Source organism: Solanum dulcamara, chromosome 2 (genome assembly GCF_947179165.1).
Source record: "Solanum dulcamara chromosome 2, daSolDulc1.2, whole genome shotgun sequence".
Lineage (NCBI taxonomy): Eukaryota > Viridiplantae > Streptophyta > Magnoliopsida > Solanales > Solanaceae > Solanum > Solanum dulcamara.
In genome coordinates, this window is record NC_077238.1 from 18374151 (window position 1) to 18446239 (window position 72089).

At 36.3% G+C, this 72089-nt stretch overlaps 3 protein-coding genes across 6 annotated transcripts; 2 read left to right on the top strand and 1 right to left on the bottom strand.

Moving 5' to 3' along the window:
- Nucleotides 1-21615: 21615 nt before the first annotated feature.
- On the top strand, nucleotides 21616-24353 carry LOC129870589 (uncharacterized). Its single transcript, XM_055945409.1, has 6 exons — nucleotides 21616-21891; nucleotides 22347-22694; nucleotides 22872-23120; nucleotides 23216-23326; nucleotides 23649-23759; nucleotides 23835-24353. Exons 1-6 carry the CDS (start codon nucleotides 21616-21618, stop codon nucleotides 24351-24353), a joined length of 1614 nt encoding a protein of 537 aa, XP_055801384.1.
- A 7310-nt stretch (nucleotides 24354-31663) lies between these two features.
- Nucleotides 31664-53158, top strand: LOC129880402 (coilin). 2 transcript variants are annotated; one of them, XM_055954420.1, is made up of 16 exons: nucleotides 31664-31994; nucleotides 33392-33456; nucleotides 33531-33863; nucleotides 33999-34172; nucleotides 34847-34919; nucleotides 48872-48973; nucleotides 49049-49150; nucleotides 49235-49300; nucleotides 49380-49554; nucleotides 50071-50102; nucleotides 50996-51547; nucleotides 51743-51814; nucleotides 51896-52036; nucleotides 52204-52354; nucleotides 52458-52505; nucleotides 52618-53158. In XM_055954420.1, the coding sequence occupies exons 1-16, from the start codon at nucleotides 31803-31805 to the stop codon at nucleotides 52800-52802; spliced, it is 2463 nt and encodes an 820-aa protein (XP_055810395.1). In that variant the 5' UTR covers nucleotides 31664-31802; the 3' UTR covers nucleotides 52803-53158. The 2 variants fall into 2 exon arrangements, with proteins under 2 accessions (XP_055810395.1, XP_055810396.1); XM_055954421.1 differs by having other exon boundaries at nucleotides 49235-49276.
- Nucleotides 53159-54388: 1230 nt separating this feature from the next.
- Nucleotides 54389-58677, bottom strand: LOC129880403 (protein-tyrosine-phosphatase MKP1-like). Of its 3 annotated transcripts, XM_055954423.1 has the most exons (4): nucleotides 58609-58677; nucleotides 58440-58522; nucleotides 55098-57779; nucleotides 54389-54941 (listed from the first exon to the last, which is right to left on the bottom strand). In XM_055954423.1, exons 3-4 carry the CDS (start codon nucleotides 57630-57632, stop codon nucleotides 54852-54854), a joined length of 2625 nt encoding a protein of 874 aa, XP_055810398.1. In that variant the 5' UTR covers nucleotides 57633-57779; nucleotides 58440-58522; nucleotides 58609-58677; the 3' UTR covers nucleotides 54389-54851. The 3 variants fall into 3 exon arrangements, with proteins under 3 accessions (XP_055810398.1, XP_055810397.1, XP_055810399.1); XM_055954422.1 differs by lacking the exon at nucleotides 58609-58677 and having other exon boundaries at nucleotides 58440-58582; XM_055954424.1 differs by lacking the exons at nucleotides 58440-58522; nucleotides 58609-58677 and adding an exon at nucleotides 57896-58371.
- Nucleotides 58678-72089: the final 13412 nt, after the last annotated feature.

Sequence of the window (72089 nt, forward strand, 5' to 3'; positions counted from 1 at the left end):
AGAGTTGCTTGAGAAAGCTTGATGAATAAAATAAGTAAATAAGGCGGGGATTTATAGGTGTGTAAGAGGGACCTAACAATAAATGAAATTAATTATAAAGGATGATCTTGAAAATTCAATGGAGGATTGTAATCTCATGGATAATGTCAAATGGAGGACTATTGATGTCATGGGTGATATAAAATGGATCCTAGATCTTTCCATGGTTGGTGAGATGAACCTTCTTTTAATGGAATATCTTTTTTTGGAGCTGCGTTTGAATAAGATAACTTCCTAATTAGGATTTGGTATTTCATATGAATTGTAGATCGAGAAGTATACTTTTATGACGTTCAAGAATCAACCGATTTGGAGCATCTTACTGTGAGATATGATCTTTCTTCTATAAATACTTCATTTCATCACAATACCATGTCTTGAAAAAAAAAATTATTTGACCTATGTATCCCCGAATCTTAAGATATTGTCTTCATGAAAGTTGTAGGTAATACCGTTGGGTTATTCAGAAATTTGAATCACCTAATTTTGACTATTTTATGAAAAGTTATGCCCAAAATACAGAAGTAGTATCATTTTTATCGAAAATTGAAACACCACATACAATGTTTTAAGGGGTGTTACACTTAATCACCCCAATAATTATGTATACTATGGGCACATAACTTCCATTTATCATCAAGTTTTTATGTAATATATCGCAATAATTTGTGTAGGCCCATCAACAGAGTTATCAATCCAGCTTTAAAAAAATTCTCAATAACCATGTAGAACTATAAGTCCTTCCTGTGGTACATCCAAAAGTCACCTACCATAATTTGAACAATCCAACCCAACTTAAAAAAGCAAAAGCACTCATACATCACCATTTATCACCCAAACTAGTACCAAATCTTCAGAATAAGTAGCTAATAACCCTTCATAAACCTGTGTCAAATCAGCCCACCTTGCATTGTCATATCTAAACTTACATGCAAAAATTAATACAATCCAAAACTTTGAACTAAAAATCTACACGTGATATGTTATTCTTCACATTTCTTAACTTGTATCCATTGCGCAGTATTGCTAGGACATTCAAATTCTTAACTCATATTCATGACCCAATCATAAATGCTTGAACTATTTGATGCACCAGACTCTAGTTCCTTTTCTTAACTTATTTATCATTATTAGTGCTTGGGCAAGAATCAACAGCGTATTACCTTTTACCTTAAATCAAACTCCTCAAATGAAGACTTCATTGAGCTCTTTCATAATCAAAAGTAATAAATTCTACAACTTAGACTACGCACCAGTCCTTCCAAATGCTCAACAATCAACACAATCAATCATTTCTTACCTTGCCAGTCCATATCTTGACAAAACCAACTACAATGAATGTAGACTTACAATGCAAAACTGAATTTCAATTCAAACCATGTAAACCAATCCCCTTATCAATCGACATTAGTTTATACCTTGAAAATTTTATGAAATCACATTATCATCAAACATCTATCCATTAATCTAATCATGTTCCTCATTAGGAAACCAAACTGTGTTAGTCATCAAACTCGAAACCACTATAAAACTTACCACAATACTAGAGTTGAATGTCCGTGGACCCTACTCTTGAATCATACTCAACCCTATTAATAAATATCGGATACTATTATTGTAACCAGAGCGAGATAGATGAAGTCACGTGTTTCCATACCCAACACTCTATCATTCTTGAAGTTAAATCCTTGAACTTTGCAATCAGATAAGTATTCTTGCTCTCGCCTCATTCCGAAGGCCAAACTACATCCCACTAAATCTCCTATTATAAGTTGAAATTCTTTTCAATTCTACTCCAGTAGTTTCCAAGACATCATACAACTTTCCATTTAATTACGCTACTCATCAAGTAATAGCAACCACAATCTTAGATACCCGCAAGTTATCATTACCATACTGGATTTCTTTAACCGAAAATAATTACCACATAGTTGCATCCTAATCATAATACATCCCGAGCTCTAATTACCACGCTCAACAACCCTTGTCATCACTACGAAGTTAACCTCATCATCGACGTGCTATCTCAAACTCGTTATACAGTCTAACACCGAGAATTAACCAATTTCCATACATACTTTCTCACTGATACACTCACTTGCCTTCATACATATATACTTGTTGGAACTTTCTTTACCCATAAGCTTATCATTTCAATATTAGTCCACTTCTTTTGGCTTATAACGAAGTCGTCAGACCCCAATTAGATCCTTGTAATACACTTCACACTTAAACACACTAATACTATACCAAGATTCACCATTATAATGTTCCTTATCAACAATACTCTACTTATATGTATGTAGTAATAACCAGTTGGTTTATCAGATGTGAACGCACATCAACCTCATTAGCCGAGCAGGTAAAATAGCTAATAGTTTCCTTAAGTAATTGCGCATCATGCTTAATAACCGATGTCTCTATTTTCATGTATCACTAGTACTACATTGTAAAAGCCTGGTAGATCCACCACTAGAACACATCATACATACTGAGATAGTCTACACCTTTCTACCTATTACATAACTGCTATACATTTTCAGTCTCCAACCGAAAGTGATATGCACCATTTTTTAGGCCAGGTTGATCGCAAAAGCAACACAACCCATAACCCTAACTAAGTAAATACAGGTACCACGGTAGTAGACATAATAACCCTTTCTGCTTTAAATCTTTTTTATAAAACCACCGTAGAAATTCTGATCTCGATTAGTGCAACATCATCCTTATCATATGCTATGCAACTCATTCTTTTATGATGAACTTCACAGACTATAATATCTAAAGTCATAGTCCTCATAACATAATCGTTCCCCTAATTATACCATTTCCAATTATCGAATCACTTCAAATACCGTGTAGGCCACACAAGAACCATTCTCGATGTTGAGCCACTAACGAAAAAGATAAAACGTTTATATGATCCTCCATACCATTGTTCCTCTTTTCATACCATATCCTCAAAGTACATTATTAAACCACAACCTTACTCACTCTTTTCGAATCGCAGCGCCTTACAAGTCTGACCACACAAGCTTTTCATAATTCTATCACTTCCGTCTTAAAATCATATTTAACACCAAAATCATGCGATGACATCACAATTGCACATCCGCATAATAAACCACGAGTCATCACTATAAGTGAGAGAACAAAGTGAAACGGTAGGAATTAGATCAGAATAAGAATGCATGATAGAGAATCAAGAAGTGAAGATCTTTTCTAAAAGTCACCATAACCTCTTGAAGATAAGTAAAAGACATCTAGACATCTCCACACTGATCCTTGAGATTCTATTAAACTTGGCTTATACACACGTAATACCTATGAACCTAGAGTTCTAATACCATTTTTTCATGATTCAAAATTAGATGTGATAGCACTCGTTCTACCCCACCAGGACAAGTCAGCCTAAATCCAATAATTATAGAAAACAATGCAGAAATACTATATATATAAAATAAATAAAAATAGAAGTCTTAAATAAATTAGAATAACTCCCAACATCGGTTGTCACATGCACAACCCACTAATAAGTATGAAATAAACGATAAATACAAGTCTCAAATATCTTTGTATCTCAAAGAGAATAAATCATAAATAAAAAAGAACAAGGGAGATCGCTGAGTGTTAATCAACTACTCTCAAAGTCACCTCAAATTCTCGGAGGATAAGGGATAACTCAAACTCATTATTCAGCCTCAAAACCTACACAAGTATAAAAGCAAGAAGTGAGTACCAAACAACAATGTACTCAGCAAGTCAACTAACAAAACTAGGTAAATCTAATAAAATTCGAGAACTCCTTTCATTCCAACCAAACCTCCATAACTACAACCTGCATAGAAAATCAGCCTAACCTAGAGTTCACAATGCACAGTCCAAACTGACCACAAAACAAATGTCACAAATATCACACAGATCATACACATAAGTCAAAACACATACATACGCCACCGACTTGGACGTCTTATATAACTAAGCTACTTGAGTGCACGTCGATCTTAAGTAGCAAGGGATAAATAGGCTCTTAAAGTGAGATAAGATTACGAACCCATGGAAAAGAAATAAAGAGACGTAGTACCTACTTGAAACAAGTAGGTAATGCACCTACTTGTACTAAGTAGGTGATGCACCTACTTGGACCAAGTAGGTAACACACCTACTTGAGGTGGGTCCCACGCTGCCACATGACAGTTTTGGATTGGATGCATGGATGAGGTGGCACCATAGGGGGCTGCCACATATCACCCCTAGGGATTGCCACATGTCACCTCCTAAGGACATATATATACATGTGTCTTAAGGATGAATTTCTCACAAAACAGCCTTGAACTTAAAGGAAAAGAAAAGGAAACCCTAGGAGGCTAAGAGAAAGGGGCGACGGCTTGGCCAAAGTGAAAGGTAAGCCCCGATTTCTTTCTGTGAATTAATTATCTAGGGTATACAAAGATTATATGAAGGTGTTAATAATATAAATTTATGGTTTGGAGCAGCATAAAATGGATAGCAAACAACCATAACATTTTAACCGCAATTAAGGAACTTTCGAGGCGAGTTTTGGTAAGCTTTGGCCAATTTCAGGTAAGGTAAGGGTTTTTCTTTCAATTTGGAGTTTATGGTATTGTTATGGAGTGTATTAAACATCTAACATATGTATGGAAGTATAAAAATTGCACAAGAATGCTTGACGTTAGAAACAAATTAAGTTAAGGTCATTATAGTTAAATCAAAGTCGAGTAGTGTGTTGTGGTTGTTGTGCTGCACTTGCAGGTGGTTTGATTGTGTGTTGCAGGAATGGAAAGTATTCAAAAAGGGTTGTGGGAGTTGTTGTTTGCAGTCACACGACCCCCCGTTATGTATCGTTAAAGGTTTTACGAAATAGAGATTAAAAACCCTCTTTTCTTTTGGTATAGTAGTTTTGAGCGGGCTATTTGGGACTTGCTTTGGGTAATGTTGCAGTGGTATGGTAGTTTATTGGCTTCTGGTTAGTGTGGGTAATATGGATGCTAAGGTTATAATTTCGATTGGGCAAGTTATAGGGGAGATGCTACCCGAATTCTGTTAACTTTTAACTAACTAATAGACTAGTCGAGACTAGTTGAGAAAGGTGAATAAGAAATTGGTTCTTAGGGGTAATTGGTGGTAGAATTACAAGCTGGAAAGTCGAAGGTCACTAACCTTAGAATTACTTTCATGTTAAATAGGTTCAAGAGACGACGAGGCGAACGTGTTAAGAGTAATCTGTAAGAGGTATGTAAAGCTAACGTTTCCTTCTTTTGGTATGTTTTTGGCATAAGTATGTAAATCTTATTCCTTCTCTTGGCATGTTTTGACATAAGTATGAAAAGCTAATCTTTCTTTTGGCATGGTATTTATGAAACAAATATATGAATTTTATATGATTCCAAGGAAATTCCTATTCTTAGAGCCACTAGGATGGACAATTTCTTGATTTCCAAAAGATATTTTATTACGCTTGGATACGAGTATATGATTCCAGAAGTCCTATTTTGATATAATCCATAGCGACTTTCAAAAGGTACTTGATATGACTTTTGTCTTGATTTTGAATGATAGCTCATTTTGATTATTCCATCGAGTCTCAAATATGATTTAAATTGCGTATAGTTCTCACTACTCCACTCATGGATGCCTCATTGCTTCTTTCACTAAGCTCGGGCTAGGTTTATCATCGTGCATACCTCTCTACATTGTTCGTCGTGCCTCGACGTGAGGGGGCAGGTACGACCTATACATGGGATTTGTGGAGTTATGATATGTCATGTACACATATGATATGATATGATATGATATGATCACCTAATATGATATGCTTTGTTACGGAGATATTTCCTACTCTGGATATATGTTGTGCTATGGCGCCAGTGATGGGGTGGCTACCACGTTTTATTCACCGAGTCCCGTAATGGGGCCGGATATGGCATATGTTTTTCTACATGCACTATCTGTGTTTATGATAAAAATTATGATATTCTAGATATTTCACTCATTTTTGCACATTCTGTTCTGGTAATGACTTTACTTATTACAGTCCGTGCTTTACATATTCAGTATATTTTCCGTACTGACCCCCTTTCTTTGGAGGGCTGCGTTACATGCCCGCAAGTACAGATGCTCAGTTTGCTGATCCGCTCGCTTAGGACATTCACCCTGTTGGTTGGCAGTGCTCCTTTCTCCAGAGCCCTATTTTGGTACTAATTTTTCTGTTGTATATTTGTACATATTGGTTAAGGGTACGATGGGGCCCTGTCCCATCATATGATTATGCTATCATTCTATAGAGGTTTGTAGACTTGTGTTGTGGGTTCTGTATAAGTGTTTTGGGCTTGTGTTCAGTGACGTCCTTAACGGCCTTCGTGTGTCACATCTATTTTTATGCGCTCTCTAGTGATCTGTTTTAATTTCCTCATTTGTTTATTCTGCTAACATACTCAGTGGGGCTAAGGGTACGTATGGGTGCCCAAATTGGGCACCATTCACGACCTACCGATTTGGGTCGTGACACTTATAAACAAACAATATCGAGCTTCAATCACAACTGCCTGCAATAACCTCGGCATCAACGCTTTCGTCGAAAATGACCTTGAAATCATGCTCTTGCGAGAAATGACATCAGCATCACACTCTCACTGGAAATGACCTCGGCATCATACTCTAGCAAAAAATGACCTCGGCATCATAATCTCATCGAAAATGACATAGGCATCACAATCTCACCGAAAAAGACCTTGGCAACACAATATGTCCTTCTCGTCATAGTGTTCAAGAACAAAATGCATTCAGTATGTTCACACAATAATGAGGAATGACAAGTTCAAGAAGTTCACAATCATTATGAAATTACCAAAACATCGCATCAAATATACATTTTTATATCAAAATCAAGGTATTTCACACTTTCACATCACAAGATTAGCACACATTGCCTTTTTGTTAACCTCGTCTTTTAACTTAGGTTAATTCTTGTAAGAAAATAGCCCACAACCTTTTTCCTATTACCCTTAACACACACAACAAAGGAAATTCAGATTTTTTTCAAGATTTAACGGGGTTTTAAAAGTTCCACTTGCCTCAATTAATTGAATAATCACTTTGAAACTTGAGCCTTTCGTAATGCTTTCGAGCAATCAAAATTTGTTCAAATACATAATGTTCATAAGAATACGAATCCAATGACACTCATATTGCTATATTTATTTTTGGCTCAAAAATTATGTCAAAAAGTCAACCCGAGCCCCAAATTTTTAATTATATTCACCCATAATAAAATAAACTCACAAGTCAAGTTCAACTAAAACGGATTATTATTCGACCCCCAAATCAAGATTTTCTTCTAAGAATTCTAGGGCTATATCTTCTAATTTCAACATTATTTCTCCACGAATCTACCATAAAAATTTACTCATAACCACATAAAAATCTCATAGAAAAGACAAGAACCATTACTTTAATACTTTGGAATAAAAATTTCTATTTTTCTCTTCTCCTTGCCTTTTCTTTTCCCTTTTTTTGCTTTCTTCCCCATATTATTTTTGTTCTACAACTGCGTTCAACAGTTTTTTTCGATAATGCAGTCAAGACGACTCTTATTTTATTTTTTTATTTTTTTGAATTGGGTATTTTCCCTACTTTCTTTTTTGTTTGTTTTTTGTTTTCCTTTTTTCCCTTTTCTATTTTCTTTTTTAAAAAAAAAACTTAATTTCTCTCCTCTCTTTTTTTCTTCCCATTATTATTGGCAATAAAATAATTTTTTATTTAATTTGAAAAATCATGTCACTGATTTTTACAAGTCATAAATTATCTATAAAAGCTACTTAAATATTTAAAATAGGAAAATCAATAAAATTCACAAAATAATTATAAGAGTCGTTGGACCTTACTCTGAACTGATATACACATCAAACATGCAACAATTAGAGCACAACATTCAACTCGGTTATCTCATGGAACCCACACCTATAAATTGTTAGTGTACCAGCGTGGTACCCGTTTCATTATTAATGTACCGACATGGTATGTGTTCCTAATGTACTGGCATGGTATCCGATTCAAATGTTAGTGTACCGGCGTGGTACTCATTTCAAGAATAGTATGTACTGGTATAACACCTGATTTCAATCATCAAACATACAATGCAATCACAATCACAATGAATAGCAATCACATTTGCACATTTAAGTAAACACATTCATTGCATGGGATTAACAATATCTTTCATTTCAAGCCATGTCCTTCCCATTTTTCCTAATCATATACCATACATACATTACTAACAAAGTGGTTAACAAGCACATATAACAAAAATGGGACGACAAACAACCATCACCTACCTCGATTCAAGCTTTGAAAACTCTAAAAAACTTGAGTTTTTCCCTTGTTATGAATTTCGACTTGTTCTTGATCGAAAATAATCAACAAAACAACACAATCAATGATCAACTACCTAATTAACTCAGATTATAATCAAATTCTAAACCCCAAAGCATTCTCATGATCATTCTAACCAACCAGGGCTTTTTCCACCATAATTTCGTATTAAAACCCTCCCCTAAGGTTGACCACCATAAAGTCTTGGGCTTAAGAATCAAATTACAAATTAGGGGTGTAATTAACTTACCTTTATAAAAAAAGAATGATGTAAAATAAATGAAAAATGCCCTAGATCATGTCTGCAGTTTTCTAAAATGGATAGCCACAATGACCGATTTTAGATTTTTCTTGCATTAAATCCCAACTAACATCACTATAGCGAAAATTAATTTCTTCACTATATCAGCATGACACTCTGTCATGACCCAGCCCCGTAGGCCGCGACTGGCATCCTATCTGAACACCCAGACGAACTTACATACTGATTTGTCATATTATAGAAGAATTTCGATTGAGTCTTCTTTATTTAATCAGAATAGTAAACAAGTATTATCTTAAGCGGTCGCGCGTACAAAAAATATTATATCCAACAAAAGGGCGATGAAACGCGCATCGCCCGATAGGTGCATATATACATACAAGCATGTGGGCCGACTTGGCCATTATAACGTAAGGGACGGCATTAAGACACCAGTCATAAACAGACAAACACACACGATCTATGACCCACACGTATGTCTACAGGTCTCTATAGAGCACATCAGAAACATATAACGGGACAGGGCCCCATCGTACCCGAATAGTCAAAAATATATAGATGCATATACATAGGAAAGTCATATACCAAAATGCGGGCTTCGAGTCAAGGAGCATTCTGTAATAGCAGAAGGTGTGTAACCTACACAGATGGATCACGAACGTCGGTACCTGCGGGCATGAAACGCAGCCCCCCTCGAAGAAAGGGGTCAGTACGAAATGTGTACTGAATAAGTAAAGTATGAAATACAGAAAATCTTAACCACAACTGAAAGGAAAGGTACAAGGAGAAAATACAAACCAGGGCATCAAAATCTATACGAAAACATATGTACATAATGCAAATAAAAATCATGCCTACGGCTCAGGAACGTGGTCATCACCCCGATGCTGGTACCACAATACATCATACTCTAGAAGATTTCAAATCTCCGTACAAACCCCGAACATATCATATCTTCACAACACGTCGTATCATCAGAACATATCATATGCAATATCACATCATAACGCCATAAATGGTACCCGGCCTCATGGCAGGGTCTCGGTATCCATAACACATCATACTATCGAATATATTATAGGGCGCACGATTACAAAGCCGGCCCGGGTTCTGGCGAATGATGTCACAGTAGTATGCACGAATGGAGTAGTGAGAAACTAATGCAGCACATATACATATATCAAGCATTTCCGAAGTTATACTTACAATTCCAAAGTGGGTAGTAGAACATAAGGGGACGGTTAAGACATTATTATTTTTATAGGAAAAAAAATCACAGGCAAAAGTTATTCCTCTATGTTGTACAATAATAACTAAGGAGAATAAATTAGGCGAGTTTCGGATTTAGTGGGTCCAGCTCCGGACGAGTCGAGGTGGCGTACATGAATTTCAAATGTTTAGCTCTACGGAGGCATCTATCAAGATTGCAGGATGATCCGATCTCACAAGTAAAAGTTACGGATGTTTGCACGTTTCTTTTCAATATACATAGGCTTAAGTTCAATTTCACTGAAAGGATTTGTAGAAAATTTAAACTCAGATTTCCATGGACAGGATTTCCCTCGAGGCTCAAATTAAGACTTATTACACCTAAGGAATGCCAAAAGAAGAAAAGGAAGAGATTTACATACCTTATCCGCTTCTTACGCTCACTCAAACTCAACTCCCATTTTTTTCCAAACTCTACAAATGGTCACAATTGCCAATTGTAAGTTATAAGCCTTTAAGAGTTCAATTTCTAGTCCTTACTATCTACAAAAATTTGGGCAGCATCTCCTCTATAAATTCAACATCACCGAGAATCTAACTCGACCGAAATATCAACAACAACAACCACAATAACACCGACAACATCAACAATCACGAAAAAAATACATTGTAACATTAATAGTCTTTCTTCTTCTTCTTCTTTCTTCTTTCTCTTCTTTCTTTTTGTTACATAAAGCAATAATTTATACTCCAACTTCACACCTTGCCACTAATATCAATATTTCATATTCACTCACTAACTAATTTGAAATCATTTAGGCATAACTCAAAAAAATTAACATTATTCCATACAATATACCAAAAATTCCATCAAAACCATAATCCATCCAAAACTTCTACGAACACAAGGAAACTACCAAATCGCAATACCTTCTTCTAAATTCGTTAAGAATGACAATAATTTCCATAATAGAATTCTACTTCCATAATTACATATAAACTATACTAAAATCACATAATTCCCTATAACAACTTATAACCAATTTTGAGGTTATCTCGAATCATGAAACTATTAATTACACCATAACCGCCATAACGACACCACTAACAAGCTAAATAAAGTTTATTCCTCTTCTCCCAACCATCACACCACATGGCCACACACACCCACTTGCACACCCACATGGTCACACACACATACATCACAATTACATGATTTTTACTTAATTCTACTAGCTACAATACACTCACTTCTTCCATAACATGAGAAGATAGAATTCTTACCTTATTCTTCAATTTTTGACTTGCCACAAATATAGTTTTCTCGCTTAATTAATTATGCCACATTGAAGAGGGCCTCGAACTTGACAAGAATTCAAGAAGACAAGATTTTTGGATCAAAGTTGAAGAACTTAGAATTTTTCCTCTTCTTTTTTTCTAGTTTCGGTCTCTTCTTCTCTTGGAAGATGACTTAGCTCCCTTTTTGGAGTCTTGAAAGTTCTAGAGACATATATACTAAATAGATGATGGGCCACTTAATTAATGAACTAAATTTTCAAGACTTGGGCCATTTCTTGTATTGAGCCTCAATTCTTCTATTACTATTGTTATTATGAGAGCCCAAACTACTTTATTGCAATTATTATTATTTAAGCCCAAAAGCTACAAGTCTTGTCTCTTTTTGCAATTCACAAACTAATCGCTAAAATTCCCAATTTTACCCTCGGCCTTCCTTCGTATTTCCACATCAATTGTTTTTCCATGAAAATCACACCAATCTTAAATAAAATAAATCACAACCTCATTCCTTGCAAATCATTTTTTTAATGCGCCAAAGTGCGGGATGTAACATTATTCTCCCCTTTAGAACATTCGTCCCCGAATATTAAATCAGCCTCATAAGTCTTAAGAGTATCCGGGGGAGGATATTCTATAAGGATGGCATACATAATTAATTACTAATTAATGTAATCAATTAAGGAATTTAAGTTACCTGATGGTATAGGAAACAGGTGAGGATATTTCTTCTTCATCTCGCCTTCTGCCTCCTAGATTATTTCTTCCCGGTTATTGTTCTGCCACAAAACCTTGACAGAAGGTACATCTTTGGTGTGCAATCTTCTCACCTATTGATCTAAAATGGCTACGGGCTGTTCTTTGTAAGATAGCTCCTCCGTTATCTGCACATCTTCTATAGGGAATATTCTGGAGGGATCCCCAACATATTTATGAAGCATAGACACATGAAATACTGGGTGCACTGCCTCCATATCGGACGGTAAGTCTAGCTCATAGGCGACTTTGCCTATCCTCCAGGTAATTTGATAAGGTCCGATATACCGCGGACTAAGCTTACCCTTTTTGCCGAACCTCATCACACCCTTGATGGGCGACACCTTTAGAAATACCCAATCGTATATCTAAAACTCTAGTGGTCGATGTCGTTTATCTGCATATGATTTTTGTTGACTCTGGCTAGCCAATAACCGCTCCCAAATAAGTTTTACCTTATCAACTGCTTGTTGTACCACATCTGACCCAATTAATTTAGTCTCGCCCATATCAAACCAACCAATTGAGGATCTGCACTTTCTACCATACAAGGCTTCATACGATGCCATATGAATGCTGGAATGGTAGCTATTATTATAAGCAAATTCAATAAGTGGAAAATGGTCATCCCAACTACCTCTGAAATCAATTACACAGGTCCGCAATATATCTTCCAGCATTTGAATAGTGCGCTCGGCCTATCCATCATATTAAGAATGAAATGCGGTGCTAAGACTCACTTGAGTCCCGAATCCTTCCTGGAATGACCTCCAGAAGTTAGTAGTAAACTGGGCACCTCTATCGGTTATAATGGATAAAGGAACTCCATAGAGCCTTACTATCTCCTGAATATACAATCTAGCATAATCCTCAGCCGAATACGTAGTTCTGACAGGAAGAAAATGGGCTGATTTCGTTAGTCTATCAAAAATAACCTAAATAGAATCATACCTGTATGGAGTGCGCGGTAATCCTGTAACGAAATCCATATTAATTCTTTCCTATTTCCAAGCAGGAATTTCCATTTTTTGTAATAATCCAGCGGATTTTTGATGCTCGATCTTAACTTGTTGATAATTTGGACACTGACCAACAAACTCTGCAATGTCTCTTTTTATCTCGTCCCATCAATATAAACATTTGAGGTCATGATACATTTTAGTGGATCCAGGATAAACAGAATACCGAGCATTATGTGCTTCGCCCATAATTTGTTGTCGCAGCCCTGTAACGTCAGGCACACATATCCTGCCTTCACATAATAATACCCTATCCGATGAAATTTTGAACTGAGTCCTTTTCTTGTTAAGAGCCACATCCCTGTACTACAGTAGATTGGGATCCTCAAACTGACGTTGTTTTACCTCTTCCATAAGTGAAGATTCAGCAATATCTCAGATAGAAATCCCGGTATCTCTAGAGTCGGCCAAACGAACTATAAGATAGGCTAACTGATGAATTTCACGAATCAATTCTTTCTTATTTGGTGGCACCTCAATCAAACTACCCATGGACTTGCGATTAAGTGCATCAACTACCACATTGGCTTTCTCCGGATGAAACAAAATATCAACATCATAATCTTTCAATAATTCCAGCCATCTTCTTTCCCGCAAATTTAGCTCCTTTTGCTTAAAAATATACTAGAGATTCTTGTGGTTCGTATAAATATCAACATGGACCCCATATAAGTAATGCCGCCATATCTTCAAGGCATGAATCACCGTGGCTAATTCTAGATCATGAGTGAGATAATTTCTCTCGTGCGGTCTGAGCTGCCAGGAAGCATAAGCTATGACTCGACCGTGCTGTATTAACACACAACCTATCCCAATACCAGAAGCATCACAATAAACGACATACCCATCTGACCCCTTTGAAAGGGCTAATACTGGAGTTGTAATTAATTTTTCCTTCAGCAACTGAAAGTTGCGTTCACAAGCATCAGTCCAATGAAATTTGATTGCCTTTTGAGTTAGGTTTGTTAAGGGTGCTGCAATAGAAGCAAAATTCTCTACAAATCTTCTGTAATACCCGGCTAACCCCAGAAAGCTACGTACCTTCTATCGATGTGGTAGGCCTAGGCCAATTTGTACAACCTCAATCTTCTATGTATCAACTTGAATGCCATCTGCTCTGATAATATGCCCCAGAAATGCCACAGAGGTTAACCAGAATTCACATTTAGAGAATTTAGCATATAATTTTTATTGTTGAAGTATGCCGAGTACTGTCCTCAGATGATCGGAATGTTCTTCTACTGATCGTGAGTAAATCAAAATATCATCAATAAATACAATCACGAACATATCAAGGTACGGACGAAATACCCGATTTATCAAATCCATAAACACAGTTGGGGCATTAGTCAGCCAAAAGACATCACCCTGAATTCATAATCCCCATATCGGGTCCTGAAAGCAGTTTTCGAAATATCTATCTCCCGTACCCATACCTGATGGTAGCCTGAGCGTAAATTGATCTTCGAAAAATATTTGGAACCCTACAACTGATCAAATAAATCGTCAATCTGGGGGAGGAGGTATTTATTCTTTATAGTCACCTTATTTAATTATCTATAGTCAATACACATTCGTAGTGACCCATCTTTCTTCCTTTCAAATAATATCGGTGCTCCCCAGGGCGATGTGTTGGGACTAATAAAGCCTTAGTCTAATAAGTCTTTCAACTACTTCTTCAATTCTTTTAATTCCACCGGTGCCATTCTATACGGAGGGATGGATATAGGTTGAGTATTCGGCAGCAAATCTATCAGGAACTCTACCTCTCGTTCAGGGGGAAGACCTGGAAGCTCATCTGAAAATACATCTGGGAATTCATTGACTACCGAAACTGACAGGAGAACAGGTGTCTCAGCCTTAGTATCGTATACCCGAACCAGATGATAAATATAGCCTTTTTGAATCATCTTTTTAGCCTTGAGGTATGAAATAAACTTACCCCTCAGCGATGCTGTACTCTCTGCCCATTTTACCACTGGTTCCCCTGGAAATTGAAATCGAACTACCTTTTTCCGGCAGTCGACATTAGCATAACAGGAAGGTAACCAGTCCATCCCCATAATAACATCAAATTCGATCATATCTAATTCCACCAAATCAGCTTTAGTACAACGATCACATATAATCACAGAACAATCCTTATATACCTGCCTAGCTATAATAAAAACCCCAACTGGTGTAGCTACCTCAAATGGCTTTATAGGTTCGGGAGTTATTCCAATTTTACTAGCAACGAGCGGAGAGATATATGATAAAGTAGATCCTAGATCAATCAATGCATATACAGATGGAGAGAAAATCAATAATGTACCTGTGACAATATTTGGCGATGCCTCCTGATCCTGGCGACTAGCCAATGCATATATGCAGTTTGAAGGACCGCTAGAATCAGAAACTCCACCACGGCCTCGACCACGGCCTACCAGTGCTAGCATACCTTGTACCGCAAGACGTGCAGCTGGAGGGGTAGACGACGAACCAGTAATTGATCATGTCGACTGAACTGCGCCACCTGCACCACTCGCCAACGGACAATCTCGCATGATATGGTCTTGACGGCAGCAAGAAAAGTAGGCTCCCGTAGCTCGGTAGCACTCTCTAGGATTTGATCTCCCATAATAAGAACACCGAGGCATAAGGGGCCTGGACTGATCAAAACCTCTGCTCGTCTGTGGAACTAATGCTCTAGAACTCTGGTCGGCCCAGACGGCCTTGCACCATCACGTCGTCTGACGGTGGATTACGTACTCTAGCTTAACGGAGAAAGATATCTACTGAACTGCTACTGAGGCTGCCCACCTCGGAAATCTCTAAAATACCCCGCTAATCTAGACCTCTTGGGCGGCCTCCTATCACGATCTCTACCAAAATAATCTCCCCTGTGCCGGTCCTTTATTCCCTGCGCATAGGCCTGTAGTCGGCCACTATCCATGTCGACTTGAGATGTCATCGCCATACAGTTGTCAACCAAATAACGATCTAACCCTATCACGTACTGATGCATCCTGTCCTTCATATCAGCTACAATAATAGGTGCATATCGGGCCAGAGAATCAAACTCCAAGCTATACTCTCAAACACTCCTGCCTCACTACCTCAGTTGTAAAAATCTATCAACTCTCGCCCACCGCAGCTCCGGGGGTAAGAAGTGGCTGAGGAAGGCAGCTACAAACTCATCCCATACAGTTGGGGGAGCACCCTCGCCCCTGTACATCTCCCAGGACTCGTACCAATTAATCATAACATGCTGTAACCTGTGTGAAGCTAACTCAATAGACTCGGTCTCAGAAGCCCTGACCAGTCTCAATGAGCGTTGCATCTGCCGAATAAAATCCTGAGGGTCCTCCTCGGGCTTAGACCCGAAAAACTTTGGAGGATTACATATTAGGAAATTACGGACCCTCAAACTATCATGTCTGTCATCATCATCACCTCTTTGCCCACGTCCGCAAGCCTGACTTGCTACTATCATCGTCAGCAACTGCACAGCCTCCTTCAGCACCCTATCCTCCGCCCCAGGCTGAGGAGCTGGAGGCTCTGGCGCTAGAGCCTCTGGAGCTAATAGGGGAGCTGCTCCAGACTCCTCCAGTGGAGGTGTAGCAGACCCCTCTGTCTGGGGCATAACATTCAGCCTAGTCTGAGCACGAGCCCGGGTAGCTTTCGGCCTTCGACTCATCCATCCTACCACTGCTTTGCCCTTTTGGGCCGCTATCGCCCTCTTCGAAGGCATCACTAAAAAAACACAATAGTCGATCAGAAAAAAAAATTAGCCTAATAGCACATCTTTATCGCACGATCTAAGATTCAAAGAAAGGTAACACCCTAAATGTCCTATAACCTTCTGTTTATAGATGTGGTGCACAACACACCGATAAGCAAGACTCTACGAGACATGACATGTAGACACTCTGAGGACACATTGCTCTAATACTACTTTTATCACGATCCAGCCCCGTAAACCGCAACTGACGTCCTATCTGAACACCTAGACAAACTTACATACTGATTTGTCATATTATAGAAGAATTTTAATTGAGTCTTCTTTATTTAATTAGAACAGTAAATAAGTATTATCTTAAGCGGTTGCGCGTACAGAAAATATCATATCCAACAAAAGGGCGATGAAATGCGCATCGTCGGATAGGTGCATATATACATACAAGCATGTGGGCTGACTTGGCCATTATAACATAAGGGACCACATTAAGACACCAGTCATAAACAGACGAACACACACGACCCATGACCCACACGTATATCTACAGGTCTCTATAGAGCATAGCGGAAACATATGATGGGACAGGGCCCCACCGTACCCGAATGGTCAAATATATATAGATGCATATACATAGGAAAGCCATATACCAAAATGCTGGCTCCGAGTCAAGGAGCACTCTATAATAGTAGAAGGTTTGTAACCTACACGGACGGATCACGAACGTCGGTACCTGCGGGCATGAAACGCAGCCCCCCTCGAAGAAAGGGGTCAGTACGAAATGTGTACTGAATAAGTAAAGTATGAAATACAGAAAATCTGAACCACAACTGAAAGGAAAGGTACAAGGAGAAAATACAAACCAGGGCATCAAAATCTATACGAAAACATATGTACATAATGCAAATAAAAAACATGCCTACGGCTCAGGAACGTGGTCATCACCCCGATGCTGGTACCACAATACATCATACTCTAGAAGATTTCAAATCTCCGTACAAACCCCGAACATATCATATCTTCACAACACGTCGTATCATCAGAACATATCATATGCAATATCACATCATAACGCCATAAATGGTACCCGGCCTCATGGCAGGGTCTCGGTATCCATAACACATCATACTATCGAATATATTATAGGGCGCACGATTACAAAGCCGGCCCGGGTTCTGGCGAATGATGTCATAGTAGTATGCACGAATGGAGTAGTGAGAAACTAATGCAGCACATATACATATATCAAGCATTTCCGAAGTTATACTTATAATTCCAAAGTGGGTAGTAGAACATAAGGGGACGGTTAAGACATTATTATTTTTATAGGAAAAAAAATCACAGGCAAAAGTTATTCCTCTATGTTGTACAATAATAACTAAGGAGAATAAATTAGGCGAGTTTCGGATTTAGTGGGTCCACCTCCAGACGAGTCGAGGTGGCGTACATGAATTTCAAATGTTTAGCTCTACGGAGGCATCTATCAAGATTGCAGGATGATCCGATCTCACAAGTAAAAGTTACGGATGTTTGCACGTTTCTTTTCAATATACATAGGCTTAAGTTCAATTTCACTGAAAGGATTTGTAGAAAATTTAAACTCAGATTTCCAAGGACAGGATTTCCCTCGAGGCTCAAATTAAGACTTATTACACCTAAGGCATGCCAAAAGAAGAAAAGGAAGAGATTTACATACCTTATCCGCTTCTTACGCTCAATCAAACTCAACTCCCATTTTTTTCCAAACTCTACAAATGGTCACAATTGCCAATTGTAAGTTATAAGCCTTTAAGAGTTCAATTTCTAGTCCTTACTATCTACAAAAATTTGGGCAGCATCTCCTCTATAAATTCAACATCACCGAGAATCTAACTCGACCGAAATATCAACAACAACAACCACAATAACACCGACAACATCAACAATCACTAAAAAAATACATTGTAACATTAATAGTCTTTCTTCTTCTTCTTCTTTCTTCTTTCTCTTCTTTCTTTTTGTTACATAAAGCAATAATTTATACTCCAACTTCACACCTTGCCACTAATATCAATATTTCATATTCACTCACTAACTAATTTGAAATCATTTAGGCATAACTCAAAAAAATTAACATTATTCCATACAATATACCAAAAATTCCATCAAAACCATAATCCATCCAAAACTTCTACGAACACAAGGAAACTACCAAATCGCAGTACTTTCTTCCAAATTCGTTAAGAATGACAATAATTTCCATAATAGAATTCTACTTCCATAATTACATATAAACTATACTAAAATCATATAATTCCCTATAACAACTTATAACCAATTTTGAGGTTATCTCGAATCATGAAACTATTAATTATACCGTAACCGCCATAACGACACCACTAACAAGCTAAATAAAGTTCAATTCCTCTTCTCCCAACCATCACACCACACGGCCACACACACCCACTTGCACACCCAAATGGTCACACACATATACATCACAATTACATGATTTTTACTTAATTCTACTAGCTACAACACACCCACTTCTTCCATAACATGAGAAGATAGAATTCTTACCTTATTCTTCAATTTTTGACTTGCCACAAATGTAGTTTGCTCGCTTAATTAATTATGTCATGTTGAAGAGGGCCTCGAACTTGACAAGAATTCAAGAAGACAAGATTTTTGGATCAAAGTTGAAGAACTTGGAATTTTTCCTCTTTTTTTTTCTAGTTTCGGTCTCTTCTTCTCTTGGAAGATGACTTAGCTCCCTTTTTGGAGTCTTGAAAGTTCTAGAGACATATATACTAAATAGATGATGGGCCACTTAATTAATGAACTAAATTTCCAAGACTTAGGCCATTTCTTGTGTTGGGCCTCAATTCTTCTATTACTATTGTTATTATGAGAGCCCAAACTACTTTATTGCAATTATTATTAGGGTAAATTACCCTTTTAAACATATTCCCCTACTATATTTACTTTTATTCCCATCTACACCAAAAAATTTCCAAATTCCCTCCTTTTCCTTTCTCTCTCTATACCTCACTGATACATCCGCCTCTTCCTTCATCCTTGCCCTAATTTGCTCTAATTAATTTGATACTCTTCAACCGTTAATCAATTTCAAGGTTCTAAATAAGGTATATTTTAATCTTTCCTTATATGGAATTTCACTTCATCCTCATTCAGTCTGATTTCTCCTAAAATTTGTATATTTTGATTTCTTCTGAAAATCTTTGAAAAATCTTCTAAATTTTTATCATTTGCTTTCTTCTTTAAATTTTTCTATTTTTGTTTCTCATACCTTCAATGATACATATGGAATCCGTTCATGGTCTCAAACAGTCCAATAAAAATCAAGGAATTCTTGTTTCTCCTGGTTCTGATTCGTCTTGGGAAGGTTACGACGAAGTTAAATCCAAACATCGTAATGATCCAGCAGTGATGAATAAGCTACATGAGAAATTGAAGTCGAAAGCTATAGTTAAACATGCACCCAAAGAAATAGACAACAAGATTGAAGGGGTTACAACACGCCCTAATCTCCCAAAGGTATGTGTTCAATTAAATTTTTTGTTTTAGAATGAAAATTTTGTGAAGTTTTTAATGATTCTGATACATATCATTTATGTATCAGATACATAACGTCTTTTTAAAAGGAATTTTTTTTGGAGATTTTCTATTTCTGATACATCATGTTTAAGTGTCAGTTTCTGTTATTTTAATTTTTAATGAATCTGATACATATACATTTATGTATCGAATACATAATGTCTTTTTCAAATGCATTTTTTTGGAGATTTACTATTTCTGATACATCATGTTTAAGTGTCAGTTTCTGTTGTTTTAATTTTTAATGAATTTGATACATATACATTTATGTATCAGATACATAATGTCTTTTTCAAATGCAATTTTTTGGAGATTTACTATTTCGGATACATCATGTTTAAGTCTCAGTATTTGTTGTTTCAAGTTTTAATGATTCTGATACATCTACATTTATGTATCAGATACATAATGTCTTTTTCAAATGCAATTTTTTGAGATTTACTATTTCTGATACATCATGTGTAAGTGTCATTTTTTGATGTTTCAAGTTTTAATGATTCTGATACTTCTACATTTATGTATCAGATACATAATGTTTTTTTCAAATGCAATTTTTTGGAAATTTACTATTTCTGATACATCATGTGTAAGTGTCATTTTTTGATGTTTCAAGTTTTAATGATTCTGATACTTCTACATTTATGTATCAGAATATAATATATAACTGTTTCTGATACATCTTCTGTATGTATCATAATCTCATCTCATGCATCAGATATTTTAATGCATATGATACATCGTATTTATGTATAAAGTTTAAGTTGTATTTAACCATTTTTATGTCAATGCAGGGAATGAAATACGTCATCAAGAAGATCCCGTCCCACCCATTGAGATTCGAAATGGCATATAGGGCTAATTTTCTTGATGATTTTGAATCATCAATAGGTGAAGAAGGTATAAAGTTATTTAGGCAATCCATATTTGGTCGCTACTTAGATTTGCCAAACTGCAATTTTCAAGGGCAAATCATCAAATGCCTCTTACTTCTTGAGGTAGACCAAAAAAACAAAGAAGAATTGCACATTCGTCATGTGCAGGGTAATATACTACGATTTATAATAAATGATTTTGCTATCATTACTGGTTTGCGATGTACCGATAATATCAATGACTTTCGGTATTCTGATGACCAAACAAGTAGATTATTGTCTTTATATTTTCCTGGTGCCAAAAATGGGGTCAACAAAGCTCGTTTCGTTGAGCGTTTTCTAGTTGGAGGATGGAAAACAAACGAAGACGCTATTCAGATGGTCATTCTCTATTTCATCCACACTTTTGTTTTTTCTCAACTAGGTGATGCACATATATCAGTTGATGATTTTAAGATGGTAGAAGATGGTAGGTATGAGCAATATCCATGGGGGAAAATAGCATTTTCAAAATTGATAAAAGGAATGCGTCAGGAGTTTTCAAATGCCAAACAAATGTATCGTCTAGGCGGCATACCATACGCTCTGAATGTTTGGATATATGAATGTGCATCTCAAGTTCCCCCTGAAATTGCTGTAAGAGTGGGTAATAAAATTCCCAGAATTCTTAACTGGCGTGTTGTCGCCGTGAAGCCAAAATTTGAGATCTTCATGTCTACCATCTTCAGTGAGGTACATGCTTTGAATATTATTCGTTTATGCACTGATTCATTATACATAAAATCTAAGATACATTATATATTCATGACCTTGATACAGTATAATTTGATTCATAAAGTAGATGTATCAGCTCATATATTTATGTATCAGGATATAAATGTATCAAGATATAATGTATCAGATACATATACTTTATATAACCTTTCTGATACATATAATTGTATGTATCAGAAACTCATTTATCAGTATTTACAGCTCATGAAAACTCTATCTTATGTATCAAATTATAATGTATCAAGAATTACATTTCATGATACATCTGCATTTATGTATCAAATAATATTGTTTTTCTATCAGTTTATCATGTATGAAGGATTAATGGTTCTGATACATCATGTTTATGTATCAGCATTAACATGTATCAATTATTCAATTGTTTTCTGACAATCAATCAATATTTTTTGCAGTATTCATGCTCCAACATTGTCCAATCTCAACATGAAATAGAATCTATTGCCATTCATGGCAGCCAACAGAAACCTGAAGCTTCAACATCGGCTGCCAAGGTCAATTTCAGAAAACCTCATGAAGTCCCCAGATTTGAGGACTTTTCAACAACACCACCCACAGAATTATTAAAGAGATCCAGTCATGTCGCTGATACATTTTCTCCACCTTCTTCCAAAAGAATGAAGACTTCCCCTGCTAAAAAGCCAATTCAAATAGAAACAGCCAATATGCACAAGGATTTCATACCACCAAATAAATCAGAAAAGCCTATTTCTCCTGACAATGTACCAGGGGCGAAGTCAGCTGTAGGAGGTGAATCTTCCAGTCAGTCAGATCAAATTATTCATATGCAATTCAAAGCATTGAAGAAGTCCATAAAGAAGTCTCTAAAGAGATACGTAAGTTTTTACTTTAAGATGTATCACATACAATATACTTTTAATTAGGTGATACATTCTGATTTTTCATATACATGTATCAAGATTGACCGAAAGTTCAAGCGTTTGGAGAATAAAATTAATTCAAATCACATTGATCTTTTGAAAGCCATCGACAGTATGGCGAACCGAATGACTGGCACATCATCTCAAGTTAAAACAGATGATTTTGATCAAACATTCCATGTGGTTGAACAACAAGAAGCACCTAATGGATTGAAGGTGCACAATTTTGCAAATAAATCTGACCCACCCCAAAAAAATGACAAATCTAATTTCCAGGAAGATATTAAGGTACATACATCATGTAATATTTGATATTTATGCTTTTAAACTTCTGGATACTTTTCATTGTCATGTATTAAATGTAAATGTTATTATGTTTTCAGGGACCTGAACCATCCACCATGATAAAACAGGTGGACAATATATCAGAACAAAACATTTCAGCAGATGTTCCAAAATTATTTGATCAACAGATTTATTCTGATACATTAAAGGTAATGTATCAGAAACAAATTGATGAACAATTTGATGCTATATATATATTTTGTATAAGCTCAACTTCTTTAAATATATATATATATATATATATATATATATCTAGACATTTAGTACATATATATCATAAGTAAATGTTATTATGTTTCTAGGAAGATGAACCATCCGTCAAGATACAAAAGGTGGATGATGTATCACAACATAATATTATAGTAGATGATGTATGATATCTGCAGATTTTTTATTAAGTAATTAGTTTTTTAAGATAATGTATGATATCCATAATTTTTTATTAAGTAATTGTTTTTTTAACATTTGTAGGAACCGAAAACATCAATTTTTACACCACAATTGAAGGATGTATCAGCACACCAAATGGAACCACAAAAAGCAGATACTGATCAGCTTATTGTTGATTCTGATACATTACAGGTAATGTATCAGATACATTACTGAGATAAATTCAACATTATTAAGTTTTTTAATGACGCTATACATTACGTGTAGAACACTGAAAAGAAAGATGGAAGAGTAGCCGATGATAAAACTGACAAAGTAGAAGAGCAAGTTGAGGAGATTGAAAAAGAAAAAATCAAACCAAGCACATCAGAATCCAATACTTCAGCACCATTTTCAACCGAAACTCTGGATGTGATAGATGCTCTAATATACGGACTTCCATTACCAGCCATGCCATTGACAGCTGTTAGTCATGAGCAAGTTCAGGATGAATGTCTATTACGCGATAGCCAGCTACCAACCACTCTTCCATCAAAAGCCAATGTATTATCTGACGATGCAAAGACACTATTTCGAAGAAGCAGGATTCCTTCGAAGATCTTACAGTCGTCGTATCTTTCAAACTTTGGGTCGAGTGAAAAGGGAAGGGAAAATTTGTCAGCTGTTATGCATCAGACACACCCTTTTGAAGGTTTTGGTATATGCTATCATCCCCCATCCGAGCTTTTCACAGACTACTCTCAATGGATAGATAAAGGACTACTAAAATCACATGTCAACAAGTAAGTATGATATATTCAACTTATACCCATACAAGTTGTGTATTATATTTGTTATGTTATTAAACTACAAGCTTCCATTTAGGAATTCGAAGGATGATCATTACATATCTAAGTGCTCTTCATTCGGCTTTAAAAAAATGGACTTTGTACTGGCATTTCCTAAAGATAAGAACTGGTTCTACCTAATGTCACAGCCGAACAGATGCTGGAACGATGAGGTAAAAATTTTATCATAAATAATATGATACAACTCATACTTACTACCTGATACATACATATTAATGTATCTAATACATACATAGATAAATGTATCACTAGCGAACTTTTTTGTCCCTTTCTTTGGTCTTCCTGGCATCTTTTTGTATATTGGCGGCAAGACAAATTCTTCCAAAATTTCCTTCGAAGCAGTCCAGTCTTTCTTATCTGGCATTGGAACCATTGGTAATTCATAAGTATTTGCCAACGCCTCTGGTTTGTAGTAATCAGAACAGTATAGGTGCAGGTCAGTAATATTCTTGCTCTTCAACACTGCAATTGCATGTGGACATGGTATCTCGTCTAGTTGAAATCTACCACAAGTGCATGTTTTTCTCTCTAGACACACAATGTATCTTATACCTAATTCGTAAACAGAATAAAGATAGTCTGATGAAGTAACAACCTGTAGGAATTATATTTCAAATATATGTATCAGTACTACTTCCTCACATACACAACTATGTATCAGAACTAATGTAAAAGGGTAATAATTATCACAGGATAGACATAACAGATGAATCAACAGCCAGCAAGAAATAAATTTCACATATATGTATCAGAAAGTATGTATCAATTACAGAAATGATGTATCAGAACTGATGTATCAGTATGTATTTTAAATATGTTATGTTTATATGTGTCAGTACTTATGTATCAACTACACATTTGATGTATCTGAATTGATATCAGTGTATAATGAGCACAGGCTATACCTGAATGACGAAGCAACAAACTGATATAAATAAACTTCACATATATCTATTAGTACTTATGTATCATCTACACAACTAATGTATCTACACTGATGTATCAGTATATATTTAGAACATGTTATGCATAACTGATTAATCATCAGCCTAAAGGAAAATAATCTTTACATATATGTATCAGAACTTATATATCAAATGTAGAACTTATGTATCATAATTGATGTTTCATTATTTAATTAGCACATTTTATACATAACTGATGAATCATCAGCCACCAAGAAATAAATTTCACATATATATATCAGAAAGTATGTATCAATTACAGAAATGATGTATCAGAACTGATGTATCAATATATATGTATCAGAAACTATGTGTCAGAAAGTATGTATCATGTACCAGAACTGATGTATCAGTATACATGTATTAGAAAGTATGTATCGTGTACCTTCATTCTCGAACACTTGATCCTGTTTGAAACTAGGATATCTTCGAATTTTCTACCCAAAGTATATTTTGTATAAGATGCTATTTCCCTATTTTTGCAGTTTCAAGAACCAAATAACATTCTCGTTTGCTCCAAAAAGTCAATTATAGGCAGCTCTCTTGCTTCAACAAGACATCCATTGATACATTTTGCGATGTTAGAAGTCATCATTCTACCCCTGTTGACAGTGGCATGAACCCTTGACCACTTTTCATATCCTGCATTTTTTAAATATTGTGCCACCCGTTGATTGATTCTTTCAACTTTGGCCATTAATTTATCGACTTCATCTTTTCGGTATGCCTTGGCCATTGAATAGAAGATGTCACTTAGTATAGCTTTGCTCCTTCTGTATTTAGTACACACATTTTTCCATATATGCCATATGCATGCAAAATAAGGAACATTGGGAAATACCATGCTTACACTCTTGATTATGCTTTCGTTCCTATCTGATACAACACACATATTGTCCCTATCACCAAATGCATTCCTGAAATTCTGAAAAAACCATGTCCATGATGCATCATTTTCCGTATCAACGATACCATACGCCAACGGCAATATGCAACCTAATAAATCAATAATAACGTTACAATAGTTATTAGAATTCATCAGAATCACAACAAACGTGAAAAATGAGATGACACACTGTTATTCAATAAGAAACAATATAAGAAAGGAATACCTGCCCCATCAAGTGTGCTAGCTGATACAAACGTCCCTTTATAAGGTCCACTAAGATGCGCACCGTCAACAACAACTACTGGTCGACAAAACTGAAACCCCCTCATCAAGGGCCTTAACGCTATGAACAAATACATGAACTCATCAGTTGATGACTTGTGCATACTTATGTACGAATTTGGATATACGGTTTTTAGAATATGTATGTATACAGGCAGCTGTCTATATCCATCAGCAGGTTTTTCCCTTAACATCTCCAAAGCATGCTCTTTTGAACGCCATGCCTGTTGATAGGTAATATCAATTCCATACGCTGATTTAATATCCTCTCGTATATCATTAGGGGTGACAATTCTCTTATGATTAACCAATTTAGGTGCTGTGAATGCACTAACAAAAGCCTTTGTAGCATGAACTTTGTTAAAAATCCTATCTCTCAGTACACATGAATGTTCACTATTGAAATATCTAACTTTGAATATATCGGATTTTTTCCAACATGAAGCTTTCATTCTCCAACAACAGCCGTCTGAAAGACATACTAACACATAACTGCATTTATATAAAAAAAATGACATGTATCATACCAATATTTTTTCATATATAATAGCAACAAATAAAGTGACATACTGATAGGAAGTGTGTCAACCCATGTACTTGATACATGCTTTTTTGTATGTATTATTAAAAAAAAGCATCTGATACATAGAGTCATATGAATCTGATACATACTGACAGCATTATTATCATTTTTTAACTGAGTTACAGAAATTGAGTTTTGATGTATCATGACAGGAAAAATTATTTTAATTTAAGAATGTATCAGATACACACATTCATATGTATCTGATACATACTGTTGGATAATATCCAACTTTAAAATTTCCAAATGCAAAATATGCGCATACCTTTTACTGTCGGATCTTTTAACCTTGAAATTAAATTCATTATTGATTTTGTATTTGGCCATTACATCAACTAGAGTTGCTTTATTCTTATAGAATTGATTCTCCTTCACTTCCGCACCATTTGTATCATCTATGTAGTTCGTCAACTCCAATTCTGCTATATAACAATTTGCAACATTACCAGATTCTTCTAAACCAAAAATGTGAGACTCATTCGCATTTGATTCGGCACAAACGATTGCTCCAGATGTACTGTCGAATGATTTTATCTCACATCTTTTTATATCAAAGCTTGATATGCACAGGGGATAATTCACGAAACCAGGCTCTTTCTTCTTCAACTCTATATAAAGATTAACACCTATATCATTACGAATATATATTGGCGACGAGTTACCTTCAACTATGTATCGGATTTCAATTTTTTTCTCTAATTCATCCACACTCAATTCAGCAGCGATTGCTGCTTTTAGATTTGAGTAAGATACATTGTCACCGATAACGATTCCATCACTTTTGTATTGTTCATAAGTAATATCGGATTGCCAAACTCCAGAATGTCTGAGTAGTATCGGGATATTCATATCGATTAATTGATGAAACGCGAAGTTTGCTTTGAATTGATGTTCTGTTGTTTTTCTTGGAGTCGATGCTCTGACTTTTGGCTTCAAAATTCATGTACATAACTGTCGCCTTCTTTAATAAATCAGTAATTGATATAAAGAGCCAATTTTTTATCCATAAATAGCTGATGTGCATTAACTATTCTATAGCTAAAGTTATGTATCAGATACATAACTTATGTATCAGCAAAAGTGAAAAAATAATTGAAATCAACTTCGGTATGAATTGATGCTCTGTTTTTTCCATTCAAGACGACGCTCTGTTTTTTGGCTTGAATCTTCATGGACATAATAATTGATTTTTTTAACAATTGATGTATCAGATACATAACTTATGTATCACCAAAACTGAAAAAAAATTGAAATCGAAGTTGGTTTGAATTTATGCTCTGTTTTTTTGGCTTGAATCTTCAACTACACAACCGTTATTTTTTTAACCAAATTAATCTCATTAATTAGATCAGTAATTGATTTAAAGAACCAATCATCCCTTATATTAAGATACTATCCATAAATAGATGATCTTCATTAATTACTCATTAGATAATTGATGTATCAGATACCAAACTAATGTATCAAAAAAGTTGAAAAAGGGGATATCGGATAATTTTGATACAATGAGGGATGTATAGTAATTAGACTTTTCCATTATGAGATTTAGGTAAAGTTTACTTATTATTATTTAAGCCCAAAAGCTACAAGTCTTCTCTCTTTTTGCAATTCACAAACTAATCGCCAAAATTTCCAATTTTACCCTCGGCCTTCCTTCGTATTTCCATATCATTTTTTTTCCATGAACATCACACCAATCTTAAATAAAATAAATAAAATAAATCACAACCTCATTCTTTGCCAATTATTTTTTTTTGAATGCGCCAAAGTGCGGGATGTAACACACTCGCTATAGCAGATTTCACGGGACAAAAACTCAAAATTCTCCCCAAAAGTGTGAGGAGTTCTGCTTACCTAAATTTGATTCTAAAAAGTCTTACGATTTTCTTAATGTCTTAGCTATTAGAAAATACGATCCACGCTTAAACATATCATCCAATACATTTTTGGATTTTTCTAGACCTTAACTCGCTCAAATTTTCCCGGAGACTGGCCTACTTTATTGCATCGGCACATAATATTTCTAAAGATTCTATTTTTTTAAGAAAAAAATGATAAACTTTATAATAAAAAATTAATATGTTTCCTAATTTTTAAGATGTGCCACATAAGCGAATTGAAGATTCTCTTATATATAAATAGATATAGATATAAATTATATTTATTTTTAAAAAATGAGAAAAATAAGTAAAAAGGAAAAAAAGAAAAAGAAAAATACTGATCATAAAAATACATCATATTTAACTAATTAAAATTTAATTTACCAAATTAAATTAAACTTTATTGATTCATATTTAATATTATTTTTAATTAATCATTAAAAAACATCAAACTTAAACTTTGAAAATATGAAATGAAAAACCATTACTACCACTACTTAGGTTATTTTTTTTCAAAAGAAATTGGGGATAAAAAAGGGAAAAGGGCCAAAACTATCCTTCAACTATTCGAAATAGAGCACATATACCCTTAAACTATATTCTGATTCAAAAATACCCTTCTGTCATACTATTGACTCAAAAATACCCTTCACGTCATATTACTGGCTTACTTCTATCCCTCTATTTGACGGAATAAAATATGACATCTTATATGTATTAATTTACGTCACATAGGATCTCCACATAAGCACCCCACCACAACTCATCAATTAAGACCCAAACTCGCCCATTAAAAGACTCAAACTCATTCTTGACTCTCATAGTTATGGTTTTCTTGACTCTCGTAGTTATGGTTTCCTTGAATCTCATAGCTATGACTGCCACAATTAATTTATAACAGTTTTTAAGCAACTCCCGTAATAATTTGCGGCAGTCAGACACCCTTGCTTGTTGACCTGGCTTTAGGAAGAACACTTCAACTATTTCTCAAGCATCTTTTGATTACGTTGAACATACGATTATGTTGCTCTGCAGCTCACTCCAGGCTCGACCACACCCATCTTCTTCCTAGAAAAACACATGCTTGATCAAGTATCACATTTGCTTAATTGTCATTTTGGAAAATTAAACCTATCACCCTTTGTTAGCTATGTCTACTGGATGAAAATTATAGTTTAGCAAATTAAATAGCCAATTAATAGTTTGTTTAAAAACTACTACAAATTAATTGTGGCAGACATAACTACGGGAGTCAAAGAATCCATGACTACGAGAGTTAGGGATGAGTTTGAGTCTTTTAATGGGCAGATTTAGGTCTTTTAATTAGTGGGGTAGGGTGGAATGCTTATATGGAGATCTTACATGGCGTAAATTAATACACATGGGATGCTACATTTCATTCCGTCAAACGACGAGGTAGAAGTGAGTCAACAGTATGACGTGAAGAGTAGTTTTGAGCCAATAGTATGAAGAAAATGGTGTTTTTGAGCCAGAATATAGTTTAAGGGTATATATTTTATTTCAAATAGTGAAAGCGTAATTTTGACCTTTTTCAATTAAAAAAAAAGAAAAAAAGAGAAAATATTATAAGATGAAAATTGAACTTCAATCAACCGTCTGTTTGGAAAGCCACCTCGTTATTGGAATTGGTATAATTATTAGGGTAGTAATTATCAGGCCAGTAATTACACAACCTAGTAATTACTCTGACCTGTTTGTTTGTCACAATGTGTGCTGTTTGGTTGCACAAGTGTAATTACAAGATTATATTATATTTTAAAAACAAAAGTTTATTATCTAAAATTAAAAATTTATAATAGACAAATAAGAGTATTTATAAATTATATTAAATTAAATATTTAAGATATATATTGTCTTTTGAAAATATATTAATTAGTAAACATATGTTCTTAACTAATATTATAAAAGATATATATTGTCTTTTGAAAATATATTAATTAGTAAACATATGTTCTTAACTAATATTATAAAAAATCAATTTATATTTTTTAAATTAATATATTTTAATTAAATTAATCATAAAAACTAAAAATACAAGATTTATACGAACATCATGGAATGCATGTTTGACAAAAATATTAAATATTATAAATATAATATTGTAGTAAAGTTATTAAAATTATTGACAAAAAGATAATCTATCAAATCTGAATAAAAAATAAATGACTTGTAATATAAAATATCAAGTCAATACTACTAAAAGAAATGAAACTAAAAATATAACATAAGTTCTATATTCAAAATAAAAATTTAACATAATATTCTTATGTCAAATTTCAACATAATGTACATAAATATGATTTAAAAGGAAAAAAATATAAGTTTATAACTTTATTCAAAAATGAATTCAACTTTAATTTAAAAATTAGAATACTAATAAAATCATGCTAATGAAACAAAATATAGAATAAATAAATAATATAAAAAAAATACATGAAATCACAAGAAATAAAGATTAAGAATAAGAAGAAAATAAAAAATAAATATTATAAAATAAAATTTATTTTTAAAAAATATTAAAAATAAAAAGAACTTAAAGTAATAGAAATAAAAAAATAAATTAAAACAAAAAAAAAATATTTAAAAATAATCAGTTTGTAATTACAAAGAAGAAGAAAATAAGGTGAAACGGAGTTGTTGGGCAAATTAGGGAGGTTTATGCCGGAAGCTGCCACCAGGGTTTAACTACTTAAAGGGTAGTGAAAGAGTGTTGCTTTCTTCATCTGCAAAGCTCCAAAGCCGGATTCTTTGTATTGCATGAGCAATAATGGATGGCGTTAGGCTTCGATTGTCCTTCAAAGACCCTGACATTCTCAGCGACTTGCAGAAATCTGAGGGTTTCAAACGAACTTGGCTTCTTCTCAAACCCCAACAACACAGAACTGTTTCTGATCTTTCTTCTTATCTTCTTCACACTTTTCAGCTCCATGATTCTTGTCCTAATGGAATCCTCCTATCTGTAACTCCCTTTTCTCTGCTAGTCCTATGTTTTAAAAAATGATTTTTTTTTAATGTTATCTTCCATTCTTGAAAGATTTCTGTTGTTTACTGCTTTAGTTTGCTTCAATTGTTGCTTCTACCTTATCAATTTTGTATCCGATGTTGTGGGTTTGCTTCTTTGAGCATTGCATTGCAAATGTAACTCCATCGTTCTCTTTTTTTTTTTTTCCTATCTATGCCTGTGCCCTAAGCCCCTAAGTTAACGAAATTATTTAAGTTTTCTTCCATTCTGGAGTTTTTTTTCTCCTGTTGATTACCCCTTTTGTTTCCTTCAATTATGGCTTCTAGCTTATCATTTTTGGATTCCGCGTTGTGGGTGTCTCTGTAACTCACTTCCTCTCTTTTATACTATCCCTGGATGTGCTTTTAGTTAAAAAAAAAGTTGATTTTTTTTTAATGTTTCCTTCCATTCTTGAGTTGTTTACTTCTTGTATTTGCTTTAGTTGGGCTAATAGCTCATCTTTTTTCAATCTTGTTGGTGTCTGTAACTTCTTCCTTTTTTTTCCTATCTCTTCATGTTCCCTAAGCTGGAAAAAAGAAGAAAAAATAAAGCTTTTTTGGGGTTTTTGAGTTTTTTCTTCTGCTGATTACTTTTTTGTTTGTTTCAACTGTGACCCTTGCCTTAAAGTAAATTTTGAATTGGGTGTCTTTGGTATGGTGGAAAATATTTTACTGGAAAATGCTTTCCTTGACGAAATCATTTTGTAGTGCTTGGTTACCTTGAATTGTGGAGAACATTTTCTCAGGAAAAGTATTTTTTTTTCGAAAATGACTTTGTTCACTTATTGCCGGAAGTTATTTTCACTTACAATTATCTCAGTTCTTATTCCATAGTTACTTGCTTCAACCTATTGACATTGTTGTCAACCTTTGAGACTTGAAAGTAACACCAAAACCCATTCTTATTCCCAATATTATGGACAAGGGCATACTCAAGTAACTCAACCTTAACCAAGCACTAACATTATGGAGAATGTCTTCCTCCATGCCAAATGCACCTTGAGTGTTGTCAATTTTCTTTTCTAAGCACTATGGTTCTCATGTGCACTTGATTAGTTTGCATTGTCTCTATAACTTCCTCATCCTATTTTCTTTGATTTCTGCATGTGTCCTAAGTTAAAAATAAACTAATCTTTTTGACATTTCCTTTTGTCCTTGAGTTGTTTCCTCTTGATTACTGCTTTGTTTGCTTCAACTGTGTCTCCTAGCTTTATCATTTTTTTATTCAGTGCTGTGGGTTTTCTTCTCCGAGCGCTATGTTCTCTGGTGCACTTTGTTAATTGTGTTGTTGAGGGGAACTGAAAAGAACATTTTCTCTGTCTTGGGCTCACTATCTTGTCTTGTCATCTCATGCAGATGGATGGTTTTGTCTTGCCTCCTTTTGAGTCAACATGTATATTGGAGGACAAAGATGTAGTCAGGTTTTTATTTGTCTCTCATGTTTTCTCTGTTTCTCGTGTAGATTGAATGTTCTAATCTGATATTTTTGCTTTAGTGTGAAGAAGAAAGGAGGGCATTTAGCTGTCAATGGAAATAATGGACCAAATGCGATTTTAGCTGTCGAAAGACATAATGGTCCCAATGTAGTTGAAAATCTCCAAATTGTTGAGAAGCAACCTTTGATGGGTGGACCATTGTTATTGACAAATGAAGCGTTTGACCATGGTGCTGGAGGTTATGAGTCTTCTGGCAGTGGAGAGCCTGAAGATGAGTCTGAAAAGGAGGAAGAGGCAGAACCAGAGGAAGATACTTCACACCAGAAAAATGCTTTGGTTGGCAATGCAATTTCCAAAAAAAGAAAAGCATCAGAAATGCTTCCTAGCTCAAAGTAATTCTTGATTTCTTGTTTTGGCGTGTATGACTTGCCTAGATTTGTGGCTTTAAATGCGCCTAGTAAGTTATGACTTCTTTAATCATTTTTTTTAGCAAGTGTTGTGACTTCTTAAATCTTTTCTCATCGTAGGAAAAAGAAACACTGTTGTGATGTTAAGGAGAAGCTTGATGAACAGACCGAGAAACAAGAAGATCTTACTAGCAAGAAACAGAAGGTATCTGAATCAAATAACAAAGATATGGAAAATAATAAAGGAAATGCTGAGAGTAATGAGGACAGTCCTATCGCATCCAGCGTGAAGAAGTATGTCCTTTGGAAGCTGTAATTTCTTTCTATGAATTATTACTGTATATTTTTTTGGTATAGGTTCTCTTTCTGCAACCTTCTTGGTGCATTACTTTTGGACTGGCTGTGTGATCCTTTTTTGTTTGAGGATCCATTTCTTTCGTAAAGTTTTAAATACTAAAAGAAAATTGAAGGTCTTGACTCTCTTGGTTACATTTGCGGTTACGTTGTTTATGTATGTGCTTTGCTAGTTGCTTTCTTTATCAGCTGTGTTGCTTTGTTCTAGAGAATATTTTTTTGCGTTTGGACTTTACTGTCCTATTTAAAAGGAACCAACCCATCTTTCTGTCTCAGGTTTGTATTCTTACCAGTCTAAGTCTAAGTCCTGCAGGTGAAATTTGAATTGTTTTTCTTCTCCAAATCATTTCAAGTTTCTTTGTCCCTAATTCTAACTTTTGGTTGTGGTGGTTTGACAAGGTTAGTCTTATCACACAAAAGGAGATAATCAGAATTATATAGTACAATGTGACATTTACGTATAAAATTGTGAAAATTGCTTATCCTTTGTTGTGGAAACCACCTCTTTTGTGCAATGTTTACCTTCTCTGTCTTTTGCCTGGTAGAGGCATTTGCAGTGCGAGTTTTGTATGTACTTGATGTCTCACTTGTTTCAAAATTTCTCTCTTTTGTAGAAATGGCGAGCTTCAAAAAAACGGTGTGGAGAATATAGAGGCACCCCCCAACTCTGATGCGACTAAAAAAAAGGTTCATAATAGCTGTCTTTTTCCATCTATCTTTTGTTTTTTCCTTCACATAGAATTCTTTACATAATCCTTCTATTGTTGGGCTGAATTTGGAAAAAAAAGTCCTAAATTTTGGTGGATCTATGTCAATAATTTGTGCAAATCAGTTAGATTAATATTTGATCTTCACTATGCATGAGATGTTTACTCAAAAAGGCGGGATATCAACACTATTTTAATAAGGGTCACATGCTCTTAGTCAAACTCCCACGGATTGATCATATTCTATAGTTGCATAACTTGTTTCTATTTGCCAGTATGGTTCAATTTAAGTGTTTAACATCTTGAATGGACCTTTATGTGTTTGAGCGGTAATATTTTCTTCACCTAGAAGAGATCATGGCTATATTAAGCAGAAGAGGCATATAATAGCTAGTTTACGCAGTAGTAAATCATGGTTAGACAGAAAGGATTCTGAGATTTCTGTGAGATGTAAAATATTGCAGATGGAAATGGGATCTCAACAGGATGGCTTCACTCTTATCATATTATGTCTGTTCCCAAGTGGTTGACTAAGTGGTTGAGGCACAAAGTAGCGAGGTTGGAGATCCCAGATTTGTACCAGCTGTAGCACTCAGTGTGAGGCCATCTCTCCAACCCTGTCCAGGAGGATTACCCAACTCCTATGCCTGTGGGCTGTAGCAGTCTAGATGGACGGACATCAGCAACAACAACACATCTAATATGATCGCACAAGTAGGGTTTGGGGAAGGTGTATGTACACAACCTTACCCCCTATCTTGTGAAGGTAAAGAGAGTGCTTCTGGTAGACCCTTGGCTCAAGTAAAGCATCTCAAAAATCAAGTATGTAAAGAAAATACATTAGTGGAAAAGTCACGGCGAAAAACATTGAAGAAGAAAACAGTAGCAACTTTTTTCAAAAAATGCTCCTAGGCACTTTTCCCAAGGTAACCTTCTAAAGGTGCCTTACGGACCGATGAACTTCTTTTCCGGTGGTATCTAGTCAACAGAATCTCTCATTCTTCATTTTTTCTTCTTCTCTTCCTCTTTTCTACTCTATTGTGTTTTTCGATGGAAAAACAATGCTTGGGTGGAAATCTTACAACCTTACTGAAACCGTTTCAAAGTCGGAAGTGTGGTATGATTGGGTGGACAGCGCAAGACTTTCATTGAAGAGGCTTACCTTGAGCAAAAGTGCCTTGCTTTAGGTCTACAAAAAACTTAGCGAAGCCTTAAAGAATGTGGGAAAAACTTTTAAGTTGTGGAGATGTAGGGATTTAATATGAAAGGTTCATTTCCCTTATAGCTGTCAAGGGACATAGCATATTTGTGGTTATTATCCCAGAGAACAAATTTAATGAAGGGTAGGGGAATCTTGCTAAAAAAATTGAAGAATTTATTAGCAGAAAAGCAGGTACTGAAGGAACATTTATTACAAGTAAAGATACATATAGAAAAATTTACCAAAGGGGAGGGGAACTTTAAGGAAGCTCAGTACAATAATAAATGGCCTCAAAGGGAGATACTAGTGGATATAGAGAACACTGTGATAGAAGTAACTTCTCAAGATGATGATAAAGATCTTTTCTGCAGGTGCTTAGTTAGTTGATTTTGTGGTAGGGATAAGATTTCCGCACACAGTGAGGTAGAAACTGGGCGCAACAATGCTGGAAGGGAGCCCTGAACATTTAGGTGTATGATATGAATGGGTTCCATTTTCTCTTTGAGTTCTAATCGAGGAAAACTGAAAGCTTTTGAACATGTCTTGATGGGGGTTTGGAGAAGACAGGGGTTTCCTTTAAAACTTGGTTGGTGGAATCCGACAAAGGGTGTGGTACACTCAAACATCATGTTTAGGTTTGCCCTTAGCCCCTTACATTTTGGATCAAGAAGGTAATGAAGGAGATAAGAGACAGGTGTGGGGGTTGGCTGGAAAATGAGGAGGAGGCGAAGCTATAAATTATCTCCGATGGGCGCTTATCAGGATACGAGGTCCAGCTAGTAAAATACCTCACAATATTGACATAGTCGATGGGAATATGATATATACACTACCAATTTGGTGCGAAGCGTCACCTATGTTTGATATGTATCGGAAAAGGAAGGTGACAGAGAGGGAGTTGGGGATGGCATGGGAGGCGACATTGTAACCCTAAGAGAGCCGTTGAGGATCCTTGAGAAAAAGCAGCCAAGGGGAAAGAGGTTGAAGTTTTTTTTCAAGCGGCCAAGTTGCCACATGCTCTTACGGGAGTTTGAATGTTGTAGGTTCACATATAAGACCTACTATGGATTTTAATGAAGGGAGGAATGGGCTTGTGAATCCTTGGGTGATCCAATTGGATTAACCCTGGTCAACAACAACAACAATAACAACAAACCCAGTATAGTCCCACCATGTGGGGTCTGGGGAGGATAGAGTGTACGCAGACCTAACCCCCACCTTGAAGGTAGGGCGACTGTTTTCGAAAGACCCTCGGCTTAAGAGAGAAGAACAAGGGAGGAGAAACAAGGGAAACAAGGAAAACAAGACATAGGTCAGTAGAGCCAAGCATATAGAAAACAATATAAAAATATGAATAATGAGAGCGATAAAGTCAGGGTAGGAAAGATCGGGGATAAAGGAGCATTAACTATTATAAATAAAATAGGATACCCAAAGTAAACTGAGCCAACAAATATAAGCAGTAATTCCATGCAAAAATCAAGTGTTAATAAACAAATGAGCGCAACTACGACTACTATGGAGAAAGGATAGGCCTAGCCCACTATCTTAGTCTGGGTCCTCCACAGCCTCCTATCTAAGGTCATGTCCTCGGTGAGCTGCAACTGTGCCATATCTTGTCTAATCACCTCTTCCCAATACTTCTTCGACCTCCCTTTGCCCCTCCTGAAACCGTCCATAGCCAACCTCTCGCACCTCCGCACTAGAGCATCTGTGTCTCTCCTCTTCACATGCCCAAACCATCTCAGTCTCGCTTCCCGCATCTTGTCCTCCACCGATGTCACTCCCACCTTGTCTCGGATATCTTCATTTCTAATTCTATCCATCCTAGTGTGCCCACACATCCACCGCAGCATTTGCATTTCCGCGACTTTCATCTTCTGAACATGAAGTTTCTTGATTGGCCAACACTCCGCCCCGTACAATAAAGTCGGTCTAATCACCACTTTGTAGAACTTGCCTTTGAGTTTTGGTGGCACTTTCTTGTCACACAGCACTCCGAAGGCGAGCCTCCATTTCATCCACCCTGCACCGATACAGTGTGAAACATCGTCGTCGATATCTCCATCTTTCTGTATAATAGACCCAAGGTAAAAGAAATAGGCCTAGTAAAACTGGGCTTGGTCTTGATTTGCACTCGTCTTTGAAGAGATTAACCCCAGAGCCTTTTATAGACTCTATTTCATTGACCCTGGACTTGGAGCTGATGTACTTGACAATCAACAGTAATCTGGTAGTTTGCATGAGAATGGCGACTCAAATCTTTGAGGAATTAAATCCAAAATGTTCAAAGTAGTTTGAGTAGAGTGGTTAAGCACAACCCAACGGTGAAACTGATAGAAGAAATTGAAGCAACATCTCATAGTGAGGGGAGTACACATGTGGGGTAGTTATCATTGGACAATTGGGACATTATATCTAGTCTTCTCCACTTCAAATTGATGATACATTTTGTGAAGATGATGTGTAGGGAAAAGCTAATTTATGGGTTCATCTAAATGTCATTAAGCTCAATCAACTATTTGGGGAGTCTTTCAGAGTTGCGGGAAAGAGGCCTATGCTCTTTTAATGAAATTGCATCAAACACGAACGAACAAAACAGTGTGGGAATATTGAAGGGATGGTGCAAGTAAATTGTCATTCCAAAAGGAAGTTAGAAACTTGCAATTCGACATGAAGTTCAAAGATGTGGAACCAAGAGGTCAGGGGAGAAGACTATTTATTGTTGATCAATGAAACTCAGTTATCGCTCGAAATGTGAGTGGTCTTTACAGGGCACAAAAGGAGCTTGGTTAAGCATATAATTCAACATTCTCTTTGTGGCAAATATTTATGTGTTGAATGAGACCAAATTACAGGGGATGTGAAAAGCTTGATAGTGGAGGTATGAGATAACAAAATGGGTGTGTGTGGGGGAGCATTTGGATCCTAGGGGCAACAATGGAGGGATCTTAATTATGTAGGATAAGAGGGAGTGGATGGGAACTGATAGAGGTTGGTGAGCAAGTAATTACTTGTTAATTCATATGGATCAATTAGAAGCTGACATGGTTTTTCAATGTTGTACATGCAGACTGTAGCAGAGTGGTCAGAAGAGAGCTTTGGTGGGAATTGGTTGCTAGTAGAAGCTTCTGTGATGAGCCTTGGGTGGTTTGTGATGATTTTAATGTCATAAGGTATATCATAAAGGGAAAGCTGTCACAGAATCTGAGGGGGCAATGGTTGAATTCATATGTTGCTCTGACTCTTCAAAAATGTCAAGGGTGCGTGTCGGATTCACCAGAAGTAGTGTATTTTTGGAGAATCCGATATGGGTGTGACATCGAAAGTGGAAAGTCCGCGCAACTTAGCTGAATTCTCTTAATGTATTAATGACTTGGAATTGTCAGACCCTCTTTTATTTAGAGGGTCATTTTCTTGGAGGAGGGGAGATAATCAAAGGAGTGCATCCAAAATTGATAGATTCTTATATTCATTTGATTGGGAGGTTACTTTTCTATAGGTTAAACAGCATGCTACCAAAGCTGGGTTCATATCACAATTAAGAAGACATTTCAAATTCGAATATTGGTGGATGGGGTTGGAGGGCTTTAAGGACAAGGTGAAAGCATGGTGGATCTCATTTCCAAGTGTGGATCTCATTTTCAATCTATTTTCACTAAGTCTGTCCAATAGATTAAAACTTATTTTTTGCTAAATTAATTTGGATTTTTTTTTTGTAAAATGCCCAATACCTGTTTTAAACATTAAAATACTTCTCAAAGAACTCTAGGCTATTGCCAACATGATGTATACAACAACAACCCAGTGAAATCCCACATCGTGGGGTCTGGGAGGGTAAAGTGTACGCAGACCCGACTCCTACCAAAGTAGGACGACTGTTTTCGAAAGACCCTCGGCTCAATAGAAGCATAGAAAAAGGTTAGACAAGAATATTAAAAGTAGATAAGTAGATAACGAAATAATCAAAGCACAAAAAACAGTAGGTATTATTAGATAATAACATAAATACCATAAATCAGAGTACAAGAAATCATAGTGCATTAATATGCCTACGGATAAGGGGGAATAATGCCACTATGTACTAGTCTTCTACCCTAATGTGTGTCCTCCACACCCTCCTATCTAAGGTCATGTCCTCGGTAAGTCGTAAATGCGCCATGTCCTGTCTGATCACCTCTCCCCAATATTTCTTCGGCCTACCCCTACCTCTTCTGAAATCATCCATGGCCAACCTCTCACATCTCCGCACTGGTGCATCTGAGACTCTCCTCTTCACATGCCCAAACCATCTCAGTCGCGTCTCCCGTAACTTGCCAACATGATGTATGTTTTGGTAATTTCCCATTAATGAGTGCAGAAACCCATGTTGAAACCATATGGCCTGGGGGCTTTGTCAGTGGCACATAACTTGATTCCATCAAGAACCTCTTATACCCTTCGGGGTGGCCCAGTGGTTTGGGCTTGAGACTTTCATGTTGGAGGTCTCAAGTTCGAAACCCCTTCCCTGCGAAAGCAGGGGGTTTGCCTTCTGAGTTGCCTAGTGCGGATTACTTCTCCTGTGTGGTTTGCGAGCTATTGCATAGGAGCGGGGTTTATCCCGTGCGCACCCAAAGGGTAGCGGCTGCGGGTTTCCCTTGTCAGAGGAAAACCGAACCTCTTGTTCCTCAAAACCTTTGAAGCCATTCCCTTTCCTGCTTAGTGATTTCAGAAATCACTCCCCTCTCCCTCTCTGTGAAATTGAAACCAGGCCTTTAGGTTTCTGCTTCTGTTTCTGTATAAAGCTGCTTGTAGAACATGATTATTTCATCTTTGATAGCTTTAGTCTCCACTAAATTTTCTCCTTCAACCACTAGGTGTTCAATGTAGTTGTTTCTCTTATGAGCATTTGCGGATCTTCGATAGAATTTTGTAATTTTCTCTCCATGCTTCAACCATTGAATTCTGGATCTTTGCCTCCAATGTATTACTACATTTATAGCCACTTCATCAAGTTTTGTTAGGAGTTTAGCTTTTAAAGCCACTTCTTCACTTTTAGATCGTTGTTGTTGTGCTTTGTCAATCACTGATATTTGATAGAAAATATTGCTCTTTTTCATTGTCAAGTTCCTTGAGTAACCAGATTCCATTCTTTTAGTTTGATCTCCAGACCCTTTTAACTTACTTGCTAGAATGTGGTTTGGTTACCTTCAGTTTCAAAGGGATCCAACCAGCATTTAACCTGCTCTTTGAAACCATCCACTCTTAGCCACCATTTTTCAATTTTCAATAAAGAATTTGAATTGTCCCAATTCCCACATCTCAAGGATATAGGCCAGCTGGCTACCTCCAAAAAGTTACGAGCTATTTTCATAATTGCATAGATCCTAGGAAATCTACCAACTGTTCTATTTCTTCTATACCATCTTCTTTACACCAAAAATACATGTTAATGCAATTTTCTTTAACCTTCTCAATAGTGTTAGTAATATTCTCATGACACATGAGGTTTCTTTCTCTCCAAATAGCCCACCAGACACAAGTAGGTACTATAGACCACCATCTCTTTTGGGTCTTGCTCCCCCTTCTCATCCAACAGCTTAAAAGATCGGCAGTATGTTCTGGCATCACCCAGGGCTCTTGAGAAATGCTGAGAAGCTCATGCCACACCTGAACAGTAATCCTACAGTGTAGGAATAAGTGGTTGTTAGTTTCCTCCTCATGACAAAAAAAACATCTGGAGATAATCTAGAAGCCTCTTTTCTTGAGTTTTCCCCCGAGTGAGACTTGCCCTTCTGGAGACCAACCTGGTGAAGCATTTCACCTTGGTTGGGGTGTTGCACTTCCATATTTGTTTCCATGGACCTAGAATTTCCCCTGGTTGAGACATAATCTCTCTCGTGTACAGTATACCCACGGAGAACTTGTCATCAGAGTCGTGTTTCCATCTTATACCATCTTTATCTGTAGTAAGACCTGTGAATTCACCCAATTTGAGTAGCAGTTCAGCAATTCTATCCACTTCTCAGTTCCCAATCATTTAGATTTCTCCTAAATGTGAGATTCCGGCCCTGAGGGGACCAGATCTCAGCAATTTTAGCATTAGGATTGGCATAGAATGTAAATAGATCTAGGAAGACTGACTTTAAACACTCATGTCCAATCCACTTGTCCTTCCAAAAAAATATTTTGTTATTCTCTCCCACTTTAAACACCAAATTTTCCTTCAGACTAGACCATAAATTTTTTATTGATCTCCATACTAATACCCCATACATGCTATCTACTGCATTATACACCCATTCCTCATTCTGCTCATACTTGTTAAGAATTACTCTTCTCCATAATGCTCGATCTTCAACCACAAATCTCCAAAGCCATTTAGAAAGTAAACTTTTGTTCTGGACCCTCAGATTCTTTATACCAAGACCTCCTGTCTTCTTGCTTAGTAAGGTTGTTTTCCATTTAACTTGGTGTATTCTTTTTCCTTCTTTATTCCCCAACATAAGAAATCTCTTCTCAATTTATCCAACCTCTCTTCTGTCTTTGCTGGTAAAGGGAAAAGTGACATAACTATGTAGGCAGCACATCCAGAACAGAATTGATCAAGGTGACTCTTCCTCCCAAAGATAGGTATTGTGCCTTCCAATTAGCCAACCTCTTATCTGTCTTCCCAATGATTCCATCCCAAATCTCAAGCTCGTTGTGATTATTCCCCAGAGGCATTCTCAGTTAAGTAGTTGGGAAGTGCTCTATCTTGCATTGCAAGATGCTTGCCAACATCTGTATATTTGCCACTTTCTTGACTTGGAAGATGCTGCTTTTCCTTCTGTTCACAGCCAGCCCGTAAATAGCCTCAAAAATCACCAAAACAACTCTAATGTAACTAACTTGGTTCTTCCTTTGCATCGGAAAATATTACTGTGTCATCAACATATAAAAGGTGACATATCTGCAAATCAAACCCTCTCCGGTTACCAATGTTGAAACCCTTTATTCAGTTGTTCTGAGTGGCCACTCTCATCATACTGTTAAGACCCTTTATAGCTAAAATAAATAGGAAAGGAGAAAGAGGATCTCCTAGTCTTAGTCCTCTTTCCAAAGGGAAAAAACCAGCAGGTTCTCCATTAACAAGTATGGAGTACCTGACAGTTTTGATGCAAAAACCAATCCGTTTTAGCCATTTGTCTCCAAATCCCATCTGCTTCAGAAATATCGAGTAGAAACTCCCAATTGACATGATCATAGGTCTTTTCTATATCAAGCTTGCACATTAATCCTAGGATCTCTCCTTTAAGCCTCGAGTCCACACAGTCACTAGCTATTAACACAGCATCTATAATTTGCCTACCTTGAATGAAAGCTATTCACCAATTTGCTTGTCACTGTCTTTAATCTTTCGGCCAACAACTTACCAAAGACCTTGTAAACACCACTAATGAGATTTATGGGTCTAAAATCCCTAAGTTCTATAGCTCCTGTCTTCTTTGGGATTAGAGCCACATAAGTGGCGTTAAGGCTCTTTTCTAGCTCACAACCATCGAGGATGATTACAATAATATCATAACAAACCACCCTGCTCCCTAAGTTTAATAGCTCTTGTCTTCAGTATCTCCCAGAAGTTCAGCTCATCGGGAAGCCATCTGGTCCAGGGGCCTTGTCAGTAGCACATGATTTTATGCAATTCAAAACTTCATCTTCTTCAAATTGTCTCTGCAACCATTCATTTTCCTCCTATGTAATGCTTCCCACTCCCTGTAGATAAAAATCAGGCCTCCACTGTTCTGGATCTCTGTATAGATTTTGGTAGTAACTGATTATGGTTCCTTTAATTGCTTTTAGATTTCTAAATTCTATTCTAGATTGCTGAGTCCTGGCTGCCTCCCCATGCCCAAGTGAATTGCCTGCCATTGAGAGGAGGGTCTATCAGCTCCATTTTCTCAATGAAACTTGTTAAATCTGACATACTTTGGACTGTGAAGTGGCATTTTCTCTTAAGAGGCGAATCTAGTTTTGTTCAAAATCTCCCCAAACTACCCAAAGGTCACTACATAGGCCCCTGGCAGCATCAATTTCCTCGCATAAACTAAGTCTTTCTCTTCTAGAGTTTGGAGCAAAAACTCTAGTTAAACACCATGAGTCTTGTGCCACTGCTTTGAAGTTACATGTTAATGAGTGCATACCCGTGCATATGAGCTCTCTTTTCCCAATTCTGCTATTCCACATGATTAAAATCCCCCCTCTTGTGCCACTTGCCCGTACACATTCAAAATGTATTCAGCTGTTTGCCCAAATTTGTTTTACATATGTAGTTATGTTTTCTTCTATCTTTGTCAGTTGCAAACAATAGATGTCTGCTCCCCATTTGTGAATTAAACTCTTCAGAGTAGTTCTCTTTCTCCTTCCATTAATACCCCCTAATTAAGCTCTTCAAAGTAGTTCTCTTTCTCCTTCCATTAATACCCCTTACATTCCATGAGATAGTGCTTATCTTGATGGTCCACATTCCTACATTAATCTTCCTCTGTTTCTATTGCCATTACTTTTAGAATTCATGTTGATAACCAAACCTTTTAATTCTTGCATCCCTTTCCACTTTGGGGTTTCACAGTTTTCTGGCATATGGTTCTTCATCTTCCTTCTGCTATCATTTTCATGGATAAGGCAAGAGCCTTCTACTTTCAGTCTCGAACCTCAACACCAAATTGTTTGCTGAGTTTCATGATGTTTTGAGGCACTCATAGTGATGCATCAGTTCTATATCTGGAGAATGAGATTCAATTGGTTGTGCGTCTTCTATCTGTTATGATATTATTGCAAGGAATGGGACTTTAGTCCGACATTGGTTAAATGGGGAGCTGATGTTGGGCTTACATAGCCTTGGGCTCTCCCACCTCAATAGCTAGCTTTTGAGGTGTGGTTCTCCTAAAGTTGTATCAATGGTATCAGAGCCACCCACCGCCCTCCGTGCCCATCGTGCCTTGGATGGTGATGCCAGTATGACAGTGTTCAGTTAGGGCTAGCAATGTCTAGCTCACAACCATCGAGGATGACGAATACGGAGCAGGGTGGTTTGTTATGATATTATTGTAAGGAATGAGACTTGATTCCCACATCGGTTACATGGAAAGCTGACATGGGGCTTATATAGCCTTGGGCTCTCCCACCTTAATGGCCAGATTTAGGGTGTGGTTCTCCTAAGGTTGTATCACTAGCATCCAATGAGCTTCCTAAGATAAATTCACTAGTTTCATGTTAGATAGGAGTTATACTGTTGGTCTGCTTTATTAGGGGTACTTGTGTCGTTTCTTCTTTAGCAAGAATCCTCGTCTCCATTGAGGGTATTATCTTCGATTGTTTCCTATTGAGTTTCCACTTCTTTGATGTTTTGTGCGATGGTGATCGAGTTGATCTCTCTGTTTGCAGCATTGTTTGCATGTATTTCCAGTACCAAGGGGTTTGAAACTTTGGCTTTGTGGAAGTCAAAAGTGGCCCATGTCTCTAAAATTGGATCTAGAGGAATATGGCCCAAATTCTTATGGTGGCCCATCCCTCATTTTCTGAAAGGGGACTTGTAAAGCCTCATTTTCTCCAGTGTGCGCTTCACTTTGGATCATTTTTTAAGAACATCCTAGACTTCGATGTTCCACAGGCTCTGTAACCTGTTGTGCTGGTAATAACCTTGGAAAAGCACTGTCATCTTCTATATAGGACACACTACCTTCTTTATTCAACGGTCCAAGAATTGCATCATCTCTGATCAATTTTTTCATTCACTGTTACTGGTATCTCACACCACAACATAATTTTGTAAATAAAGCCGTCGCATTCCATCTCTATTTCCTTTGGGACTCCTCCATATCCTTTGACCTTGATTCGTGCCCTATGAAGATGATCTTTTAGAGTGGTTTCTTTCTTTGTTTCGATCCAGCCACCACAAAAGTCTCGAATTTGTTTGAATGTGGTTTGTGCCACCGTTTCAAAGGCAAACCAAGAAGGCATAACCAATCCCAGTTTCTTGTGACTTCCTTTGGCCAACACCCAGCGGAAGGACTAAGGAGACCACCAGTCTAGAGTCATCTTGAACTTCTTCCATCTCGATTCACCCTTAAGGACATGCTCTGCCTCCTTTTTGGACGGAAGTTCCAAAAGAAATTTCATTGTGCACTTATTGATCAAACGCCTCAATCCCAAACTAGTTAGTGTTCGCAATATAAATCTTCTGAATCCATTCAGCGGATTCATCATAGACTGATTATATTAACATTAGAGGATTTTCCATGGATTGATTATTATTAGCTCTCTACCAACAAACTACCTAGGGTTACTTGTTGGTTTTTTCCTCTCTGAGGGGGGGTCTTAGACAGGGTGATCCTCTTTCTTCTTTTCTCTTTATTTTAGCCATGGGAGGATTTAGCATTATGGTGAGGATTGCTATGCAAAATGATTGGTTGAGAGGTTTCAAGATAGATGGTGGATGGGAGGGGGAGCTAGAAATTTGTATCTGCTTTATCCGGATGACACAATTATTTTCTGTGAAGCTGAAGTGGAGCAGATTAAGTACATCAGATTGATGCTATTAGTTTTTGATACAACATCTGGGCTATAAGAGTAAACTGGAGGAAAAGTAACATCTTCCCTATTAAGGAAGTTAACAACATTCAAGTTTTGGCTGACATTCTAGGGCGCAGGGCGGACAAAATGCCTACAGTATACCTAGGTATGCCTCTTGGTAGTAGACACAAGGCCGTGGAGATCCAGCATGGTATCCTGGAGAAGACAGAGAAGAGGTTAGCTCAGTGGAAGGCGCAATACTCATCACTAGGAGGGAGAGTCACTTTGATAAACTCTGTTTTTGATTCTTTCCCTACCTATGTGATGGCTCTTTTCCCTATTCCTTCCAGTGTGGTGAAGAAGCTGAATAGATTGAGAAGAGACGTTTTGTGGAAAGACAACAAGGAGGGAAGGGGTTACAATTTAGTGAAGTGGGAAGTAGCACAGTTGTGTAAGCATCAGGGTGGACTTGGCATTAGAAACCTAAAAACACAAAATAACTGTCTCCTGATGTATTGGTTATGGAGGTTCAGTTCTAAGGAATCGAATTTGTGGAGAGAGATTATACTGCATAAATATGGTCAAAACAGTCCTTGGTTGACACAGCTTATGGTGTGGGAGTTTGGAGAACAATTAGAGATCTCTGGACAAAATTGCATGGAGATCTAGCATCAAGGTGGGAAATGGCATGCGAACCAGTTTCTGGAAGGATGCATGGACTGGCCAAGCAGCTCTACAAGATTCCTTTCCAGACTTAATGGTGTTGTGAAACAGTCCTGAAGTTACTATCAGTGAATGTTGGTCTCCCCAAGGATGAAATATTGTTTTCAGAAGACATCTGAACGACTGGGAAGTGGAGAGTGTGGCCTCCCTCTTAACAGAGATTGGGGCTTTCACTGGTACAGCTAATGAAACAGACTCTTTAAGATGGAGATGTAACATGGATGGAAAACTTTCAGTCAGTAGGTTATATAAAAAGGAGAACAGGAAAGAGCGGGGGAGGGAAAAAGGATCTGAAGGAATATTTGGAAAAGTATGACACCAACAAAAGTGAAATGCTTCACTTGGTTGGTGGCAAAGAGGGCCTGCCTCACTCATGTACTGCAAAAAAAGGGGAGGCCAGTAGTAACCAGATGTTTTTGTGTGAGGAGACCAGTGAGACTAATAGTCACCTATTCTTGCATTGCAGATTCACTGCCCAGTTATGGAGCATGTTCTTTAGCCTCACAGGGATAGAGTGGACAATGCCTGAACACACTGCAGACCTAATAAGCTGTTGGATTAGAAGAGGGGGAAGCAAAAGTCAAAAAATGGAGGAGGATAATTACCTTCCTGCATATGGTGGACAGTATGGAAGGAGAGAAATGGGAGATGCTTTGAAGATAAAATTAAATCCATTCATGTTGTGAAATGGAATTGTTTAGTTTCTCTATTTTTTTGGTGTAAAGAGAATTGTATAGAGGAAGGAGATGATCTGGTAGATTTTATAGGAGCTTTGTAAATGTAGATTATTACTTTCTCTGTAGAACTTTTTGGAGGTGGCCAGCACACCCTTAATGCTGAGGAATACAATTGTACCAATTTCAAATATAAAAAAACTACCTAGGGTTACCTCTGGGAGCAAATAACAAGACACAGGAAATTTGGAATGGAGTAACAGAAAGTTGTTATTTATCTAGTGGAGTGTAATGCGGACATGCATTTGGTGGACCATTTGGAGGGAGAGAAGCTCAAGATGTCTTGAAGACATTGTCAGCACTGAGCATAAGATTAAGATTAGCTGTATTTTTTAATCACTTTTAATGTAAAGAAGGTTTCTCAGATGTGGTTTCTATTTTAGACATTACAGGATCCTTGTAATGGGCTTGTGTGTCTTGTAAATGTTTTTCCTACTCTTACACTCCCTTTGTGCGAATGATTTATGATATTGTTACCTTAATTATGCTGAAATTGTGTACTGAAAAACTATATAGCATTGTGAAGTAGAGTACAATAGTGTTCTTTTGGCCAGCTGGATGTTGTTTGTGGTTTAATTTTCTTTATTTTTTATATTAACATAGACGTCCTGTACACTGATATCTTTAACTTCACTTGTCCAAAATAAAATATAAAATCAGGCTGATTGCATTTCTCAAATTTACTTTTAAAGATCTGATTAAGTTTCTGCAAGTACTTAAAATGTCATTTTTTTCTGCCAGGGCCCTAGTAGAAGTGCCAAGAGAAAAACTGCTAAAAGGCGATGGTTGCGAGAGATGGCCAAAATTAAGGAGAAGAACACAGTTGTTGAATCAGAAGGACTGGTAAGTGATCTAATGGCGCAGATATGTCAACTAGTACTGCCATACAATGTAACTATTGCTGGTTAAATTTTTCAGCGGAACTGGAAAGAATTGCAGGCTAAAGCTGGAAAGGGAGAGCCTAGCTGCCAACCAAAGGGGCGATTGAATGACGAGGCTAATGGTCACCTGAAAGGACACGTGAGTAGTAATATATATTGATAAAACTTACATTCCTGTTACTTCTGCGTCATGTACTAGAAACTTGAATCGCAAACTTTGCAGCAAAACTGGAAGCAGCAGAAAACTAAAACTAAAAAAGAAGAGGTAACTGGCCAACCAAAGGGACTTGTGAGTGATCTAACATAGACAAATTATTTATCTGCTCTATACTTCTGTTTCTGTTGACAATACAATCTCATGTATGTAGTTGCATTGGAAGCAATTTCATGGTGAAGATAAGAATAGAGATACAAACATAGAAAAGCATGCAGAAGAAAAAAGCAAATCGTGTGGACAATCATGTCAAAATAGTGACACAGAAGATGAAGTTGTTCCAGTTGAAGTAAGGCCTGGGCATATTCGCTTTGAACCTGTTGGAAAAGGTCTTGCATCCCCTCTTTGTTTTGACTACGTGTTCTCCCTATACACATATATATTTACCTTTAACTCTCACCCACTTCAGTAACTATTATGCAATCTTGTATTTTATCAAATTATTGAATTATGAGCTGATTCAAGTTAAAGTAGGTCAGAATTTTGGTGCTTTTCATTGACATTAATCTTTGTTCTGTGACTTCTGTCTTTGCCACGGGAATAGGTCTAAGATGCTCAAATTCGGTGTGGCATACTGACTGGTGCAGTGGGGCTTTGTTTAATATAACTTGTAGTTTCTTATCAGTTGTTGGTTTTCACTTTTGCTTGTCTTCTTTTTCCCTCTCCTCTTTTTTGCAGGTGATGGGATTTAGATTGTGTATTATTCCTTGCCTGTTCTAAAATATGAATCTGATTCTCTTTTTTCCCTCTATCAAAAATGAATCTGACCCAATGGTGTCAGTCTTGTATCTTTTTTAAATTTTATGGAAAAGCTCTAACGTATGGATATCTTCTGGCTGTTGCAGAACAAGTTTCGAAGCAGAGTCAAGAAGAAGTGGTATGTTTTGCTCAAGTTGTTCTGTGATGGTTCTTTTTTCTTGAATTTTCCTTGTGTCTTATTCTGAATGAAGAGTTTTAGATCTTGAAATCCATGTTTTTGAGCATACCATTTCTCAAGAATGTCTTGTGCAGAATCCTATTGTGTCGAGCAATTAAAAATTTAACTTCATATTGCTTAAAAGCTTAGTGGATGGTTACATGAAAGATGCACCAAAGAGGGAGAAAAAGGGAGGACTCGCACATAATTTTTCCATGATGAGCATGGACTTGAAACGAGATTGTGCTGCTAATAAAGTCATGCATATATATTTTCTAGAAGCTCGCATAATGCTATTAATCTTATTGGTTTTTACCATATCTGAGATGTTGGATAATAAATGCTATATATTGTATTATACTAACAGATTGGAAAAAAGAAAATAATCTAAAATAATCTGGCAACCCTATTTTCATCCATTTGAATATTTGTGTTTATCTGTCATAATCGTTATTAATTTTTCAAGTGTTTCATTGTTGGTGAATATTTCAGAATTGCTGCACTAACTGTCATTGCATAGACATGTTTGCCCTCTACAAAGTGACCAGTATCTTGGTCCACCTTTTCCTTTTTTCTCTGATTAGATAATTCCGTTCTGTACTGGAATCATACCAAAATATCAAAAGTATTCCTTCTAGATGTAATGGCGCAAAAACCAGATAATTGGCTGCCTTCGTAAAATTTATTTGACACATTTTCTGCTGGAAATTTCATCATCTTTGATTAGCATTATGATATAGGTTACAGTGTCTCAGACAGGACTAGTGGTAGGCATGTTCCGTGAAATGAAATATGTGTTTCTTAATGGGATAACTCTTTTCTTCTTGAGTAATGAATCTCCAAGTTACGTGCAGGAAAGTTTCAGGTGGAATGGTATGATGAGCAAGAAAAAGGGACAAAAATGGGGCCAAGAGAAAGTTTCATTTTCCGAAAAGAATGATTCTCTAGGTTCAAACAAAGAATATCCTGATAAGAAATGGAACCAAAAGAAAGACTCATTCTCCCCAAAAAACGATTCTCCCAGTTCAAACAAAGGACATCCTGAGATGATGAATCGTAAGAGACAGAAATGGGGCCAAGAGAATTTTTCATTTTCCCAAAAGAATGATTCTCTAGGTTCAAACACAGAACATCCTGATATGATGAATCGTGAGAGACAGAAATGGAGCCAAGAGAAAGACTCATTTTCCCAAAAGAACGATTCTCTCGGTTCAAACAAAGAACATCCTGAGATAATGGATCGTAAGAGACAGAAATGGGGCCAAGAGAATGTTTCATTTTCCCAAAAGAATGATTCTCTAGATTCAAACAAAGAACATCCTGAGATGGTGAATGGTGAAAAAGAGCCTCATTTTCATGAATCAATTGACTTCAATACACTTCCTTTTCTTCCTGGCCTGCCCAAGGTTTGTTCTTGTTTTTTAATGCATCTGTAGCCTTCAGTATTTGTTGCACTGATATCTGCAGTTAACTTTCGACTAGTGAGACTCACACAAAGCAGTTGACAATCTACACTACCCAACACTCCAGACATTGGTTGGTTGATGTATTGGTTTGGTGACACACAATTTTAGTATTTTAACTGTTTTTCAATTTGTCAGGAAGGTCTTGTGATTGCATACAGGCTGCTTGAGTTATCATCAACCTGGACCCCTGAAGTTTCCTCCTATCGGGTATTAGTTATCTCCATCATATTATGTACTTCTGATTGATGTACATCATGATAGTGAATTTGATGTTCCCTTCTGCTGTAGGTTGGGAAAATATCATGGTATAATTCTGAAGCAAATAGAGTTTTGCTGATGCCAGTAGCTGAATTTCCAGTCATTTCTACTGAGGATGAGGCTTCAAAGCAACCAGATAGCCCTATTTATAATGAAGACGGATCTCTGGAGGTACTTGAGTAAAATTGATTCACTCCTATGCGTGGTGATCAATATTTATGCAGATTTCAAGTGAACTTAAGTTGCCATCCTCTGGGATGCAGATTTCAAGTGAACTTAAGTTGCCATCCTCTTAATGCATATGACTGTTCTCAATACAAAACCACGCCTTTTTGCAGATTGATTTTCAAGCACTTCTTGAAGTTCGTCTGATGAATAGTACTCCAGACCAAGCAGGAGTACCTGGTGGGGTTATTGAAGGTTCTGCTGTCAATGAGTCCACTCCAGTGCTTGGAAGCAGTAAAAAGAAAACTGAAACTCCAACTGCTGGTAATTTTCATCGTCTTTCCTATGCTTAAGGAATGGGATTGTTAAAGCTGGGAGATCTAACATAAAATTTAATCTTTTTTTCATTTTCTTTTGGGACCTTAAGGAGGTGGAGAAGTAAGCAATGGAAAACAAATAAAATCGACTCCTTCAGGTGTGAACTAATGTTTTAGAGACTCTTGAGATACCTAGTGATTTATGAAATCCATTAGTGTGAACTAATGTTAGATCCTGACTATGCATCAATGATCAATGTGAATTAACAGAAAATGGCGGAGTAAACCTGTGGGAGCAATTCAGTGATACTCTAAAGTCCAAGAAGGCAGAATTAGCACAGGAAAGTAGTTGGGATAAGGCAAGTACTGGGAAGAGCCCGTGGTCATATCGATCAATGAGAGGCACTGCGCTAGGCCCTACAATGGCCTTCCTAAGATCCCAAAAGAAAATATGAGAAGAAGTTGAAGTTGCATATTTTGTTCATGAGATGAAGTTGCAGCTGCATATTTTGTTCATATTATCATATATTAACATGCTTCATTCTCTAAATTTTGCAAAATTCTCAATAACGAAGAGAATTAACTGTTTTAACTTTCTCGGTTATGAAATTATCAGGGAAGGTTTGTAGTGTAAAAATGGAGTTCTTGATGCACCCTTTATCTACTGTTTCTTAAATTCGGGTTGAGCATTGGTGTAAAGGAATTCAGGGATTATGATAAGCCATATAGTATCTGCATTCCAGTATAACTCTGCGATCCTGTTAAATTATTGTAATGAAATATCAGTGGTCGGATGTACCTTTATTTATAATTTCAGAAACCTCCCCTCAGGTTTTGCGTCGTTTTGCTGACCTCTTGTGGTATATGATCTTACACTTACCTTCCTTATTTTGATATTTTGTAACAATTCTTTAACTTAATTATTACTAATGCAAAAAAAATCACGATCTAACCTAACTAATTCGCCCTCATTGTTTGTTTAATTAATTTTGATATTTTGTAACAATTCTTTAACTTAATTATTACTAATGCAAAAAAAATCACGATCTAACCTAACTAATTCGCCCTCATTGTTTGTTTAATTATTTTTACAAACATACAGATTGTGCCTTTTTGTTTAATACGTTAATTATTTATGCTTCAGTTTTTTAAAAAATCGTGTACGTAAGTGTAGGCATGTTCCAAGAGCATAGTATTTCGTCTTCTTCACTCATCAGCCCCACATATATACTCTTTAAATCCTAGAAACATACAACATACCAGTGGAATTTTCACAAGTAGAGTTTGAAAATGATAGCGTATACATCTACACTCTACAAGTGGAGTCTAGAAAGATAGTGTGTACCAGACTTTACCTCTACCTTAAAAGGTAAATCTCAGAAACATAAAAGTGTAAATGCCACCGGTGATCAGCCTTTCTATCTGGTACTAGGACTAGTAGGGTAGAGACACTATTGGGCGGGGCTTCCTCGATCACAGCTTCTCGCTTAGCTAGCTACCAGACTAGTATGCAAATCAACTCCTCACGTCAAGCCGTCTTCAACTATTCTTTCTTTAATCCTTTCTGGCTTGGCTAGGGCGGCTTATTGTGATTCACTAAATAATTTTGGACCATTGTCAAATCTAATAACCAAAATCGATTTCTTCAATTTTTCTGGGTTGTTACAATGCCTTCAATAATTTGTAATCAAATCAAATTTTCTGAATAAACCCATCGTTTCTTCCAACATCTATTGTGGTGTTGTCATTTTTGATAGTGCAAAGGAGTTCATATTGTTAAACTTAATTAATATTGCAATTAAAATCTGATTGGTCATACTGTGATTTTTTTACTTTAATAAAATTAAGTTAAAAATATAAAAACAAGAGAGGTGATGTAACAGTGTATACCACATATCTCCAAAATCATCCCTTATTATTTTTTGGTGGATATAATATTCATCTTCAACTTCAAATATTCTTATTTTTTCATGTATTACCAAATCTTGTCCCTGCCAAAGTTAAAGTCTATTCAAGTTCCATAAGGAAGAAACAGTTGATATCTTTTTTATCCATGCACGTTCATATTCCAATATTGAATGAAGAAGCTGTGGAGCCAAACAAGCCCCAATCTACATTGAACAATTTATGATAGAAAACATTTAAGAGAATTTGGGTATGTAACAATGCTAAATGTCCCAATGCAGGGCCTATTACATTACACCTTTTGGTACTGAGTGAATTTGGATTGTATGGACAGGGAAAAAGGGACCAGTATACTTATTTTCCAACAAGAGTAGTATATATATAATATACTTATTAACTCCTCCTATACAGCAACTTCTTCCCTGTACATGTCCTTCGGCGAGAGAAATTTAATCCTCTCCTTGTATCATTCAACATCACACAAGCAGAAACCTTCGACTTTTACTGCTTGGGATGCTCATTAATCAAACATCCTTGCCGGAAGGACTGAAGCAAAGAGTTTGCATACCTCAATGGTATCCGCGACATTTTTAATGAACCTACTTGACCCCAATATCTAATGCCTTCTCAAATGAGAAACACGGCAGATGCCTAAGAAGCTGCTCGGGTTCCTCACCTTCTTTCACTATCTGCATTCAAGTCAAATAACAAGTAGTTGTAATTAATCATTTGTGAAAAAGAAATTTAACTTGAGCTAGTCTCTCTGTATCACTTGCTGGAAAAGATCACACGTTGCCAAATCTGATTCGTTTTTAATAATAATAAAAAAGAGGCAGAATAAGTACCTGAACTAGAGAGCTAGTGGACAGGCCCTTCTGAATAAGAAAACTGAGTCCAACTTTCTCCCAATGGACATGACTATCTTCACACATGGAATCATTGTTGATCACTTGATCTGAACTTTCCTTCCATTGCACATCACGCCCAATCCAGACATACAAACTACTGGAACTATTTTCATCTAAACTCAAGTCAGGAATGACTATGATATAGACGGAGCTTGAATCGAAAACCCCAGAAGACAAGCCTACTTTATGCATAGAAGGCCATTGGTAAAAACCTAAATCAGTTGTTTCTGCAACTCGGATGGGAGTGTCAATTGGATGGTCATTGAAACTGCCAGATACATAATCTTCAGGTGGAACTCCATTTTGGAGTTGATTGTCAGTAATCGAATTCTCAGCATCTAACATTATCTCCTCTTTACTAGTATCAACACAATCTCCGTCATTAAAGCTGTCACACTCGATACACTTCATTGAATTGTCTTCAAAATTAGGAAGAGAAAATGATGATGTTCTCACCAACTTTACTGCAATTTGAGCGGAATCATCATTGGAACGTAACATCATCATAGGAGGAGGATGACTGCCTCTACGCTCTGCTAGTGAAGGGGAAGTTTCTTTGTACTGTAAACAACTGTTAGCAGGACTAAGAGCACGACTGGTTGGAAATGCTTCTTCTGCTGCTGGAAAGGGTGCTCCTTTACAAAGTAAAGATGAACTTACTTTGAAGAAATCATTCTTCAAAAAATTAGGATCCTCATGTTCAAATCTTGTAGGTGAAGGCTGTGCAGATAGGTATGCCAAGTCAGACCAATTAGAAGACGAGGGAGAAAAGGTGAAAGAACTGGAGTAATCTGAGGTTGAAGGTGAGAGTGAGGGGGATGTGGTATTAGACTTTGGTTTACTAACAAGAAAACAAGAGAGAGAATCAAGTGAGCTAAATGAAGGTGATGGCGATAGCACAGGCTCTGAATCAAGACCAGGGTTTTCCACATCTCTACAAGGATCCTTTGTCCAACTTGGACTGCTAGTTGCATAAGAAGAGAAGGAATCTGGTGATCCATACTGAGGACTTGAAGGTGATAAAGGCAAAGCAGGAGAGAGTTCTTTAATTGTGTCCATCTTATCAAGTACAGGACTCGTTTGGCCAGTATGACTGTATAACTTGGAAGCTGTGATAAATTCTTTTATTATCCCACTGGAAAACTTCCGTCTCAATCTACTCCATCCATTTTGTCTTGCAGGAAGACATGTCTCAGATTCAGTACCTGACAATGGAAAAGGTGGAACAACCCCACCGGCAAGTGCTTTGCAGAAAATTTCAAAATCAAGATCATATTCATTCTTTTGACCAATACACTGGCTGATATTATCAGTAATCAAGTCATTTTCAGCTAAGAAATTGGCTTCCACCTTGGTCTTTTCTTTGCCACAACCACCAGAAAAGAAGCTTTCATGGCTAAGAGCACTCCAAAAATCAGAAGGCTCTTTGCCTTCATTGATAAATAAAACAGGACCTTGGGCTTTTTCATAGCGGATTACCTGAAAGGCTGCAGCCCTGGCATTATCTAACATTACAGAGGTACAATGCTTCCCTATCCACACGTATATAGCAGAAGGAATAAGAACAAGGAAGGCTCCACGAGAATCTAGTCCTTCGGCTCTTGGCTCACTCAGCATCTTTGGCACCAAATGAAGGGGATCATATGGGGAGTGAGGTGCCATCCTGTACATTCTTAGCACAGAAGTCGGACTTACAGGTAGAGCATGCACTCGTTTCTGGCACTGCAACAGTTGACAAGCAAAACCCATATTCGGGTTTGTCACTCCTCTTGCAGCTTTGACATGCTGAAATGCATCTTCAAAGCTCATTCCCTCTTTCCACATAAGATATGCAATAACCAAGGAGGCTGATCGGGACACCCCTTGGAAGCAGTGTACAAAGACTCTCCCACCTTGTTCACGAACGTCTTCAAAATAATCAAAGACATCATAAAGAATACTTGTGATGTCCTCAGTGGGGCTATCCTGCAGCCAAAGTGTCTTGTATACAAGATCATCCTTAAAGTATTCAGGGCAACTAAACCCTACACAGTTTAAGACATGAGTGATGCCATTCTCATGGAGGATGTCTCGATTCTTTGCCACAGTTTCACTTCCTAAATAAATGTGATCCACAATCTTAGAACATTCCTTATTGAAGAAAGCAAGCTTATCTTTCTTGAATTCAAATTCTCGCGGAGCCTGCTTAGTAGCTGAACCTTCATGGGTGCTGAATGATCCAAGCCTTACACCAGGAGTAGAGGGATTAGGCCATATGCCAAGATCATCCGACCCAGCACAAGGCCACTCCTCAGCAGATGGTCTAGTAATGGAAAGAGGCTGAAGGGGTGGCAAACAAGCCCGTGCTTTGCTGTTCCATTGTGGTTTCGCACTGGACTTGGTAGGGGACCTATCAGACCACGAAATAGACCGGGCATACGTTTTCCGATTCCCTCCAGGTGGTACCCTATCCTTCTCATCTACCTCCAACATTTCTAAACTTCAAAGTAACCAATCACAGCCATACAGGGTGTGTATGTTCAAGAAGTGCTCAATTTGGGATATGCTGACCATAGGGACAAGACACCCAAGTCTAAACTGAAATTGAAGAAATCCAGTGACAACCCAAATGACCTATACCTATAAGAAACACAAAGAAATCATCAAAAACTGAACTTGGGGTAAAGAAGATCAATTTTTTTAGCTGGAATTCAAGAAACCCAGATGAGGATCATTCAAGAAAAAGTAACAAGAACCTTAAAATGCCTCTTTCGGTGTCTACTCAGAGTAGAAACAAAGAAATCATCAAAAACTGAACTTGGGGGTAATAAAGATCAAATTTTTATCTGGAATTCAAGAAACCCACATGAGAATCATTCAAGAAAAAGTAACAAGAAACCTTAAAATGCCTCTTTCAGTTGAAACAAAGGAAAGAATCAAAAGTGAACTTAAAGGTCAAAAAAAATATTTTATTTTTTCAAGAATTCAACGGAATCCACATGAAATTTCCCTTTGTGGCTGTTCAAAGTTGAAGTAAACAACTCAAAGATTCAAACTTTATGACATTTCCTCACCAAAAACCCTTTAACACTTGTCTAATTTCTACGCGTTTAAGGAAGAAAAATAAGAGCAAATCAAACATAAAGAAGACGACTTGGTAAACGTCCTGAAACAACGGCTATTATAGACAGAAATTCAAAGTAAACGAAATTAAAAAAAACTCCATTCAAATATTCAAGCTGTTGAATTGCAATAAATATAATTAATAGAAAATAAAAAACAGTAGTCAGAAAAACTCACTGGAAAGGTTAAAAAAAAAACTCTGGTCGTTGGCGTGCTTGTAGCAGAGATTTGATTCTTGAAAAAAAAAACCCAGAAAATTACTGCAAAAAATTCATTAAAAAAATGAACAATGATGAAAAAGAAAGGAGAAAAAAAGTGAAAAAAGAAAAAGAAATGGAGAAATTACCAATTCAAAGCTTGCAATAGAAAGAGAAAAAGAAGAAGAAAGATGAGAGAAGAAGAGTCGGAGTCGCAGGTAAGCCAAACAAAAAGTGAAAATGACAGGGTGGTAGTTTATAAACTCAAACGGAATTGGTCAAACTGCCACCTCATCATTTCATGATTTTTCCTTCCTACCAATTTCATTTTTAAGTGATGGTTGGACTATATTTCATTTGTGAATTTTTTTTTTAAAAAAATTATATATATATTGATTTTTAAAGTGAAAATTGTGTTTGGCTATGAATATTTTTGTGAGTAATTTGAAGTGAAAATATATTTTTGTGGCTAAATATATTTTCTGGAGTTTAAATCTGAAAAAAGTGAAAAAGTTTTCATGGAAATTTATAGCTTTGAGGCGAAACCTGTGTTATTTTTTAAAAAATTGAGGTGTTTGGTCAAATTTTTAGGATAAAAATTATATATTTTTGAGTAGATGCAAAAGTTATTTTTGAGAAGGCTGAAAATATAGAATTAGAAATAATTTTCAAAAAAACTTTAAAAAAGTTAAAGTTAAAAATATTTTTTTAAAGTTTGATCAAATACTAATTATTATTAAAAAATAATAAACCTAACACAAACAACTTCTCAGCAAAAATACAATTTTCAAAGAAGAAAATAATTAATAAATACTTGAACAAACAAACTAGTAATTTACTTTTCTATAGTTAATATAAACTTGACCAAACAAACTAGTAATCTGCTTTTCAATAATAACATTAATTGTGAAGAACAAGTTGTGAGGGGATTATAATATTAGGAGAAAAGATTCTGATATATCCCTTAATTTTGTAATTGAGAGTTGATATATCACTCGTTATAAAAGTTATTCATATATCCTCTATTGCTATACAAATGACTCACATATATCCTTTTCTTTAACAAATGTCAAAATAAATTTTAAATTTATTTTTTTAAAAAAATTATTTTAAAAAAAATATTCTAGGGTATATTTGATCCTTCTCACACTTATTTCTTTCGACTTCTTTAATTCAACGGCTAATTTAAATTTATTATTTTGATGGTCAAATTTATTTTTTTTCTAACTTTCTTGAAAAATTTATCATATATGCTTAATTTTTTTTACAATTACAAAAAATAAATCACAATATATCTGAAAAAATTAGTTTTTTTTTTTTACTTTTTTCTCTTTTTCCATTCAGATTTTTATATTTCTCATATTTTTACACTAAAAAATAATATAAAAAATAAAATAAGAATAAGAAACTCAAATAATGATAATTAAAAATAAAAAAAAATTATGTGTGAAAAGATCATATATACGGCTATATGAATTTTTTTTAAAATTAAATAGAAAATAAAATCACTTAATATATTCAAATAACAAAAGTTTTTATTCAAAACACATATATTGAATTATTATTTTTGTGCTAAGTTTCAAACACAGATAATTTCTGTACCTTTATCCCTTTTTATCAACTAGCGAATACGATATTAGCTGAAACAATCATGATACAAAATTGGTACAATATCTTAATCATTATTTAATTTATAATTTGAATTGTATTATTTAGTATACCATTTGATGTATTGTTTTATTCCTAATATATAGAATGGAATAACAATACGTGAATTAAACACCAAAAGACAAAACTATCATGTGCCTTTTTATCAAATACATCATTAATACCCTCTCAATCTTATAAAATAGGGGGAGTACATAAATTGAGTTGTTTCCGATTTTTTAAATATTAAATTAAATTATTTGTGTCGAATTTTTGAATTTATAAATCAAATTAAACTAATAAAATTCTTAAAAAAATAACGCAAATATGATATAAGTGATAACATTAACAAAAATAATAATATAATCACATAAAATAAATATTGCAAATAGATAAGTCAAAATGAAAATAATTATAATTTTAAAGTATTAAATCATGCTAAAATAAGTCTAATAAGTATTAATTATATGACTAAACATTTTATAAAAAAAAACTAAAATTAGGTTATGTATTTTAAGTATCTAACCAATATATAACTAAAGAACAAAAATTCAACATTAATTATTGTCATTCTTAGTATTGAGTTGATTTTTTTTGGTTAGCAATAGTATTGATTTGATTTTGATTTGAGTTACTAATATCTATGGACTATAATATTTATTGGATTATTCAAAATTTTAAATCAAACTTGAAATAATATTGTTAAAAGATAAAAACTATGTGAAAATATAAGAAATATTTATAAATTATATCAAAGTAAATATTTTTATATATGAAATAATTTTAAAAAATTAGATATATGATGTCGAGTTGATTTGGTCTTGAGTTGACTTTTAAAAGTTAAAACCAAACCAACTCAATATAGAGGTTTTTTTTATTCAATATCAAACCAAGTCAAACCAAATTATTAGCCGGATTTTTTTTTGATTTGACTCAGTTTTCGGTTTGGTGCGATTTTCGATTTGATTTTGTTCACCCATATTATAAAGTTTAAAAAATAGATTTATATTTTATGTCGTATCTTATTTGTCCCATTTTAAGTATAACGAATTAAATATATGACAAAAACAATTTTTATATAACAATTTAACATTATCAAATTCTCTATTACTAATTCTAATATTAGAGAAAATGCTTGATATACTTCTTAACTTTGTCATTTAGTATTGGTATATCCCTCATTATAAAAGTGGTTCACACATATTCATACGGTTAACAAAAAGCTCACATATACCGTTTTACCTAATGAAAGTGAAAAAATTAATTCTATAATTTTGTGAGGTTATAATTAAATTATTTTTAAGAAAGTAATATATACATATAATCTTCTAAAAAAGTTATTATTGTAAGCGTCATTGATTATAATTTTTCCAAACAAAAGTAAAAAAGTAAAAAAGATATGAAAATCACAAAAAAGAAAAGAATAATCTTCCCTACAAAATGAGTAGTTAGTATATAATTCTTAATTTGAATTATGAAAGCAATACATTAAAGAGAAATATTACGTTCAACTCAATCAATCCATTAAGCTTCAATCTATCATGTCTCAGTAAAAGTTATATTCAAAAATGAAAGTGCAAGAAGGGAGGGTGAATTGCTTTTTTAGTTTTGTTTTTGTTTTCTTAGTCGAGTAATATAATCGTTTTCAGTAGTCAACTTTTAATCTAGCAAATAAAGAAGTTCAAATAAATCAGAAAATAAATACTAAATATAGAATGACCATCAGCTATGAACAAAATTTATTCCTGAGGGCACACTTTCGCGAGGGTCAAGAAGACTCAGCGGCTACTAATTCATGGCCTTTCCGGCCACTGGCCAGACTATTCTTGGGCGTGGTCAGGTAAACTTACTACAAGAAGCTAAGTTTCTACCTTTAACCAATAAGAACGTAGTCGAGAATTCAAACCATAACACCCATAATTTGTCTATCGAGCCTAAGGTATTTCCTAGCAAGGATCATCCGGTTAAGTATGCCAATGTTCTCAAGAAAAGTAATCAGACACAGACACAAGCACATGGAATTGAATCTATTCCAATAAACAAAGTGTTGTACAACAATTGGATTCTGAAAATTTCATGGACAGAGGAGGAAGTTGATAAAATGAATGTTATAGAAAATCTTCAATTTGTAGTGATGGATAAATTTTCGTATGGGTGGCCATATCTGGATGAACTCAGAAGGTTAATTCCTAATCAATGTAACATCATACGGAATTGAAAGATAAGGCTATTGAGAGATAGACGTGTTCTTAATAGACTTGATCGACTAGAGGATTTCATTAACTTAATGTCTAAGAACATATACTACATATTGGCTAAGGATGAGTGTTTTTATACTACGAGGCCTCTTATATATGATGTAAGATTTAGAGTTGATGAAGAAAGAAACAACCTATAACATGGATTTTTTTTTCCAGATCTTAAACCGACTTTATTTTGTGAAGGAAGCTCTATTTTCACTGGCTTCTGTGGTTGGGAAGCCAATGCAATTGGATACAACCACCATCAACAAAATTAGGTCAAGTTGTGAGAAGGTTAAAATGTAGGTGGACCTTCTAGTTGAACTTCCTAAAGACGTGAAGATGGACATTATCAATGAGAAGACTAAGGATTCGAGGCTAGAACAAGCTAAGATACAATATGATACACTGCTTAAATACTGCAAGCAATGTAAGGTGCAAGGACATGGTTTTGATATGTGTAGACATTACATCCTAAGTTAAGAAATTCTATAACACACAATGAAGGAGAGCTATAGCAAGAACTACAAAAGGGTAACAATGAAGATAAGAAAAATGAATTTGCAACAAGGAGGAGAAGAGTGGTATGGAGATATGGGCAACCTAATAATAGATTCGTCACAAAGGATAATATGACACATAATGGAGTAAGTGAGCAAAGGGCAGAATCAGGTTATTAAATAAATACTACCAATGCGTTTGATGTTCTTTCTAAAAAGTCTGAGGAGAAGGTAGTAGAGGAGGCTATTGTTGGTGTAGAATGGAGTAATAGCAAGGAGAGTCCCGGAAAGCAAGCTAGTGGTAAACCTGATCAAGAGTATAGCTCCTCTAAATAATGTGTCACGACCCAACTCTGTAGGCCGTGACTGGTGCCCGAATTGGGCACCCATACGTACCCTTATCCCCACTTAGCGTGTTAGCAGAATAAACAAAAGTAGAAATCAAAGAGAGATCGCTAGAGAGCGCACGAAAACAGATGTAGCACACGAAGGCCGTTAAGGCCGTCACTGAACACAAGCCCGAAACATCTATACAGAACTCACAACACAAGTCTACAGACCTCTACAAAATGATAGCATAATCATATGACGGGACAGGGCCCCGTCGTACCCTTAACCATTACGTACAAATATACAACAGAAAAGTTAGCGCCAAAATAGGCTCCGGACAAAGGGGCACTGCCAACCATCAGGGTAGATGTCCTAGGCGAGCGGATCAGCAAACCAAGCGTCTGTACCTACGGGCATGTAATGCAGCCCTCCCCCCCGAAGAAAGGGGGTCAGTACGGAAAATGTACTGATTATGTAAAACATGGACTGTAATAAGTAAAGCCATTACCAGAACAAAAGGTGCACAAATGAGCAAACTACCCAGAATACCAAAATGTTTTTCGTAACCATAGATATTGTATGCAGAAAATATATGCCATATCCGGCCCCATTATGGGACTCGGTGAACAAATCGTGGTCGCCGCCCCGTCATCGGCGCCACAGCACATCATAACTCCAGAGTAGGAAATATCTCTGTAATAGATCATATCATATAAGATGATCATATCAGATCATATCATATCATATGTGTACATGGCACATCATAACTCCATAAATCCCATGTACAGGTCGTACTTGCCCCCTCACGTTGGGGCACGACAAACAATGCAGATAAGTACGCATGATAACAAATCCTGGCCCGGGCTTAGTGAAAGAAGTATTAAGGCATCCACGAGTGGAGTAGTGAGAAACTAAATACAATTTAAATTATATTTGAGACTCGATGGGGTACTTAAAATGAGCTATCATTCAAAAACCAAGACAGGAGTCATATCAAGTACCTTTTAAAAGTTACTATGGGTTATATCAAAATAGAATTTTTGGGAATCATATACACATATCAAGGCATAATAAAATATCTTTTGGAAAATCAAGAAGTTGGCCATCCTAGTGGCTCTATGAATAGGAACTTCCTTGGAATCATATAAAAGTCATATACTTTATTCATAAAAACCATGCCAAAAAGGAAGATTAGCTTTACATATTTGTGCCTGAGACATGCCAAGAGATAGAATAAACTTAATACACTTATGTCGAAGACATGCCAAAAGAAATAAACGTTAGCTTTACATACCTATGCCAAAAATATGCCAAGAGAAAGCTTCACATACCTCTTATGGATTACTCTTAATACGTTTGCCTCATCATCTCTTGAACCTATTTAACATGAAAGTAATACGAATATCAACCATCCCTGACTTTTCAGCATCTTAAGTTGCACACGAGTATTCATAGAACTCATTTCCTCGCTCTTCTTCTCGACTAGTTCTTTAGCTAGTTAAGGAGTTAACGAAAATCGGGCAGCCCATCCGAATTTCCAATTAGATCCCTAATCACTACATTCAACCAACAACAACAACCTGCAGCTCATATACAAATTAAACATGGCAATATTACACAACATAAGCTCCAAACAAATTGCTGAAAATTATGATACCAAAATAGGGTTTCTAGTCTTTATTTTGCAAAATCTTTAATTATACGAAATGAGGGGTCGTGTAGCTGCAACCATCAGCCCCCACACCTCTTTTAGAATAATTTTAGGCCCTGCAACACACCACCACACACCTGCAGCAGCACACCACAACACAATACCTTGCCTCAATTACAATTTAACTATAGCGACTCTAATTTAGTTTGTTTCGAACGGCAAGCCCCTATATGGAATTTTTATACTTACATCCATATAAAAGGCGTGTAATACACTTCCTTAATACACCATAAACTTCAAATTGAAAGAAAAGACCTCACCTTACCCAAAATTGGCCAAAACTTATCAAAAGTCGCCTTGAAAGTTCGTCTAACGCGACTGAAACGTCGCGGCTGTTTGTTATCCACTTGGTGCTGCTCCAAACCTTAAATTTACATTATTAAAACCCTTATAACCCGTCCAAACCCTTACCAAAATGTGGGAGAATAGAACCAAGCCATACCTTGCTAAAACTTGCTAAAACTTATCTCGAAAGTTCTCTTAACATGCTGAAAATTAGCGTACTGTTCGTATCTCTTCCTTGCTTACCCAAAATGAAATTTCATGGTATTAAAAACTTCTATACCACCGTAGTACACCTTAAATAATTAATTCACAAAATAAAAGTCGGGACTTACTTTTTTTCTAGCCAAACCCGTGGCAGCTCTCTTTTGCTCCTTACATTTTCTCTTTTTTTTTATGCAACTTGCTGAAGTTTAAGGTATCTACAACATGTAACACCTATGTATGTGCATCCTTAGGAGGTGACATGCGGCATCCCTCCTAGGGGTGACACGTGGCATCCCACTAGGGCGCCATCTCAATTATGCCTCCAATCATTGGCTGCCACGTAGCAACGTGGGGTCCACCCAAGCTGCTGCATCACCTACTTGACCCTAAGTAGGTGAATCACCTACTTGTCCAAGTAGGTGCATCACCTACTTTCTTCGAGTAGGTGCATCGTTTCCTTATTTCTCTTTCATGAGCTCATAATATTGTCTCACTTCAAGAGCCTATGTATTCCTTGCTACTTAAGCTCGACGTGTACTCAAGTATCTTAGTATGTAAAATATCCCAAGTAATAGCTTTCACAAGTAAGTCGAGTCCTATGACTCACTACTTAACCTCCAACTTCTTCCGGATTTTTATAACCCTATTTCCAGTCTTCTCTCTTATGGAGTATCTCCTTCTCCTTTCCTTAGGATTATTTGATAGAGTTATAGATTACCTGACTCATATGACGACTTCTAAGAAACTTAAGAGCCTTCCCAAAAATTTAAGAAGCTTAAGAAGCGTCCCAATGTACCAAAGTACGGGGTGTAACATAATGAATCAATCATGATTTTATGAACCATAAAGTGATGGAAAGTGAATTAAATAGCAGTGACAACACACAACAACTAGAGGGAGAAGAGGAAGGGACAACAACACTTGCTCTAATTGAAGATCAATCACAATTGAAGCAAATGGAGGATGACAAAGGAGGTGATAAGGGAGAAGTTGAAAATCTTCAAGGGGCAGCAGATGATTAGAGATGGTACACAACATCAGTTATCATAATTAAATGCAGAAAACCTACCAAGTGAAAAGAAGGTAACTTTTTAATGCACTTGTGGTAGTAATAGATATGGAAGCAAAAGCACAGCTGATAAGATTGATGCAAGAACTAGTATAAGCTACATATCATGTTCCTCTTTAAATTGTAGGAGTAGAGTGTCAGGGGAGGTTCCCACCTGAAACTACAGCAAATCAGGAGACATCAATTGTGGAGAAGGTTGTGAACACAACAGTAATACCTAGTAATGGCTTTAAATCAGAATCAATGAAGAAACTACATGAATTATTAACTCATCAATCTCTTGATAATAAGGTGGAAGAAAATCAAACTAGAAGTAATGCGGCAGATACAACAAAAGACAGGGAAAAAGATAATAGTGATCAAATTACAGCAAAGGTTTGTAAAGAAGCAGGTCCATCACCTTTAATTTTATCTAAAGGAAAAAAAGGTAAAACTAAGAGGGATATGATAGATGTTCAACCAACAAGGAAGCAAGTCAAAAGATTGGTGAAGTCAACTGTTAAATGATCATGAAAGCCTTATTTTGAAACATTAGATCAGTGAGAACTCAAAATACATTTCATAGAGCTCAAATATTGGATAAACATCATAAATTTGTACTGATTGCTTTGTTGGAATCATTTTAGGACACTAGACACATACACAATTTTAAAAAGATATTGGGCATGAGTTATGTGAATTATAACTCTAATGGTCATATTTGGGTATTTATGAAAGACAATATTCAAGTGGGTGTAATCTCTGATTATGATCAACAGCTCACTCTTCAGCCCACTTTAGAAGATGACAAGCAGTTGATAACTATAATGGAATATGTCAAATATTTTGTCGTAGAGAGATTAGAGCTCTGAGATGATCTATACACCCTTAGCAATAATTTCTCCTTACCTTGGATGGTTGGAGGTGACTTCAATGTACTTTTGAGGGATGAAGAAAAAATTGGAGGGCTACCAGTGTATCCACAAGAGCACGAAGACTTTGCTCTCTGTATTAATTTATGTGAACTGATGATATAAAGTTCACTAAAAGCCCATTCACATGGTGGAATGGGAGATATGATGAATATTAAATTTTCTGGCATATGGTTCTTCATCTTCCTTCTGCTATCATTTTCATGGATAAGGCAAGAGCCTTCTACTTTCAGTCTCGAACCTCAACACCAAATTGTTTGCTGAGTTTCATGATGTTTTGAGGCACTCATAGTGATGCATCAGTTCTATATCTGGAGAATGAGATTCAATTGGTTGTGCGTCTTCTATCTGTTATGATATTATTGCAAAGAATGGGACTTTAGTCCGACATTGGTTAAATGGGGAGCTGATGTTGGGCTTACATAGCCTTGGGCTCTCCCACCTCAATAGCTAGCTTTTGAGGTGTGGTTCTCCTAAAGTTGTATCAATGGTATCAGAGCCACCCACCGCCCTCCGTGCCCATCGTGCCTTGGATGGTGATGCCAGTATGACAGTGTTCAGTTAGGGCTAGCAATGGCTAGCTCACAACTATCGAGGATGACGAATACGGAGCAGGGTGGTTTGTTATGATATTATTGTAAGGAATGAGACTTGATTCCCACATCGGTTACATGGAAAGCTGACATGGGGCTTATATAACCTTTGGCTCTTCCACCTTAATGGCCAGATTTGGGGTGTGGTTCTCCTAAGGTTGTATCACTATCATCCAATGAGCTTCCTAAGATAAATTCACTAGTTTCATTTTAGATAGGAGTTATACTGTTGGTCTGCTTTATTAGGGGTACTTGTGTCGTTTCTTCTTTAGCAAGAATCCTCGTCTCTATTGAGGTATTATCTTCGAATGTTTCCTATTGAGTTTCCACTTCTTTGATGTTTTGTGCGATGGTGATCGAGTTGATCTCTCTGTTTGCAGCATTGTTTGCATGTATTTCCAGTACCAAGGGGTTTGAAACTTTGGCTTTGTGGAAGTCAAAAGTGGCCCATGTCTCTAAAATTGGATCTAGAGGAATATGGCCCAAATTCTTATGGTGGCCCATCCCTCATTTTCTGAAAGGGGACTTGTAAAGCCTCATTTTCTCCAGTGTACGCTTCACTTTGGATCATTTTTTAAGAACATCCTAGACTTCGATGTTCCATAAGCTCTGTAACCTGTTGTGCTGGTAATAACCTTGGAAAAGCACTGTCATCTTCTTTATTCAACGGTCCAAGAATTGCATCATCTCTGATCAATTTTTTCATTCACTGTTAATGGTATCTCACACCACAACATAATTTTGTAAATAAAGCCGTCGCATTCCATCTCTATTTTCTTTGGGACTCTTCCATATCCTTTGACCTTGATTCGTGCCCTATGAAGATGATCTTTTAGAGTGGTTTCTTTCTTTGTTTCGATCCAGCCACCACAAAAGTCTCGAATTTGTTTGAATGTGGTTTGTGCCACCGTTTCAAAGGCAAACCAAGAAGGCATAACCAATCCCAGTTTCTTGTGACTTCCTTTGGCCAACACCCAGCGGAAGGACTAAGGAGACCACCAGTCTAGAGTCATCTTGAACTGCTTCCATCTCGATTCACCCTTAAGGACATGCTTTGCCTCCTTTTTGGACAGAAGTTCCAAAAGAAGCTCTATTTTCACTGGCTTCTGTGGTTGGGAAGCCAATGCAATTGGATACAACCACCATCAACAAAATTAGGTCAAGTTGTGCGAAGGTTAAAATGTAGGTGGACCTTCTAGTTGAACTTCCTAAAGACGTGAAGATGGACATTATCAATGAGAAGACTAAGGATTCGAGGCTAGAACAAGCTAAGATACAATATGATATACTGCTTAAATACTGCAAGCAATGTAAGGTGCAAGGACATGGTATTGATATGTGTAGACATTACATCCTAAGTTAAGAAATTCTATAACACACAATGAAGGAGAGCTATAGCAAGAACTACAAAAGGGTAACAATGAAGATAAGAAAAATGAATTTGCAACAAGAAGGAGAAGAGTGGTATGGAGATATGGGCAACCTAATAATAGATTCGTCACAAAGGATAATATGACACATAATGGAGTAAGTGAGCAAAGGGCAGAATCAGGTTATTAAATAAATACTACCAATGCGTTTGATGTTCTTTCTAAAAAGTCTGAGGAGAAGGTAGTAGAGGAGGCTATTGTTGGTGTAGAATGGAGTAATAGCAAGGAGAGTCCCGGAAAGCAATCTAGTGGTAAACCTGATCAAGAGTATAGCTCCTCTAAATAGTATGTCACGACCCAACTCTGTAGGCCGTGACTGGTGCCCGAATTGGGCACCCATACGTACCCTTAGCCCCATTTAGCGTGTTAACAAAATAAACAAAAGTAAAAATCAAAGAGAGATCGCTAGAGAGCGCACAAAAATAGATGTAGAACACGAAGGCCGTTAAGGCCGTCACTGAACACAAGACCGAAACATATATACAGAACTCACAACACAAGTCTACAGATCTCTACAAAATGATAGCATAATCATATGACGGGACAGGGCCCCGTCGTACCCTTAACCATTACGTATAAATATACAATAGAAAAGTTAGTGCCAAAATAGGCTCCGGACAAAGGAGCACTGCCAACCATCAGGGTGGATGTTCTAGGCGAGCGGATCAACAAACCAAGCGTCTGTACCTGCAGGCATATAACGCAGCCCTCCCCCCAAAAAAAGGGGGTCAGTACGGAAAATGTACTGAATATGTAAAACATGGACTGTAATAAGTAAAGTCATTACCAGAACAAAAGGTGCACAAATGAGCAAACTACCCAGAATACCAAAATGTTTTTCATAACCATAGATATTGTATGAAGAAAATATATGCCATATTCGGCCCCATTATGGGACTCGGTGAACAAATCGCGGTCGCCGCCCCGTCACCGACGCCACAGCATATCATAACTCCAGAGTAAAAAATATCTCCGTAATAGATCATATCATATCAGATGATCATATCAGATCATATCATATCATATGTGTACATGGCACATCATAACTCCATAAATCCCACGTACAGGTCATACGTGCCCCCTCACGTTGAGGCACGACAAATAATGTAGAGAAGTACGCATAATAACAAATCCTTGCCCGGGCTTAGTGAAAGAATCATTAAGGCATTCACGAGTGGAGTAGTGAGAAACTAAATGCAATTTAAATTATATTTGAGACTCGATAGGGTACTTAAAATGAGCTGTCATTCAAAAATCTAGACAGGAGTCATATCAAGTACCTTTTAAAAGTTACTATGGGTTATATCAAAATATAATTTTTGAGAATCATATACACATATCAAGGCATAATAAAATATCTTTTGGAAAATCAAGAAGTTGGCCATCCTAGTGGCTCTATGAATAGGAACTTCCTTGGAATCATATAAAAGTCATATACTTGATTCATAAAAACCATGCCAAAAAGGAAGATTAGCTTTACATATTTGTGCCTAAAACATGCCAAGAGATAGAATAAACTTAATACACTTATGCCAAAGACATGGCAAAAGAAAGAAACGTCAGCTTTACATACCTATGCCAAAAACATGCCAAGAGAAAGCTTCACATACCTCTTACGGATTACTCTTAATACGTTCGCCTCATCGTCTCTTGAACCTATTTAACATGAAAGTAATACGGATATCAACCATCCCTGACTTTTCAGCATCTTAAGTTGCACACGAGTATTCATAGAACTCATTTCCTCGCTCGTCTTCTCGACTAGTTCTTTAGCTAGTTAAGGAGTTAACGAAAATCAGGCAGCACCTCCCCTATAACATGCTCTATCCGAATTTCCAATTAGATCCCTAATCACTACATCCAACCAACAACAACAACCTGTAGCTCATATACAAATTAAACATGGCAATATTACACAACATAAGCTCCAAACAACTTGCTGAAAATTATGATACCAAAATAGGGTTTCTAGTCTTTATTTCGCAAAATCTTTAATTATACGAAATGAGGGGTCGTGTAGCTTCAACCAGCAGCCCCCACACCTCTTTTAGAATCCTTTTAGTCCCTGCAACACACCACCACACACCTTTAGCAGCACACCACAACACAACACCTTGCCTCGATTACAATTTAACTATAGCGACTCTAATTTAGTTTATTTCGAACGTCAAGCCCCTATATGGAATTTTTATACTTCCATCCATATAAAAGGCGTGTAATACACTTCCTAAACACAACATAAAATTCAAATTGAAATAAAAGACCTCACCTTACCCGAAATTGGCCAAAACTTGCTAAAAGTTGCCTCGAAAGTTCGTCTAACGCGGCTAAAACATCGCGGCTGTTTGTTGTCCACTTGGTTCTGCTCCAAACCTTAACTTTACATTATTAAAACCCTTATAACCTGTAAAAACCCTTACCAAAATATGGAAGAAGAGAACCAAGTCATACCTTGCTAAAACTTGTCTCAAAAGTTCTCTTAACATGCTGAAAATTAGCGTACTGTTCGTATCTCTTCCTTGCTGACCCAAAATGAAATTTCATGGTATTAAAAACCGCTATACCACCGTAGGATACCTTAAATAATTAATTCATAGAATGAAAGTCGGGACTTACTTTTTTTCTAGCCAAACCCGTGGCAGCTCTGTTTTGCTTCTTACATTTTCTCTTTTTTTTTGTGCAACTTGCTGAAGTTTAAGGTATCTACAGC

What these genes read in the sequence shown, in the direction of transcription:
- LOC129870589 (XM_055945409.1), top strand. Translation starts at nt 21,616, where the DNA reads ATGGTAGAAGATGGTAGGTATGAGCAATATCCATGGGGGAAAATAGCA. An exon ending in TGTCTACCATCTTCAGTGAG is followed by an intron (nt 21,892 to 22,346) that starts GTACATGCTTTG and finishes TATTTTTTGCAG; the next exon opens with TATTCATGCTCCAACATTGT. An exon ending in TTGATTCTGATACATTACAG is followed by an intron (nt 23,760 to 23,834) that starts GTAATGTATCAG and finishes CATTACGTGTAG; the next exon opens with AACACTGAAAAGAAAGATGG.
- LOC129880402 (XM_055954420.1), top strand. Translation starts at nt 31,803, where the DNA reads ATGGATGGCGTTAGGCTTCGATTGTCCTTCAAAGACCCTGACATTCTC. An exon ending in TTGTTGAATCAGAAGGACTG is followed by an intron (nt 48,974 to 49,048) that starts GTAAGTGATCTA and finishes TAAATTTTTCAG; the next exon opens with CGGAACTGGAAAGAATTGCA. An exon ending in TTCTTCCTGGCCTGCCCAAG is followed by an intron (nt 51,548 to 51,742) that starts GTTTGTTCTTGT and finishes TCAATTTGTCAG; the next exon opens with GAAGGTCTTGTGATTGCATA.
- LOC129880403 (XM_055954423.1), bottom strand. Translation starts at nt 57,632, where the DNA reads ATGTTGGAGGTAGATGAGAAGGATAGGGTACCACCTGGAGGGAATCGG. An exon ending in CCACTAGCTCTCTAGTTCAG is followed by an intron (nt 54,942 to 55,097) that starts GTACTTATTCTG and finishes ACTTGAATGCAG; the next exon opens with ATAGTGAAAGAAGGTGAGGA.